General features: G+C 43.1%; 1 protein-coding gene and 1 long non-coding RNA gene across 2 annotated transcripts; both read left to right on the top strand.

The window, feature by feature from the left end:
- The first annotated feature begins 33,382 nt into the window (after positions 1-33,382).
- On the top strand, positions 33,383-38,741 carry LOC109777445 (ubiquitin-conjugating enzyme E2 2). The gene is made up of 6 exons (XM_020336081.2): positions 33,383-33,652; positions 33,993-34,129; positions 34,234-34,259; positions 35,841-35,930; positions 36,604-36,692; positions 38,375-38,741. The coding sequence occupies exons 2-6, from the start codon at positions 34,005-34,007 to the stop codon at positions 38,501-38,503; spliced, it is 459 nt and encodes a 152-aa protein (XP_020191670.1). The 5' UTR covers positions 33,383-33,652; positions 33,993-34,004; the 3' UTR covers positions 38,504-38,741.
- A 4,631-nt stretch (positions 38,742-43,372) lies between these two features.
- On the top strand, positions 43,373-44,444 carry LOC120975359 (uncharacterized). Its single transcript, XR_012180918.1, has 2 exons — positions 43,373-43,821; positions 43,895-44,444. It is a non-coding gene; the product is annotated as an uncharacterized lncRNA (long non-coding RNA).
- The last annotated feature ends 27,645 nt before the right edge of the window (positions 44,445-72,089 follow it).

Genomic DNA, 72,089 nt, shown 5'->3' with positions numbered 1-72,089 from the left:
GCAGCACAAGACAGACATCGTCAATCTCAAGTGGGATTCTAATAGCATCTCCAATAGATGATGTAAAATGGATGTAAAATTAACATCACCAAAAACCACCTGACTACAAGAGATGAGGTAAAAACTGTTGACTCTGAACTTAACTGTCGAAACTGAAATTTACTGTGGAATCTGAATGCTACTGTCGAAACTGAACGCAATGGTAGCAGAGAGGCACTTGACATGTAGTTTAGGGAGGGCCTGCAGTTCATCTTCAACCTGCACCCCCCTGAGCCGCCAGCCACCACCGGCCGAACCGCCGGCCCCAGCGCCGCCTCGCCGCCCCGAAACAACTCGCCACCGCCGCCCCGGCCAGCCCTCTAGGCCCCCTACCCCCCACCCTGAACCCTAAGATAGATAGTGGGGTACCTCTCCGGCGAGCCCCCGTCCCTGCTGCGGGTGGTTCTTCCTTAACTCCGGCGAGCCCCCCCCAACCCCTGAAAATTGACTGACCCAAAAGTTGATCCAGTCGACTGAAGTGTGGCTTAATCAGAGTAGAGCAGCAACACGAGAAAGGGGGAGAGCAGCAGCAGTAGCTGGGCGAGCGAGCGATCGAGCGAGAGCCGGAGCAGCAGCAGCAGCGCGAGCGAGCGAGAGCCGGAGCAGCAGCAGCAAATCCGGCTGGTATGGACGCCGCTGCCGAAGGGGCCTCGCACTGGGGGAGAGCCGCCGTGGAGATGTCACCCGCGGCGCCGGCTTCAAGGTAGCCGCTCCATGGGGGTGCGGGATGGAGCACCGTCGGCGCCGGGAGGTCGAGTTAAGGAGAAGGTGCGATGCGATGAGTGTACAACCTCTTTGGTGGCGCCGAGTAGGCCTCGGCTTCGTCCGAGGAGTCGGTGAGGATGCTTCAGTTCCGATGGAGCAGGTTAAGGCGGCGCTGTGGGGATGGAGCAGCCGCGATAGACGAGGCGATCGTCGGAGCAGCTCCTTGGAGGTGGAGGACGGGGCGGCTGAACCGGCGGGACGGCGAGATGGACGACGGATCCTCATCCGGGGAGGTGGACAAGGGACGTCGAGCTATTGTGGTGGACGACGTCGTCGGGGAAGAGGCTCCGGCTGGGCAGCGGTGACATGGCAGACGGAGGAGGGTGGGGTTTCGCGGCTGGAGCGGAGAGGTTATGGCGGCCTGGGATTTCGAACGGCGAAAAGGGGGCGATGGGAGGGGGTGAAGCATGACTTAGGGACGCGCTTGCCCAAAATGTAGGGTGTGTTACAAAAGTACCCCCCACCAATTTGAACTAGTGGCCCTTTCGGTTCAGGGTTAGAAGGGGGATTTCGCGTGTCGGGATTTGGCAGCTGGAGGGAGTTTTCGCGCGCGTTGTAATTTCGGGATAGCAAGGCGCGGGTTGTGAAGGCGCCAGTTTTGGGAGCACGATATCTGAATTTTCGGGATATAACAAGACGCGGGTTGAATTTTAGGGACAAGCCTAACGTGTAGTAATATTGTACTTGTACGTACCAAATCAATTCACACTTCCCTCAACCGAAAAGAAAACGAAAAAAATAAAACTATTCACACCACACAAAGAGAGAGTCTTGCCCCGTTTTACTATACAAATGCTATTCAAAGCTACTCCCTCCTTCCATCTATATAGGGCCTAATGCGTTTTTCGATGCTAACTTTGACCAAATATTAGAGCAATGATATATGACATGCAACTTACACAAAGCACACTGTTAAATTCGTCTGTGAAAGGTTCTTTCAATGATATAATTTTCACACTGTGCATGTCATGTACTATTAATCTTGTCAATAGTCAAAGGCGGTCTTAAAAATCTCATTACGCCCTATATAGATGGAAGGAGGGAGTATGAATCCATGTTATGTCCGATTAAATTTTTTCGCTTGCTATATAATGCATGTAACCTACTCATACCAACATTTTAGTGCATTCCAAATGTCTATACTACCGCTGCAATTCGAACTAAATTTGAATTCGTTTCTCTATTTCAATAAGAATCTACAATCATGATTGTTGCCAACTTCAACCATCATAGTTTCCTTGCTATCCACCAGATATAAATCGGACGGCCTATAATGCAGGATGGCAGGCACACCATCATCAACAACTCTGTTTTTTTATAAGAGTAGAGATAAAATATATTAAATGTAGTATAACATGTTCATAACCACACCATGTGTATCACCGTTATATATATTCACACATGCGTCGGTTTGAAACACTATGATAAATTCTTCAAATATTCGAATTCGCTTTTTATAATGAAGTATATATGATCTCTATTCGTCTTTTACACCCACACAACCCTCTTATCTTTGTAGCTAGCGCTAACTTTCTCTTGTGCATGCACACGCCCGCATCCCTCTCACCCTCCCTCAGCATTCTCTAGCTCCATCGAGCAAATTCGTCTTTTCACTTTAGGTCGTTCACCCACGGTGTGTGTAGGCCCCCCAGCTCCTTCTTTACGGCACACATCAATCGATATGCCTCTCTAGCCAGGTGTGCCTAGCACAAACACAAGCTTCCCCTCTTCTCTTGTCACCGTCCATGCCTCACTCCCACCACTCTTTTCATCGTTCTCGTACTCGCACACTCCTCCCCCCTCGATATAGTATGCCTCTCGTACCACCTCCTACATGCATCCCTCTCTCTCTATCCTTCTCCTCGTGCCTCATTTGCTTCTAACACACACATGCATGTATACCGATCGATCTCCCAACATATACCTAGATCGACTTTAACTACCCCCCCATCGATCGACGTACCTCACAAGTTATGTCTCTCCTTTCTCTAACAAAGGGCGATTGATCTTCCTATGTAGTTACGTCTGCTTACCACAGCCACATCGTCCCCCCTCATCATTCGTGCATGCCTCCTAACCCGTCTCTCACACGCACGTGCACAGACAACAAGCAGCCATCTCCTCTCTTATTGATATTGCGGGCGTGCCATCCGTTTGTCTAGCAAGCCTATCCCACCATTTGTTAGAAGCAACTCCACTACCACCCCCTCCAACACTCTAGCTCTGTCTCTCTCCCAACCTTATTCCTCTCCTACACATATGCATGGATGCCGATCAATCTCCCTTAATACATGAGGCAGATCGATCTCCTTAATACATGAGGTAGGCCTCTCTCCTCCTCCACACATATACCAGCCATTGTACCTCTATAGTTAATTGGGCCTCCCTCTTCCCCCACCACACACCGATAGTCGAGCGCTGCAGGTAGGTATCCATGCCACAGAGACAAACTGCACATGTCCCATCTCATGTTCCAGTAGGCCAGCCACTCTATATCTTTGACGTGGGCACACACAAATTCGGTGGCACTCTTTATCGATCGCGCACGCACACACACACACACATCATCCCTCTCTTCGATTCTATGGACACCTCAAGCCGATGATACCTCCACTCTCTTCTCGTGGATCACCCCCTCTATATATATGTTATATCCAGGACTCTATTTCACACACATTGCATATGTTACATTTTTTGATTGACCACCCCCCCAAAAAAACTCTCAAGAACCCACACACTATATCTCTCTAGGTTTGTATCTCTCTCACACAACCCCACGTAGGTGGTGTACGTATACAAGAAGAGAATAGGTGCACCATGCACGTACTCATGCTTTGTGCCCAGCCACACCCGCGCGGGTACACGGTGGAGCTCATTTCTTTATGAAATGGCAGCCCACGTGCTAATTTGAATGCCTGTAGCGGTTGTTTACCTAGGGAGGTCGTGTACCATGCGTGCACGAAACAAAGTTCGACTTGACGCGTTGCCGCGTTATTTTTAAATAAAGTTATAGCGCTCAATGGCACGTACACAGAATATAAAATGATTTTTATGGAGAAAAAGGTAGTCTGCTCACTATATACAATGGAGCCTGCCTGCCTGGTTTGTTGCTCTTCAGAGTATCTCACAAAAGGCTGCGGTGGCCTCTCTCTCTCTCACCGTTGGTCACTGATCCGGCCGCATCCCGTCCGCCGGGGGAAAGGGAGTGCGGTGGCCTCTCTCTCTCTCACCGTTGGTCACTGATCCGGCCGCATCCCGTCCGCCGGGGGAAAGGGAGGAAGTGCATCATTTCTCCGTTTGACGGCGCCGAGGCAGCACGTCCCGATCTGCGGTACACGCCGTTCTCTCTGACCAAGCTCCGACGCGGCAGGGCCTACGCCACCTGCTCGCAGATTCTGCCCGCCGCCGCTCACCTAGTTACATCCCGACGACCTCCAGGTATCCCCTCCGGCCTTGCTCCACTGCCTGTCTTCCCACGTCGCTGCATGTGGATCTTCCATAGTTCTTTGCCCAAAACGTAGCTCGTCCGACGTACTTTCCATATTGCATTCTCGTCCTCACACCGTTTTAGACAAACACAACCGTGTTGTTATCTTCCCTTAGGACAAGGAATATGCTTCTTTTTTGTCGTCGCATGTGTCATCAACTGTTATTGGCCAGTAATTGTTTCCTTTCTACTCGTTGCTATTGCGACCTTTTGGTGAACTGCACAAATCACTTTTTTCTTAAGAGTGTTTTGTGCGGTTGTACTAAAATGTCACACGGGCAACGTCTCTACATTTCAGTGCGACTACACACAGGGAGATTGGTTTTGCTCTATCCTCCTCATCCAACTCCGAGCCTAATCTTCTCCAACTAGTTAGTCTTAAGAGAGACTGCAAAGGTGACCGGCTTCTATTTGTGTGTTTATTGTTTCATCAGCAGTCCTCTATTATCGTAATCACACTTAATATCTTTGGAACAGGGACGCTCAGCTCTATTTTAGTGGAACTGCACAAAATGATCGGAATGTTGCATGCTCCAGACAACTACTTTTTTCCCAACATGCCTTGTTGATTTAGACAGAGCTGGGGGGACGTTGCTCCCAATGAAAGCATGGATCAATTTTAATTTAACACCTTCTCACAACTCTGTCTTCAGTTGTGATGTAATTATTAGCTCTGATCTGCTAATAATTGACATGCATTAGCAAGGAAGTTAGTTTTTTAATGTTTCCGAAAGAGCATCGATGGCAAGACACGCGAAACAAAAGCTGAAAGCTCACACCATTGTACAATTTCATGTCGCTGGAAAATTATTTGTATAGTACGTCAATTATGTAAACAAATGATGGAAGCTTGATAGCATTGCCAGAAGCCTCTTCATCATCCGGGTCCATGTGCCATGCACAAAATTATACTCCTTCGTTCCTAAATATTTGTCTTTTTACAAATTTCAAACGGGCATATTTTAGAGTGTAGATTCACTCATTTTGCTTCGTATGTGTACTCCCTCCGTTCCTAAATATTCTATTCATCTTTCTAGAGATTTCAACAAGTGACTACATACGGAGCAAAATGAGTGAATCTACACTCTAAACTATGTCTATATACATCCGTATGTGCCAGTCCATTTGAAATCTCTAAAAAGGCAAATATTTGAGTAGTCACTCGTTGAAATCTCTAGAAAGACAAATACTCCGGAGTATATTTAAGAACCGAGGGGGTAATGCACAACCGCATGGGAGACTCAGCCCGGTCGTTGCGCCGCATTAATAGTGAGTAATGAGCAGTCAAATCATAAGCCCCACCTTTCCCACTGTAAGTTGCTCTGAAGAAGCAACCATCAATACACTCTTCTTTGAATCCGCTCATACTACCCCATCCGTCACTGTTTATACAGCGCGCTTCAGAAAAAAGAAAAAAAATCTATGGGACCAAGGCGACTAGCGATCGACCTGAAAAATAGCATTGGTAGTTATAGCACGGCATCTATTACTACAGGGAATAATGCGTACACACATGCATGCAGTGCTTCCACCCCGGGTACACACATGCATGCACTTACTCCACTCCGTAGTAGTACAGTACATGGAGAGAAAATTGTGGACTTGATTGCGGTTACCACGCCCTAATTAATTGAGCATTAAACCAAACGCGTCTAAAGTCTCTCTGGTGGTGGAAATGCATTGAGATAAATGCATCATAATGAAGCGCGCCCTGTAAACTATGACGGAGGGAGGAGTAGTATGAAGGTGCAAAACCAAGTACGCGTATGGCCAGTCGGTCAACGCACCTCCTCTTGGCATATCACTGACATGTGGGACAGGAGTGTGAGCAAACCGATCTCAATTGACGGCAAAGAGCCAACCCGCCGTTCCTTGAGAGAGATGAGGAGCGAGAACACACAGACGGGCTCTCACGGAGGCCAAGATATATTCGAGCATGGTTGGTTGATCGATATCATTCATTACATGTTGGGCTACCGTTTTCCGCCCTTCTCCGGAATAAACGTGTACTTTATCAGAGAAAAAAATAAGAGTACAGACGCTCCACCATGCGGTTCTAGTAGTAGTACTACTCGTACTACTGCGCTTGGCTCTTCGCCTCTTCGTGAAGTCGAACAATGATGGTACTCCACGTGTTGGGTACTACAGTGTATGCCTCTGACAATCTGACACCGAATGGACTGATGCATGTCCACCGAGGGTAGGTTGCATTAGTCAAAAGGCGTAAGCAAGCTTCACCTTGTCCTGCAAGCTTCTCCTCGTTCTGCGAGTTGACGGGACACACCAAAAAGTAGTGCTAGTCCATACTCCCTCCTTTCCGGTTAATATGGCTTAATCTTTTTTGCGGGTAAATGAGAGAGCTTTATTCATATATAAGCATTCTTAGGACGATCAGCCAAGACACTGGTCACTAGGAAGCGAGGTACCCCGCAAAAAAAGAAGTAGGAAGCGAGGTGTTTCATCAAGCCAGCTCTCGGCCACATTCAAAGTGCAGCAAGCACGGTTCGCACGAAGATGCGCCGCACGGTTCGCACGAAGATGCGCCGCAAGGTTTGCTGACCTGTTTACTTTGCGCTTGGCTGTTCGCCTATTCGGGAAGTCGAACAATAATAGCACTAGTAGTATAGTGTATGCTTCTGGCAATCTGACACCGAATTAACTGTTGCACGTCCACCGCCTGAGCGAGGGAGAGCTTGCATTAGTCAAAAGTTTCTCCTTGTCCTGCGAGCCACCGCGCGCAAGCTTCTCCCGTCCTGCAACCTTCTCCTCGTTCGGCAAGTTGACGGGACACAGCAAAGTAATGCTAGTCCATACTGCCTCCTCTCCGGTTAATATTGTCTTAATTTCAAACAAGATAAATACAGTGTCTGTCACTGTATATTTGTAAAAATACGGTCAGTGGACTTCATAATACGCTCATTGCGCTCAATATATATATTTTCCGGTGTTTATACGGTCACTAGCTCACCCTGACTGAGTATGTGTGTGCATGCACGTGTAGGTTGAGCACTTGAGCGTGACCGTGTGTGTTCCGTCGTGTGATCGGACATGCATGCATTAGGGCGTCGCACGCGTTTTTGCGTCCATGTGTACGTGTGACTGTTGCATATACGTAGGGGGAGTACGTGTAGGGGCCACTAAGGAGCAGTCAAATCACACAGTAAGTTAGTCGGAAGAAGCAACCATCATTTCACTCTTGAATGACACGTACGCAATATAAAATGGTTGATATGGAGAGAAAAAGAAAACCACTATATATACACTAGTAGGAGCCTAAGCTACAAGCCTGCTTGCTTAGGTTTCTCTCTTCACAAGCATAGAACGACGGGCCTGATCCCGCAGCTGGGGGAAGGGAACAATGTTCTGCGTAGACGCGGTCGACATCGGCGAGGGAGAAAACCCACAGTCGGTGCGTCCCAATCGGGGGTCACCGCGGTATGGGCCGATGTCGCGTCCCAACCGCCCTTCTAGCTACAGCCCGACGTCCCAGGTAGTCCATCTTCCTTTTGGAGCCGGCTTGCTCCACTTCCGTAGCTCCATCTCCATGTCGATCTTTCTCTACTTCTACCGGCTTCTACTTGTGATGAGTTTATGTCTCATGAACTAGTGCCAGTACTATTATTCTAATCACACTTCTTCAATATCTTTGCCATCAGGGATGCTCAGGTCGATTTTAGTGGAACTGCACAAAAGCATCGTGTGATCCGAGGGTGCCAGCTGTCTTTCCTTCGACAGGTTCTACCTGGCCAGGAAATTAAATCATGTTTAGGGTTTAGGGTTTAAGTCGTAGTGACCCCATCAGTAGTTTTTCTTTCATACACGCTCTCACAACTTTTTTCTTTAGTTGTGAAGTAAATATTGGCTATGATATGTGAATCATTGAGATGCATCAGCATGCGTGTTAGTTTTCCTTTGTATTTGATGGAATGCTGTAACGGGGCAACCTTGGAATAGGAATGAAAATGGAGTGGAAAGTTTCCGTTTTTTCGGAGAAAAAATGGAAACGGAGAGAAACCAATGTTTCGTTTCGTTGGATCGCGCCATCGAGCAAAACCAACGTTTAAATCATGTCTGTCGTGTTCGTGTCTCACCCTCCTCCACGGCTCGACCCCACACGGTCGCTCGGCATGCCACTCATCGCAAACCGAGTATACGATAACTTTCCCGCCTGCTTGTCGATGGATCGCGCCATGGAGTACTAGCACTATTGGAAGAGATTGACGAGTTGGGGGAGGACAGCTAGCTGTAGCACGGACTCCCAAGAACTTTTTACATGCATGTTGTAGCCGGCTATTGCGACCTTTGAACGCGGAGCAGCCGCGTGCACCCGGAAGCGGCGCGGGCGACGCTCTCTCGGCCGGCGCGCCGCTTCAATGCCGGCGCCAGTGAGAGGTCGCGTCCGCTCTGGCCGGGCATGAATGCGGCACTGACCGTTTCGGGCGGGAAGCACGCGCGGGTGATGAAGAGGGTTCGGGTTGGTCAGGACCGGCCGTGGCAGCGGTCCGGACGTGCGCAAACAAGAGATGTTGTACGTTAATATTGCTGCGTATATAATTAACAACGTAAATAATATGCCAGTTGGACAAATATGATTGGAGATGGAGATGGAAATGGAATTTTATGTAAACACGGATATGCATGTCTATGTCTATGTGCGTGTGCGCGACGACTCTCGCGACCTGGAAGCGGGGGCGTGTTATTGATAGAGTTTTCTTTCCTGGTACGTTAGAAAAATTGTCCGCCAGTTTTCGTTTCTTTTTTCCGGGAACGCGCGTATTCTATTTAAAACCACTGCTATGGAGAGATTTTTTACTCCATTATAGCCTCTTGTTTGATAGAGTTTCTCGCGTCTCGCTCTCTCACCCTCTTCATATCAAAACAAGATGACAGTGTCCACTCTATCTCTCTCCTCATCGGTGGTCACAGATCCGGCCGAATCCCCTCCGCTGCGGGAGGTGAGGAGGTGCAGCATTGACGTTGTCGCCGTCGGCGACGGAGGAAGCCGATGTGCACCGTCCTCTCGGAGCCGGCGCTGGCGCGGACGAAGATCCTCCGCGCCCTTGTTCGCTGCCGTCGTGTGGGCAGATCCCGCCCGCCTAAACAACATCTCGCCCACCTGAGGTATAACTTCTTGTACTGGTCCAGCTCCCCAGGTCACTGCGTGCGGGTTTTCTTCTATGCGACTACTCCCCAGCTCCCCATGCATAGTAGCTAGGGTTCGTCGGCTGGTCCAACATCACCTACTAGTACTATTATAGAGGAAATGCCACTCGAAAAGTTGTCCTGATTTATGCCTCGGTGGAGGTATACATGTTGCTTCGACAAAAAGTACATGGTGGTTGTGCGGTCATTGTCCATATGGTGGTAGTACTATCACTGGTTAAATGAAGAAATGCTTTTTTTCTCGGGTATCCTGTTTAGTTCCCATCAAGATAATTATGATGCTTCTGTTTGTTGGTGTACTTTTCATTAATTCTTATTGACAATTGAGATGTCGTTGCTAACCCTTTTTTATATTTTTGGAAACAACGATGCGTGTCTCCATACCCGGGCATGTCTTCCTCAATTTTAGTGGAACTGCACAAAATTGGATGGCCATTGTTGTTCCGCCTCACTGTCCTCTGCCACGTGGTTCTTCCTTCCTCGAGCTTGATTACTGAGAAGAAACAGACCACAGTGAGGATTTGTCGAACTTCATAGGTGCCTCACCCAAACTTGATGCCAAATGGATGATGCATCACCACGATGACATATCGATGCTCATGGTTGCGCCTCATGGTTGCGTCGGCTGGTGAAGCTAATCGATTTTCAATGAAAAACAACATGTCTTCCATCAGTGCTCTTTGCTTGTTACGCACAAAGATGATATCCTTCGTCAGTTCACCTTGGTTGCGTTGGAGACGCAGTCGTCTTTCACGTTGGTGCAATTTTATCACACAATTGGCTATGAACCAAATGTTTCCTCGAAGAAGGATCGACGTTGGTACTAAGAGCATAAGTTTTGTATTGATTTCTAAGCCTTCTCACAACTTTGTCTCCAGCTCCCCTGTAATTTTATTTGTCCAGCTATTAACTTTGATTTAAAAAATGGTGTGGACTAAAAACCCGGATGGACGTAGTAGCCCTCCATTTTTATTTACTCCGCATATTAGATTTGACTGAAGTCAAACTTTGTAATACTCTCAAACCTTTCTGGTAATTGAAATTAAAATTCTTTATTTGTACACACTCTCACACATTTTCGATAATTTGGCGCATGTGTGGTTGTTTCACTTAAGGGAGGGTAGTGTACCACACGTGAAGGACAGGAAGTCCGACCAGGACGCGTGGGCGTGGATCGTTAGTTCATCGAAAGTAGTACTAGTTTTCTTCACTGTACATTAAATAAAGAGTTTCGTTTCGTACTTACACAATTTAAAATGATTGTTATGGAGAGAATAAGAAAACCACTCCACTATATATTAGTCGTATACACGAGAGTACTATATGGACGCAGCTTCATTGACTTAGTGCACCTGCCTTTGGATTTATGACAGGTGGGCCCAAAATGTGGCTGGCTCACCTGTCATACAGCCAAAAGCAGGTGCAGTGAAGGCACCGGAGCTCAGTCCATACTACAATAGTATATATATAAGCGGGAGCCTCGGCGCTTGTTCGCTAGGGTTTGCACTCTCCACACGCTCGCCGCACTACATATATGTTACACGCTGGAGGCTCAGCGTTCATTTGCTAGGGTTTGCTATATTCACAGTCTCTCACCCTCTCTTCACCAGATCTAAACAAGACTGTGTTGGCCTCTTGTCTCTCTCTCCCCCTCACAACTGGTGAAGGAGGCGTCCGTATCCCGTCGCACCGGGAAGGGGAGGAGGTGCAGCGTTCACTCTATCGCCTTCGGCGAGGGAGGCAATCCACTGCCGGCTGCGCTGTTCTCTTTCACCCAGCGCCTGTGCGGGAGGGCCACCAACCCCTTCTTCCTCGCTGCTGTACGTAGTGTGGGCTGATCCGGCCTCCCGCCGCACGCCTTGCCACATCCCGACGACCCTAAGGTATAAGTTTCTTTGAAACCGTCGTTGCTCTAGCTGCATGTGGATCTTTTTCGATCTGTAGTCGAATCTAGGTCTTGGTTCAAAGAGGAAAGAAGGGTGCGGTGGGCTGGAGCAAGAATCTAGGACGTGGTTCAATGAGGAAAGGAGGGGCGGAAAGTAGTATAGACTGGCTATCCAGCCGCTTTGTAGGTCGAAAAGGGAAAAAGGGGGTAACCCAGTACACACATCTGTAAGGAACCGATCTCTTTGTTGAAAAGGGAAAGAAACTGGGGGGTCGGGTAGTTTGTGCAGGACTAGATTTGCTGCCCTCACATAGGAAGAAGGTTCAAAGAGAACAAATATGGGACCAGCGCATATATGCAGCTTGGCTACATACTCTGCATCACCCATTTATACGTGTGGACGCAATGGTGCTGGCATGTCCCATACAGCTATTTTGCTGTTGTTAATCTAAGAATGCCGCCGGAAAATTGAAGCAATGCCACTGTTAAAAGTAAATTACATTTTTTAACGAATGTTGTTTCAAGAGAATGTCTCTGTTAATATGAATCAATGCAACCGTTTTAGAAATGCTATTGTCCTACTTTGTTTTCCATCCAAGATAAGTTAGATGCTTCTTTCTGTCACTGTTTGTTTCATCCTCCTTTATCGGCAAGTATTGTTTCCTTTTTGCCTCTGTTAAAACAGGGCTATCGATTCAACTTGTTGCTATTGCGACATTTTGCTTCGCTACTCGAAACACTTATGTTTTAAGAGTGTTTTGTGCAGTTCAACTTGAATGTCACACCGGTGACTTTGCTTAATTTTGGTGGAACTGCACAAAAGGAGATCGAGATTCATATTTTACCTTTGTCAGTCTCATGAAAGGTCAGTACAGGCCTTCATCCACATGATTGTGCAGTGTGCTTTGAGATGTTGTGCTACTTGTATTGGTACTGTTTTAAATAAATGTTGAATTGAAGCTATTGTATTGCTGTCTTTTCCCATTAAGTAGTGAACAAAAATGGGACCAACCCAGACATGATGCTTGTTGCTTTGTTACAACAAACTCTGCATCACCCCCTTTATAAGTAGATGGAAGCACATACTGTTGTTGCGCCCACTCTCCCCTGGAATTGTTTATGCTTTTCGTTAATCTAATGCCGCTGGTAAAATTAAGCAATGCCACTCTCAGAATTAATTAACTACGGAATCTTAGTTCAAAACTGCAACACTTGTTAGGAATGGTATTATCCTGCTTTGTAGTTCTTTCTACATGTTTAACCAAGGTATTGTTAAGATAATGTCTCTATTAAAATGAATCAGTTGCATTGTTTTAGGAATGGTACTTTTCTGCTTTGTCGTTCTTTATACATGTTGAAACAAGGCATTGTTAAGATAATGTCTCAGTCAATATGAATGAATCACACTGATGGAGAATTGCTACTCTCCTGCTTTGTTTCCCATTAAGATAAAGTAGATCAGTAGATGCTTTTCTTCTGGGAGTACAAGTCATCAACCGTTATTTCTCAGTAATTGTTTCCCTTATACCTATTGTTGCTTACAGGGATATCAAAATCAAAGCTCGGTTTTATTCCGACTTCGATTTTAGTTGAACTGCACAAAAGGAGCCAATGTGTCCAAGGCAAACTGCTGCATTACTGGGTCCAGTTGGTCGTTCCACTTTGCAGAAAGAAGCAGTCACTGTTTGCGCTACATTACAGAAGGAATGACCGAGAAGCTTTACAGAGTATTATTAGACACCGGTGACATGACTAGTCTGCAGAGACCATTGGCAATTTAACAACACGTGGAGTGCCTTGGGCAAAATGTGCCCAAACAAGTACAAGAAGCTACGACAGGACTCCACGATCATAGGCATTACATATTTTGAATGGGAAAAGCTTGTCAAAGTTTAATCATTGATGTTAGCAAGAAGACATTAGTTTAATATATTGGAATTGGAAAACCTTGTCAAAATTTGCTCATTGATGTTAGCCAGAAGACATGCATTTGATATTTTTGAGTGGGACGCCCTTGCTGTGAGCAGCGTCGAGTGTTTTTTCCTATTCCTGTGTTCAGTTTAGAAGTAAATAGTTACTCTGCTGAGATATTCTTGTGTTAAGAGTTTGTTCTGAATATTGTCTATGTAATGCCAGGCCTTGTGTTTAATTGCAAAGTTGAGCTTGGAATGTTGTGGCATGCAGCATCACGAGCTGTTCACCGTGCCTCCTGAGAATAATGCTTCGTATTGTTTTGCATGTCGATCTAATGCCAGTGATTTGCTTGTTAAGAAGATCATCCTCTTCTGTTGTTTCCGTGCTTAAGAAGTTCATCGTCTGATGTTTCATTCATAGCCTATACGACAAGTTGGGTAGGTTAGACATGAAACCATATGATCTTCCGACCAACTCATGATATTAGGCCGTGATTGGATCGTCGTTTTCCAACCAAAACCGCTTGTAAAACTAACGCTTGTAAATTAAAGCAGATGGTCTCGGGCGAAGGCACTTGGTTGGTCGATTTCGACTAGTAAAATATTGGAAGTACTTCACACACGATAAAAACGCTGAACGACACTCGGACGATTGCTAATCCAGCTGTTAGCTGCTGTTTCAGCCTTGCCCATGGATGGCATGATACGCACGTCGTGCATGTATCGTCTGGTAATGTCGTCCATATAGCAGTGCTCGTAAAATATACACTGGTCTCTCAAATTACACGCGTAACCCGCCGGTTTTACTTACAGACCTCGGGCCCTCGGTTTCATTACGCCTGTATTTTACGCGTTGTTTCCGATGACGAGTAAATTACACTTGTATGTTAATACAGGTTTGAAATAAACCAGAGCTCCCAAGCGCGGCCTTACCGTTTCATGCCGTCTCAGTTTCTTGAAGGTGCTCATAGGTGTCCGATGATACTGGCTTCCTGAATGAGCAGCGGGCGCTGTATCAGACCATCCGTAGGGCCCGCGAGGCCCTCTCCGTTGTCCTTCAAGTTGTTGCGCTCGCCGTGGCGCCGAGCATTGTTAACATCGTCAACGAACATGAGGATTCAGGAGATGACTTTATTTTGACTAGATGACACTAGGGACCCACTAGGGCCATAGCCGTACGTACGCAAGTGCCTCCTTATTATGTACAACTATATTTTTTTTGCTTTCTCCTGGTTTCCTGACATCACGGTCCCACACCATTGTCAACCTATGTAGTCAATATAAACGAGAGAATTGCACAAGGTGCGGCTGACAGCTGGGACCAAGCAGCTCGAGCAGTATTTGTGTTTTTGAGGCGTGAGCACTGCAGAGTTTTTCTTGGCGATGATTTCGTTGTTGTTCAGAGGAGAGCAGGGTACTAACTAGGCGGGCTGTGGCCCGTCTAGCCCAGGCCAGATATCCAGCCCAGATACTAATTTTTTCAAGATGAAAATGGCTAGCCCAGCTATACTTCTTTTTGAGGAATACCCAGGCAAGGTCAACTTGTTATTCTTCGCCCCGCTGGGCTGCAAATCTTTCCTAGGAGGGATGCATTAGGCTTAACAGGAAAATGGGCTTTAAAAAATAATAAATGGGATGTAATTATAAAAACTGGGCAGTAACTATAAAAAAATGCACCAAACACGAAATTAGTTTATAAAATATTATTTATGGATTTTGAAAATCTTAAATTTTCATTGTTGCGCGCGCAATGTTTCGTTGGATTTTTATGTAATACAAATTTATATTTAATCTGACTAGAAATTTCGGGATAAAAATATTTCCGATCCCATCAAAATGTGGGAAATTTTATTGAATTCTGTCTTCAACGGTTGGTTGAAATTATTAATCGTTGTCCTAGCTAGAAAATGGGTTGTACTTTTAACAAACTGTAAATGGGCTGTTGTAAATTCCATTAGAATTCAAAAATGTGCTGTACATTCTTACAAAACGCAAATGGGCTATAAGTTCTCTGCCACACACTTGTGGGCCTACTAAGTGACGCGTCCAAAAAAAATTAAGTTGACGCGTATGCAAGGCTTTGTCCACTTATTATAGTCAACACACGGTTCTAGCAGCAGTGGCCGTTGGATGTCTATCCAATGGATGTCGTGCTTCTTCTTCAATCTCGGATATTCTTAGCTTCGGCCGCCCAAAAAATGATTCCTCTCCCTGACATCTGGGGCGCACCGTTTCGGAGGCTGACCTGTGGGCCTACTAAGTTGGAGCGTACCAAGGGCTTTGTCAACTTAGTCAATATAAACGATTCTAGCTTCAGTGACCGTACGATGTCCATCCAACGGCCGTAGTGCTTCTTCAACCTCTGGTCTTCTTGGTCCAGCCTCCCAAAGCAGCGCCGGTCGTGCCGCCTGCTCCTGCCTCCCGTGGTCGGCTGTGCTGCCGCGGAGGCCTCACCGCCCCCATACTACTCCCACCGCTGGCCAGGCCATCCCTCCAATCACCCACACCCCCTGTTATTCTGCGGCGACGGCAACCTCACACCGCAGCCGAACCAGTGAACCCTCGTACTCCTCTCCGCGCGGGCTTCCACTGCTGCGTCTTCCCCGGCTCCGCGTCGTCCCCTTCCTAGGCCTCGCCGTCGTCCACCGCCCTGGTGCTCTCGGGGTGGCGTGGTCAACGTGGTCAACGACCGACTTCCATCGGAAGAGTACTGTACGTGGAGAGGCTGACAGCTGGGTCCACAACGGCCGCAAGGAAGTGCCTCCTTATTACGCGCAAAATAATTATTCCTCCACCTGACAGCGGGGACCCACCGGACGGGCCACCAGTATTTTGCGAAAAAATCGTTTCCCCCAGACTGCTGGGACCCACCGGACGGGCCACCGTATTTCGTGAAAAAAACGTTCCCCCCGCTGTCAGCTCGGACCCACCGAAGTGCCTCCTTATTACTCACTACTCCCCCCGCTAGCTGGGACCCACCTTGGTGGGAGGCTGACTTGTGGGCCTACTAAGTTGATGGGGACGAAGGGCTTTGTCAACTTAGTCAATATGAACGATTCTAGCTCCAGTGACCGTATGATGTCCATCCAACGGCCGTAGTGCTTCTTCAACCTCTGGTCTTCTTGCTCCAGCCGCCCAAAGCAGCGCCGGTCGTGCCGCATGCTCCTGCCTCCCGTGGCCGGCCGTGCTGCCGCAGAGGCCTCACCGCCCCCTACTATTCCCACCGCTGGCCAGGCCCTGCGGCGACGACAGCCTCACACCGCAGCCGAACTAGTGAACCCTCATACTCCTCTCCGCGCGGGCTTTCACTGCCGCGTCTTCCCCGGCTCCGTGTCGTCCCCTTCCTAGGCCTCGCCGTCGTCCACCGCCGTGGTGCTCTCCGCGCGGCGTGGTCAACGTGGTCAAGGAACGACTTCCATCGGAAGAGTACTGTACGTGGAGAGGCTGACAGCTGGGTCCACGGCCACAACCCAGTTTTTTTGTGATTTGCCAAGTAAGTCGCTTTGTCAAGCCTGTTGGGCTGCAAATCTTTCAAGACGAGGACAGCTTTCATTTGGCTGGCCGAGAAAATGGCCCATCAGTAATGAGAAATGGGTTGTACATTTTTAAAACACATCAAACCGGCAATTAGTTTCAAATATCTTTTTTTTCATTTCAAGATTTTAAATTACATTAATTTTTATGCGTGGAGAATTTGTAGGATTTTATATTGATATACATTTATTTTTTAAATCAGTTTGAATGTGAGTCGAAATTTTGGGATTAAAAACAGTTCAGACCGCACCGAAATATGCAAAATTTCGTATAATTTTTTAACCATGGCCACAATATGGGCTGTAATGCTAACAAAAATAATATGGGCTCCAAAAAAACCTTAAGAATTAGCAAATGGGCTGTAAATTATTAGAAATAATGGCAGATGGGCTGTATGCTGTTTTCCACAGATTTGAGGCTTTCCTAAAAAAAGGTTGACGCACAAGCACTGACTGTTGGATGTCCATCCAACGGCCGTCGTGCTTCTTCAATCTCTGCTCTTCCTGCTCCAGCCGCTCAAACAAGCGCCGGCGGGACTGCCTGCTCCCTCCTCCCCGCGGCCGGCTATGCTGCCGCGCAGGCCTCACCGCCCCACCGTACTCCCATCGCTGGCCTAGCCATCCCTCTACTCACCCACACCTGTTGTTATTCTCCGGCGACGGCAGACGAACCAGTAAACCCTCGTACAGTCGTACTCCCCTCCGCGTGGGAAACAACTGCCGAATCTTCCCTGCCTCCGTGCCGTCCCCTTCCTAGGCCTCACAGTCGTCCACCGCCGTGGTGCTCTCGGCGCGGCGTGGTCAATGTGGTCAACGACCGACTTCCATCGGAAGAGTACTGTGCGTGGAGACGCTGACAGCTGGGTCCACGGCCGCAGCAAGGAAGTGCCTCCTTATTACGCGCAAAATAATTATTCCTCCACCTGACAGCGGGGACCCACCGGACGGGCCACCGTATTTCGCAAAAAAAACGTTTCCCCCCTGACTGCTGGGACCCACCAGCTACACCATCGCACGCGAGGAAGTGCGTCCGGGCAAAAAAAACAAAACGATTCGCCCCCCTGACTGCTGGGACCCACCAGCTACATCTTCGCACGCAAGGAAGTGCCTGACAGTCGGGACCCACCTGGTCGAAGCGTACGTAGCGTTGTCATTCTGGTCGCGAACGTGTACGTACATATATACTGGTGGATGTAGAGGCGCGCACGTGTCGTAGTAGAGGCGCGCACGTAGCATGTACACGTACGTACAGCGGCCAGGGTGCAAGAAAGAAAATACGGCCACGTATGTGTACATACGGGCGGGGTCTCAAACGCTTACTCGCGCATACGTACGGCGAGGGCTCGTTGACATGGCTGGGTCGGAACGGAGAAACATCGTCGTCATCGTGTTCATGGGGAGGCAACGGAATGTGTCGTGTTCATGGGGAGGCAACGGAATGCGTCGTGTTCATCGGGAGGCAACGGAACGCGTGGGAGCCAACCGGCTGGGTCAGAACGGAATGCGTGGTCGTGTTCATCGGGAGGACTGGGACGGAACAGGCGATGGAAACGAGGCCTGGCGTACCGCACAACGGAGGAAACGGACCTCCTACGTTCGGAACGGGGTCCTGTTGATCGGGAGGGGTGTGGCGTACCGCAAAACGGAGGAAACGGACCTCCTACGGTCGAAACGGGGGTCCTGTTGATCGGGAGGGGTGTGGCGTACCGCTGGATAAAACGGACCTCCTACGGTCGAAACGGGGGTCCTGTTGATCGGGAGGGGTGTGGCGTACCGCAAAATGGACGAAACGGAGCTCCTACTGTCGAAACGGGGGTCCTGTTCATCGGGAGGGGTGTGGCGTACCGCAAAACGGGACTCCACGGGATACTGTTCATCTCCACCGTCGACCTCCTCCAGCCTCCACGGGCTCCTGTTCATCCAGCCTCCACCGCGCGCTACTCCACCGGCTACTGTTCAACTACCCCTCCACGGGCAACCCTCCACCGTCTACTGTTCATCCAGCCCTCCACACCACGGGGTCCTGTTCAACCACCCCTCCACGGGCACCCCTCCACCGTCTACTGTTCATCCAGCCCTCCACACCACGGGGTCCTGTTCAACCACCCCTCCACGGGCACCCCTCCACCGTCTACTGTTCATCCAGCCCTCCACACCACGGGGTCCTGTTCAACCACCCCTCCACGGGCACCCCTCCACCGTCTACTGTTCATCCAGCCCTCCACCACACCACGGGGTCCTATTCATCCAGAGGCAACGCCACCGCTCACTGTTCATCCTACCCCCCGCAACGCTCACTGTTCATCCCAGAGGCAGCATCGACCGGCTTCAGTTAGCAGCAGTAGCGAAGGAATCGCTCAATCGGGTTCAGTTAACAGCCATCGACCGATCGCTCGGGTTCAGAAACGCGTAGCCTGCAGTGCAATCGCTCGGGTTCAGTTAGAGCCCAACGCCTTGCTCGGGTTCAGTTAGAGCCAACGCCTCGCACACACGTGCGTACGTGTATGAGAGAAACACGCATCGCTCGGCCCCCGACCTCCCACCGTAACCAGGAACTCCCCGAAATTTTCCTCGCCCTCGCTTCTACCACGGTTTTTTCCGTCATGGACGGCCCAAAGAATGTCATGCAGCTACGTCTCCGGCCCGCCCAGGCCGAAAAGCCCATTTTCTGTCATGATTTTTTGTCATAGAAGTAGGAGCCCACCACATCTATGATGATACCGGGTTTTGTCACAATTATCGTCATAGAAGTGTCATATGTATGACAGATTTTTTTTTCGTTCGGCCCAAAATGTCACGGATGTGTCTTTTTTTTGTAGTGCGTCCGGGAAGCCGGTGCTGGGACCCGCTGATACGTCTCCGTCGTATCTATAATTTTTGATTGTTCCATGCCAATATTCTACAACTTTCATATACTTTTGGCAACTTTTTATACTATTTTTGAGACTAACATATTGATCCAGTGCCAGTTCCTGTTTGTTGCATGTTTTTTGTTTCACAGAAAATCCCTATCAAACGGAGTCCAAACGGGATAAAAACTGACGTACATTTTTTTTGGAATATTTGTGACTTTTGGGAAGAAGAATCAACGCGATACGATGCCCGAGGGGGCCACGAGGCAGGGGGCGCCCCAGGGGTCAAGCGCGCCCTGGACCCTCGTGGCCACCCCGTAAGGCGGTTGGAGCCCTTCTTTCGCCGCAAGAAAGCTAATTTCCGGATAGAGATCATGTCCAAAATTCAACCCAATCGGAGTTACGGATCTCCGGTTATAAAAGAAACGGTGAAAGGCCAGATCTGAGAACGCAGAAACAGAGAGAGACAGAGAAACATATCCAATCTCGGAGGGGCTCTCGCCCCTCCCACGCCATGGAGACCATGGACCAGAGGGGAAACCCTTCTCCCATCTAGGGAGAAGGTCAAGGAAGAAGAAGAAGGAGAGGGGCTCTCTCCCCCTCGCTTCTGGTGGCACCGGAACGCCGCCGAGGCCATCATCATCACCGCGATCTTCACCAACACCTACGCCATCTTCACCAACATCTCCATCACCTTCCCCCCTCTATCTACAGCGGTCCACTCTCCCGCAACCGCTATACCCTCTACTTGAACATGGTGCTTTATGCTTCATATTATTATCCAATGATGTGTTGCCATCCTATGATGTCTGAGTAGATTTTCGTTGTCCTATCGGTGATTAATGAATTGCTATGATTGGTTTAATTTGCCTGTGCTTATGTTGCTGTCCTTTGGTGCCCATCATATGAGCGCACGCGTGGATCACACCATAGGGTTAGTTGTATGTTGATAGGACTATGTATTGGAGGGCAAGAGTGACAAAAGCTTCAACCTAGCATAGAAATTGATGCATACGGGATTGAAGGGGGACCAATATATCTTAATGCTATGGTTGGGTTTTACCTTAATGAACGTTAGTAGTTGCGGACGCTTGCTAATAGTTCCAATCATAAGTGCATAGAATTCCAAGCCAGGGATGACATGCTAGCAGTGGCCTCTCCCACATAAAACTTGCTATCGGTCTAGTAAAGTAGTCAATTGCTTAAGGAAAATTTCGCAACTCCTACCACCACTTTTCCACACTCGCTATACTAACTTTATTGTTTCTTTATTTAAACAGCCCCTACTTTTTATTTACGTGCTCTTTATTATCTTGCAAAGCTATCTAAATACACCTACAAAGTACTTCTAGTTTCATACTTGTTGTAGGTAAAGTGAACGTTAAGCGTGCGTAGAGTTGTATCGGTGGTCGATAGAACTTGAGGGAATATTTGTTCTACCTTTAGCTCCTCGGTGGGTTCGACACTCTTACTTATCGGAAGAGGCTACAATTGATCCCCTATACTTGTGGGTTATCAAGACCTTTTTCTGGCGCCGTTGCCGGGGAGCAATAGCGTGGGGTGAATATTCTCGTGTGTGCTTGTTTGCTTTATCACTAAGTAGTTTTTATTTTGTGCTCTTGTTTTCTATCTTTAGTTATGGGTAGGAAACGCAAAATACCAAAAAAAATTAGTTGTACCTACTATACCAATGGTTGAAGAACCATTCAAAATCTATCACACTCCTAAAGCTTTTTACTTGGATCATCTTCGATCCCTTTGTGCTCGTGCTGAAACCGCAACTAGCTTAGTTGAGGGCAAATCTTTAGATGAGCATGCTTGTTATGTGCGACACCGCTTATCTCAAAAAGGGGAACTTTTACTGGATCAAATTCATCGTTTGCAGTGTTATGATTGGAATTTATGTGAAATATATGATGTTACTTGTTGTTCTGAAAACCCTAAGAAACACCTTCCCTACCAATGTGAGTTTAGCGATAATGGAATCGTATCTTCGTATGCTAAGGGTGTTTATAATTACTATGATGTTCAACAAAATGAAGAATTTGTTGCTTTTAAGGGTGCTTATGAAATTGCTTCTTTGATTGAAAAGTATGATGCTACTCTTTACAAATCTGAAAATTTTGCCATACTTAAATATTGTTATGATAATTATGCTTCTAATGCCTATGTTAAACCATATATTGAGGACTCCTCCACTGTCCAAGAAGAGACTAATATTTTGCAGGAGTCTATGGAAGAAGAAATTGATGAAACTATGAGCTCATTGGATGAAAAAGATGATGAGGAGAGGGAGAACAAAAGGAGGAAGAGCGGATTAGCTACCCGTTCCCACCTTCTAATGAGAGTAACTCTTCAACTCGTACATTGTTTAATTTTCCTTCGTGCTTACCGAAGGATGATTGCTATGATGATTGTTATGATCCGGTTGATTCCTTTGAAATATCCCTTTTTGATGATGCTTGCTATGCCTGTGGCCAAGATACCAATATGAATTATGCTTATGGAGATGAACTTGCTATAGCTCCTTATGTTAAACATGAAATTGTTGCTATTGCACCCACGCATGATAGTCCTATTATCTTTTTGAATTCTCCCGACTACACTATATCAAAGAAGTTTGCCCTTATTAAGGATTATATTGATGGGTTGCATTTTCCTACTACACATGATGATTTTGATAGATATAATATGCATGTGCTTGCTGCTCCTACTTGCAATTATTATGAGAGAGGAACTACATCTCCGCCTCTCCATGTTTCCAATATGATAAAATTGCAAAAAACTGTTTATACTATGCATTGGCCTTTACTATGTGTGCATGAATTGTTCTTTTATGACATGCCGATGCATAGGAAGAGAGTTAGACTTCGTCATTGCATGATATATGTTACTTTGTGCTCACTACATAATCACAAATCATTGTTAATTAAAATTGGCTTTGATATACATTGGGATCCGGGTGGATTCATTACTTGAGCACTATATGCCTAGCTTAATGGCTCTAAAGAAAGCGCTGCCAGGGAGACAACCCGGAAGTTTTAGAGAGTCATTTATTTCTGTTGTGTGCTTTTATAAAGTTTAAAAATAAAAATAATGTGCCAAGGTTTGCCTTTAGGATGTTTACAATGCTTGTTGGTTTGTGCGGTGCAGGACAGAAACTTTGGCTGTAGTGCGCGATTTTACATTTTGTACTGAACGTCAAAAGGTTCTGAAACTTTTTGCACTGTCTTTATATACAAATTATTTATTTTTCCTAATTTTTGCAGAATTTTTGGAATACCAGAAGTATGGTGAATGTTCAGATTACTATAGACTGTCCTGTTTAAGACAGATTCTGTTTTTGATGCTTAGGTTGCTTGTTTTGATGAAACTGTCGATTTCTATCAGTGGATTAAGCCATGGAAAAGTTATATTACAGTAGCTACAATGCAAAAACAAAATATGAATTGGTTTGCAACAGTACTTAGAGTAGTGATTTGCTTTATTATACTAACGGATCTTACCGAGCTTTTTGTTGAGTTTTGTGTGGATGAAGTGTTCGAAGATCGAGGATGTCTCGATGTGAGGAGAAGGAGGAGAGGCAAGAGCTCAAGCTTGGGGATTACCAAGGCACCCCAAGTAAATATTCAAGGAGACTCAAGCGTCTAAGCTTGGGGATGCCCCGAAAGGCATCCCATCTTTCTTCAACAAGTATCGGTATGTTTTCGGATTCGTTTCGTTCATGCGATATGTGCAAATCTTGGAGCGTCTTTTGCTTTTAGTTTTCACTTTTCTTTTATGCACCATGCTGGTATGAGATAGTACTTGGTTGATTTATAGAATGCTCTTTGCACTTCACTTATATCTTTTGAGTATGGCTTTATAGAATGCTTCATGTGCTTCACTTATATCATTTGAAGTTTGGATTGCCTATTTCTCTTCACATAGAAAACTGCCATTTGTAGAATGCTCTTTTGCTTCACTTATACTTGTTAGAGCGTGGGCATATCTTTTTTAGAAAGAATTAAACTCTCTTGCTTCACTTATATCTATTTAGAGAGATGACATGAATTGGTCATTCACATGGTTAGTCATAAAATCCTACATAAAACTTATAGATCACTGAATATGATATGTTTGATTCCTTGCAATAGTTTTGCGATATAAAGATGGTGATGTTAGAGTCATGCTAGTGGGTAGTTGTGGATTGTATAAATACTTGTGTTGAAGTTTGTGATTCCCGTAGCATGCACGTATGGTGAACCGATATGTAACGAAGTTGGAGCATGAGGTATTTATTGATTGTCTTCCTTATGAGTGGCGGTCGGGGACGAGCGATGGTCTTTTCCTACCAATCTATCCCCCTAGGGGCATGCGTAATAGTACTTTGCTTCGAGGGCTAACAAACTTTTGCAATAAGTATATGAGTTCTTTATGACTAATGTTGAGTCCATGGATTATACACACTCTCACCCTTCCATCATTGCTAGCCTCTTCGGTACCATGCATTGCCCTTTCTCACCTCGAGAGTTGGTGCAAACTTCGCCGGTGCATCCAAACCCCGTGGTACGATACACTCTGTCACACATAAGCCTCCTTATATCTTCCTCAAAACAGCCACCATACCTACCTATCATGGCATTTCCATAGCCATTCCGAGATATATTGCCATGCAACTTCCATCATCATCATATACATGACTTGAGCATTTATTTTCATATTGCTTTGCATGATCGTAAGATAGCTAGCATGATGTTTTCATGGCTTGTCCGTTTTTTGATGTCATTGCTACGCTAGATCATTGCACATCCCGGTACACCGCCGGAGGCATTCATATAGAGTCATATCTTTGTTCTAGTATCGAGTTGTAAGTAAATAAAAGTGTGATGATCATCATTATTAGAGCATTGCCCCAAGAAAAAAAGAGAGGCCAAAGAAGCCTAAATAAAAAAAGGGGGGCCAAAGAAGCCCGCAAAAAAAGAGAAAAGAAAAGAAAAGAAAAAGGGGCAATGTTACTATCCTTTTACCACACTTGTGCTTCAAAGTAGCACCATGTTCTTCATATAGAGAGTCTCTTGAGTTATCACTTTTATATACTAGTGGGAATTTTCATTATAGAACTTGGCTTGTATATTCAGATGATGGGCTTCCTCAAATGCCCGAGGTCTTCATGAGCAAGCAAGTTGGATGCACACCCACTTAGTTTCCACTTTAAGCTTTCATACACTTATAGCTCTTAGTGCATCCGTTGCATGGCAATCCCTACTCCTCACATTAACATCAATTGATGGGCATCTCCATAGCCCGTTGATTAGCTGCGTCGATGTGAGACTTTTTCCTTTTTTGTCTTCTCCACACAACCTCCATCATCATATTCTATTCCATCCATAGTGCTATGTCCATGGCTTGCGCTCATGTATTGCGTGAGGGTTGAAAAGGCTGAAGCGCGTTAAAAAGTATGAACCAATTGCTCGGCTTGTCATCGGGGATGTGCATGATGTGAATATTTTGTGTGGTGAAGATGGAGCATAGCCAGACCATATGATTTTGTAGGGATAACTTTCTTTGGCCATGTTATTTTGAAAAGACATGATTGCTTTATTAGTATGCTTGAAGTATTATTGTCTTAATGTCAAATGATAGACTATTGCTTTGAATCACTCGTGTCTTAATATTCATGCCATGATTAGATTATGTGATCAAGATTATACTAGGTAGCATTCCACATCAAAAATTATCTTTTTTATCATTTACCTACTCGAGGACGAGCAGGAATTAAGCTTGGGGATGCTGATACGTCTCCGTCGTATCTATAATTTTTTATTGTTCCATGCAAATATTCTACAACTTTCATATACTTTTGGCAACTTTTTATACTATTTTTGGGACTAACATATTGATCCAGTGCCCAGTGTCAGGTCCTGTTTGTTGCATGTTTTTTGTTTCGCAGAAAATCCATATCAAACGGAGTCCAAACGGGATAAAAACTGACGGAGATTTTTTTTGGAATATTTGTGATTTTTGGGAAGAAGAATCAACGCGATACGATGCCCGAGGGGGCCACGAGGCAGGGGGCGCCCCAGGGGGTCAGGCGCGCCCTGGACCCTCGCGGCCACCCCGTAAGGCGGTTGGAGCCCTTCTTTCGCCGCAAGAAAGCTAATTTCCGGATAGAGATCGTGTCCAAAATTCAGCCCAATCGGAGTTATGGATCTCCGGTTATAAAAGAAACGGTGAAAGGCCAGATCTGAGAACGCAGAAACAAAGAGAGACAGAGAGACAGATCCAATCTCGGAGGGGCTCTCGCCCCTCCCACGCCATGGAGTCCATGGACTATAGGGGAAACCCTTCTCCCATCTAGGGAGAAGGTCAAGGAAGAAGAAGAAGGAGGGGGGCTCTCTCTCCCCCTCGCTTCCAGTGGCGCCGGAACGCCGCTGGGGCCATCATCATCACCGCGATCTTCACCAACACCTACGCCATCTTCACCAACATCTCCATCACCTTCCCCCCTCTATCTACAGCGGTCCACTCTCCCGCAACCCGCTGTACCCTCTACTTGAACATGGTGCTTTATGCTTCATATTATTATCCAATGATGTGTTGCCATCCTATGATGTCTGAGTAGATTTTCGTTGTCCTATCGGTGATTGATGAATTGCTATGATTGGTTTAATTTGCTTGTGGTTATGTTGCTGTCCTTTGGTGCCCATCATATGAGCGCGCGCGTGTATCACACCATATGGTTAGTTGTATGTTGATAGAACTATGTATTGGAGGGCAAGAGTGACAAAAGCTTCAACCTAGCATAGAAATTGATGCATACGGGATTGAAGGGGGACCAATATATCTTAATGCTATGGTTGGGTTTTACCTTAATGAACGTTAGTAGTTGCGGACGCTTGCTAATAGTTCCAATCATAAGTGCATAGAATTCCAAGTCAGGGATGACATGCTAGCAGTGGCCTCTCCCACATAAAACTTGCTATCGGTCTAGTAAAGTAGTCAATTGCTTAGGGACAATTTCGCAACTCCTACCACCACCTTTCCACACTCGCTATACTAAATTTACTGTTTCTTTATTTAAACAGCCCCTACTTTTTATTTACGCTCTCTTTATTATCTTGCAAACCTATCTAAATACACCTACAAAGTACTTCTAGTTTCATACTTGTTCTAGGTAAAGCGAACGTTAAGCGTGCGTAGAGTTGTATCGGTGGTCGATAGAACTTGAGGGAATATTTGTTCTACCTTTAGCTCCTCGTTGGGTTCAACACTCTTACTTATCGAAAGAGGCTACAATTGATCCCCTATACTTGTGGGTTATCACCCGCCGGGTGTCAGGGCTCGCCGGGTTCTCCGGGCGTGGGACCCGTCGGGTGTAGGGGCACTGTTGGCCGTCTTGTCGATCGTCAAGGAGTGGCCGGGTTGAGTCCGCTACAGGGGCGCTCCGTCAGGTCGCCGCTTGCTGGCGTCAGCAGTGACGACAAGTGCACTGTGGCCACGCCAACCCTGGTCAGCGGGTAGGTGAGGCACTGTTGCCACGCCCCGGCTGACCAGAGGCGTGGGAGGGGCACTGTTGCCTTGCTCATCTCTGAATGAAGACTCGTCCCATCGTACGGCCTGGATGGGACGGGAGCTGACCCGCGACCGGTTGGGGAACACGCCAAAGGGGATCTGGCTTGTTGGAGAAGTCTTGGTGCACCGGGTTCGGCTGCCTTGCGCCGGCCGTCGGGGCCAGGTTGAGGAATTCGGCCGGGTCGAGGGGCTTTGGCCGGGTCGAGCGACCCAGCGAAGCGTGAGCCGGCTTGAGGGGCGTTGCTGGCCCCGTTGTTTTTGAAAAGGATCCGGGTTCCATTGCCTGCCTGGGGTTCATCCCCCCGACACTTCAGAATGTCTCAACCAAGTGCGATGACAGTAAAATGAGCTGGAGATGATGAACATGGTCCGCGGTGGAGGTGGCCATAAAGACGGACAAGTGTGGATGACTCCCAACCTGAGGAACAACCACAACCAGACACCTAGTAGATAAACATGGATCCGGATGACTACTGGTCACCGGGTGCCAACCCAAATAAGAAGAGGGGACATAATTTCTCCATCGAGGATAATGAATTGTTGTGTGAGGCGTGGTTGGCCACTGGTATTGATCTGTTTCATGGCATGGAGCAAAAAGACGGGGCATTTTGGCAAAGTGTGCATGATTGGTTTCACGAGCAAAAGTACTACAATGTGTACCGCACCGGAAGTGATCCATGATCGCAATCTGAAGTCGCTCGGCCATCGATGGTACAACATTCAAGAGGTTGTCAATAAGTAGTGTGGCTTTTTACAAACAAGTGCATGACCAGTGGCCAAATGGTGCGGCACTCCAAGAGCAAGTAAGTTGTGTGGCTTGTTACTCCACGTGTTAGTCATTTGGCCGGATTTGCTCAATGTTGCAACTTGTTGACAATGTCATTGTCTTCCTTTGCTAGCCCGCACACGTGTGCACATTGTATCCCAGGACAGGGGAGAAGCACTTTCTCTTTTTACATCGGTTGATGAAGTTGAAGGAGCAAAGCAAGTTCCTCGCCTTCGCTGCCAATTCCCTCAAGACTGCCACAACCAATGAAGAGGAAGGTGGTGATCCAACCATTCCAACAAAATGAAGGGATTGCTCTAGCCACGAAGGTGACTATGGGCTGGGGAAGTGGAGTTGGAGAAGGAGAAGCAAGAAGGGGCGGAGTCTAAGATGATGGAGAAGTTTGAGGACATTATGGAGAATAAGGAGAAAGCAACTGCCAAGTGTAAGGAGGTGGAGCATCAAAACAAGGTGAAGCGGTTTGACATGTTCATGGACGTGCAAAACAAGAAAGTCAAGCTCGAAGAGAAGAAGCTTGAGATCAAAGCCACTGCTTCACATGACACCAATATATTGTTCGTGAAAACGTAGAAGCTATATCCCGGTGCGGCGAAGATTGTGCAAGAGTGTCGTGTGCTTCCTCGCTTCCTGTCAACTAAGAAAGTGTTGGGGCCCAAGTGCAAGGGTTTATAACAAGCAATAATTTCCCTTAAGTTACCTCAAGGTATATCAAAGCACATAAGTTTAGCAACACGCCTGATGATCGGTACCTGCACACACAAATACAAAACTGCCTTGGGCCCCAACATGACTAGTGAGGTTGTCAGTCTCACTAGATTGCTAGTTAAAATGATTAAACGCACATGTGCATGGAAAATTTGATTGCAATGAAAAGTAAAAGCAAGGAATTGAAAAGAGTGTTTGATCGAGGTTGAAAGAACATAAGAGGAAGATGGACCGGGATCCATAGGTTCACTAGTGGTTTCTCTAAAAAAAGCATGGTGTGCAACTATAGTTGTGCATCGATTAAGTTGCAGTTTTTGTTACTATGAGTATCCATGGCATAATCAACATATGAGCATCACATCTATCCAACTGCATCTATAGCTAATACTTCACTCAAGACCGCTATCCATCATTCATCTTAAAATATTAAGTAAAACAGAGTATTGCAATAAGTATGATGACATGAAGTAGATGATATATTATCTTCACCATGTGTTCAAAGGACAACTACGCAACCATCTTTTTATCCCTAGTAGCAACAACACAATACAAGTCTTTTCCACTTTCTGTCACTACAGTAGATTAATTGCAAGATTGAACCCAACTATCATACACAACTCCCACTTGAATATCACCCCTCAAACTTTGTGTTGTTGATACTAGGGACAAAAAAATGAAGAGATGTATTTTCTTTACCGTGTCAGATCATAACAAGACCAAAAATTCTAGACTTACAATCAATTATGGGAGTTTTACGGACCTTTTCATGTATACTAAACCTCTCCCTCCTAAATTTCAGGGAGGGCCCAACTTCCTCAACCGAAATCAACCACAACCTGCCACGTCTAATCAGCGCGTAAAAACCCTGTATGCATCCTATATGTGGAGCATTACTCTGACAGGAGCAAAACATCAAGCATGGTTGTTACATCAATAACTTTTTTATTAATAATAATATATAATGTTACAATAGGGATTTTCCATGAACTATGACCAAGTTGTTACTGGACATAATGATTTAAATATTAACATCATTAGTACCAACAATAAAATGCTTATCGTTCGCACCGAAGGATATGCCGTTTTGTGCTAGAAAATGATAGGTCTCAATCGTTCACGCAGGGTAACGATAACCACATGTTTATCACCATCATGTATTTTAGGGCATAGTTTCCCTGCATGAACGATTGAGACCTATCAAAACTGAGGCAACATAGAAAAAATGTCTATAGTATAAGATTTGTTTTGCCACATTAAAATGATCGCATGTTTAGTTGTGGTGATCTATACTTGCATCGTATGTAGAAAACCGAATAAATGTATTTTTTTAGGCCACAACTAGCCAACGCATGGTTGCTGACTAGCGGCTTGTACACCTAAAAAGGGAAAAATAATGTCCCACATTAAAATAACCTCAGTTTAAGATAACATTAGGCAACTTGGTGTTCATAGTAGCCAACATAGAATGGCATTGGGCTAATTAAAAAGTCATGGTAAGGAACTTGATATGAAGTTGCTATATGCAAGACTAAAAGGTGCCTCCTATAGCAGCAAAGTTGCTTCTTTTTATAATGTGTTTAAGCATATACAAATGAGATCTGGTTTTGAAGAGCTTGCCGAGAGATACCTAAAGGTGAAAATGGATCTCGATTAGGAATTTTTTATCAAAAGTTATAGTTTTAAAAAATTCTGCAAAGCAAAATTAAATGCACAAGGAGACATAGATCTACCCCATGCAAATACTATTGACATATGCCACCTCTTGTGAACTCATTAATTATGCCTATTGACGAGATCACAATTTTGTCTTAATTGCGCGGCTGGGAGGTTGTGCGCTTGTCTACGCCAAATCGTGCAGCTACACGGAGAAGCAATTATTTTTCTTTATCATGTCAAATCACAAGAGGATAGGAAATGGTAAGTCCGATCTTTTACATCAATGATGTGTTCAAAGCATAGGCTCTCTCCACCTTGGTTCTAAGTGGCACACATGCATTTTGAGGTTTTAGTTTGACTATAAGTTTTACCAATATACCATGGTTTATGTGTCACATAAATTATACCTTTGAGTTTGCTTTACAGATAATTTACAAAGATATAATTTGTGTTACATGGTACTCGTGCATTATTAATGACATTAGCGGCCAACGTTGAATTCCGAAATATGAAGGGGTCATGTGCATAGAGACCGAGTGAGTAACCAACAAGCTATGTTGTACAAACCAACAAAGTATGTTCTATTTTCATAGTAAAAGTTGTTTGAATCTAACCTCTTGGTAAAATATGTGATGGAAAACAAAATGTGGCAGCATCTAAGTAACAAAGTTACTAGTGGTTGATGGTGGTAGATATATTAGGATTTGACAATATTGCCAATCCCACATGTGGTTAGAGGTGTATTTGTATATTTGTGAAGTTTGTCGGTGTCACATATGAACTCAACATCAACTTCAACCTTTACAAGTAGGAACGTGAATTCACCAGCAACTCCAACATTTATAAATAGGAAAGAAAAGATGTGTAATCAATTCCAAAAATATGAGTTGTCTATCCATTTTCGTGAAGTAATAAAAATATCCTAAGTCAGTCTAGGTTTCCATCATACCATAGGGTTCTTTACGAAGGTGTGTAGACAACACCTTTGATACCGTGTCATTGCACAAGCAAACAACATAAACCCATAACTAGAGATGGTGAAACAAAGGAGAAGAAGAGGATGCATTGAGAGATAAAAATAGAAGGAACTAATTAGTTGTTCTTCTGGTCTTCTCCTTAGCTATGGAAGTAAGAGAAGATCTCATAGAGCATGGCACCGGGAACATGGTGCGGTTTATAAAGAGAGCTCTAGAGCGGAGGCACAATGCGAACAAGGCTGCCCTTGAAGGTTCAAAGTCAACCTTGACTACATGTCAAGCAGTTATTTAGTGAACACTTAAAACGAGGCACACAATTGCAAAGCAAATTTCTTTTAGAGAAAAATGCCAAAGAAAATGGGTGGTTAAGGGGTTAATTGCGCAGGATTCTTCCACAAAACTAAGAGGAAGTTCCATGTATCTATCTCATGAAGAAACAATGAATGGAAAACCCCAAAGTTTGATCGAGTTTACGTACCACTCATATGTATAAATCTTTTAAAAATTTGTCCTTTGTATTCAAGGTGTACACCCTCACAACCTCCACCTGTATGAAGTGCAAATTCACCAACAACATGTGAGACAACGTTTGCTTCTTCTCTCTGCCACGGGGTGAAGTGCATTAGAGAGAGATATATGGGGGGGGGGGGAGAGGGAATGTCGAGAAAGGGATAAATGAAGCGACAACAAGCTGGGCGCACACATTGTCTACGAGGAGTATGGATGGTGATGTCGGTGACTACATGCCAAGGATGAGATATAAGCTAGCTAGGAATTGGAAAGGAGAATTTGGGTGCATATGTGAATAAAATGTGGAATGGGCTAAAATGGAATAATTAGAAATGCTTTGCACATTATCCATAGAAAATATCTATGTGCCCATGTTAGTGCTTACGTATCCTCTTTTCATCGTGTAGACTAATTTGGACTAAACTAGTAGCTACTTCGAAGCTATGGTCTTCCGATGTTGCTATCGCAAGCTGATGTATCAAAGTCTACATCGGTGCCAAAATCATGCACTGTGGTATGCTTTACTTTAATTTATTTAACCCTCTTCATAGCTAGGCGCCAACAATATTGTCTGTCAAAGATAGTGATGAAAACAAAACATGACAACTTATTTGTATAATCCCTTCTTGGGAGTGATATCGGAGAAGCGTTTGTTTATTTTTTCTTTAACATCAGTGCTTATTTGATAACACATAAGCTTACTTAGGTACTTCTACCGTTGCTTGAGAGAAAAGGTTTATTTTTACAAGCCCCTCTCTAGACATCTTGCATTGTATATGGTCTTAGTATTTTGTTGTTGTTGATAGCAATATTTATCAATAATGCTAATGCTATTATTCTCCCGTTGCTCAACCAACATATTTCATGTCCGCCAAACTTCTTTTACCTCTATATGCACGCGAGCAATTGCAAGCTAAAGCATCATATAAGTTTCTACATGTTGTGTTTGGTTGAGATGCAGCAAATTACCTGAAAACATGTGTTTATATGATTTGTTCTGAAAAAATGTGGCCATAAGGTTATAATCATCTCCGTTAGTATCTCACTAATATTTGGTTGCATATTTGAATTGAAAATAAGAATACGAATAGCATAACAGAATGATAACGATTTCCACTGTATTTCCACTTATTATGGTTGCACTTTAAGGTGAATATTTTTCACGTATTTTCATGCATGATTACATGTTGATGTACATGTTTTCATGTTAAGATAAGTAGATTAGGAGGTTGAACTTAGAATGCACTTCCTCCGTATTTGTATAAAGGGCATCTTATATTTTTATGTTTAACTGTAACCATTAATTTTATCAATGAAATGTGAGTTGTATGTCACTGAATGCACATTTCAAGAACTTCTTGATAATACTATATATTTTTTGACATATAACCTACTCCCTTCATTCTGAATCACTTTCTTAGATTTTCAGATTGTATTAAGACATATATTTTATTGATCAAAATTATAAGTTAAAGTTTCACACGAAAAATGAAATGACCTTTGTATAACAAAATGGAGGAGTACTATGATTTTGTGCGATATTTTCCCTTCGCATCCTTCTCAGCATTGTTCACCAAAACAATTGAGTAGGTGCCTTTCGGCAGGATATTTGGATCACTTGCGTGCGTGAATCGACCAGTGGCGGTGTTGTCATCGCTGACTTTCCTCGACTCTCCTGTCCAATCTTTTTGCCCCCCTCTTCTCTACATAGCCTCCCTCCCATCGCCCAGGCCGACCTAAAGCCGTCCATTCCGTCGTCTCCATGCTCTAGGACAACGAGCACGCGGGAGCCCACGTCTCCACCCCCACCGCCGGCCGCATCTCAGGTGACCGCCGATCCCCTGCCCCCCTCCCAGATCGCCCGATCCCTAGCTTCGCTCCCCCGATTCGGTTGTTTTTTGGGGAATTTCTTAGGCCAGAGCTCTCGATTCGACCTAGATAGACGCTTGTTCTCTTGTCAAATTCGCCTGCTGGTGGCGGGGGCACGAGCAGTTGGTGCGGAGGAGGGAGGATTTGAGCCGAGCACGCGAGAGCGAGGACGCCGCGAGCGAATTCCGTGTCCGTAGATTCGATGTCCGATGTTCGCGAAAATCTGGGTCTGCGCCGTTATGTGTCGGTTGGTAGCTTTTGTGGCGGTGCGCTCACATGGTGTTGTGGTTTTCGCAGAGAATTTCGAGGATGTCGACTCCTTCAAGGAAGAGGCTGATGAGGGACTTCAAGCGGCTGATGCAGGACCCTCCTGCGGGCATAAGCGGGGCGCCGCAGGACAACAACATAATGCTGTGGAATGCTGTGATTTTTGGGTATGAATGATGCTAGGGTTACATGGTCGCGCCGTCCCTTTCTTTTCCTCTTCAATGTTTTTGGGTCATGGTGTGCTCATGCATTTACTCGTGTTGACTTGCAGCCCTGACGATAGCCCCTGGGACGGAGGTTAGTTGATCTACGTGTAGTTGCTAGCTCTTTCAATGATATCCTGGGATTTCCTTGCTGGGCTCCCTTGGTTTTGGTTGTTCTTGAACTGTTGAAACCTATCGTTTCTACCTGCACTTGAGGTCTCATGTCTAAGCATTTAATATCATTTACATATGCTGCTGCCGTTGGTGACGAAAGATTAATACCAAACATACTAATGTTAATCGGAATACCATAATCTACTAGTATAAGTGTCTGGCAGAACAAAATATGGCCATGTGAACTTGTCACCTCACTGTCAAATACATATTATCTGGCAAGCAAACACAGTGGTAAATCACAAATTGGAATTAACACGGACAGGGGAAATATCCCTAATTCCATATTCAAGTATGTAAAGTACCTGCTGATACCAATGATATAAACCAAGATAAATAAATAAAAAATATCACCCATTTCGAAATTGGTGCAATTATTAATGTTGGTGTCACTGTTGAGAGCAAAGGTTGGGTGGGGGATGGCGGTGGCGCGTGTGATTAAGGTGTGTCGTGGCGTTGGCCCCAAACATAGCTGCATGATCGTATCTGGTTCTGGTGAATTTAATATGGGCTGGCCAACGGGCGATGCAGACAAATGGGGTTGTATATGGCACAATTTGGCTTTGCCTGGGTTCCTACATGCTAGGTGCCATGGCCACCAAAGATTAGCAATGTGTTTGTGATTCCAATCTGCATATCTCCTGTCGTAATATTGGTAGTTCGACATATGGAATGATGTGGCGAATCAGGGGTGTGGTCCGACATTGAAATGGGGATGGGCCGTTATGTGCCAACCAACCTCATGATGGATACCCTGATGATGTATTTTGTCGTTGCCACTGCTGTCCATGCACTCCTGTCCTGAGGCCGCTGGAATAGTGTCTGCCTACTGTAATAAGAAAATAATAAATATACAAGATTATTCATGTAAGGCAGTGGAATATAAAACGACACAAATGACCAGAACCTGTTTTCTTCAGAATAAATACCATGTACTTAACTACTTAGACATGTAGTTATCAGAGTGCTGAGCAGAGAAAAAAGAGGTACTTTGATAGGTTTTCTCATAAGTTATTAAGCTTATAATATATGTAGGCTTTGTTACGAAGTTGAAGTTGAGTTCCAAATTTAGCATGTTGTGTTGGTAAAAGGTACTCCCTCCGTCCCAAAATGTAAGACAATTTTTGACACTAAAAATGGTCTTACATTTTGGGACGGAGGGAGTACCTATATAGGATAGAAGAGTTATGGCTAGATAAGGCAAATACTGAGCTATTTGAAGCTATAGCGGTTATCGCTACTATAGTGGAACATTGGCATATCGCTTAACGACTAGGGTCCAAAAAAATCTGTAGCCCAGATAGCTATTTAGAACCTTCCTCAACAGATCGAAAATACAAAATTTGAGAGCCGAGTCTAGGTCAACTCAGTGCAGTAACTAGCATCGCATGCACTATTTGTATGGCAAATAGGTTGCTTATAGTATCCCTGTTATTTTAGTTCTGATTGCATATTTTGATTTCTTTCTTCCATTTTGTGCTGAGCTGTATCCCATTTTCAGGTACGTTTAAGCTGACTCTCCAGTTTAATGAAGAATATCCTAATAAGCCACCAACAGTTCGGTTTATTTCTCGGATGTTTCACCCTAACAGTAAGTTGTTTCACCTCATCTTTAAATACTTGTGTGCACAGGAAATAGTTAGATACTCCCTCTGTAAAGAAATATAAGAGCGTTTAGATCAGTGGACTAAACGCTCTTTAGTGATCTAAACGCCTTATATTTCTTTACGGAGGGAATACATAGATAAAATTGAGCAATCATGCATTTCTAATCGAAAGATTGATCTGTCACGTATTTCTAACTGAAAGATTGATCTGTCATGCATTTCTAACTGAAAGATGAAAGATTGATCTGTCACATACTACCAAGTGTATCTAATTTTTAAATCTGTGCGTACTTTTTATAAATGGAGTCTATTTATTTTGTTTGCCCTTAGTTCTCTTGTTCCTTCTGTTTCAGAGACTTCCAACAATTAACTACCGTCCTTTGTATTTTGTTACCTGCTTTATAGATGTACACTTGTCAGTTGTGCTGTGAAGGCTTGATATTGATTTTATGCCGTGAATACATATTTGCTGATTACCTTGAGCAAGCATGCTGCAGCCTTTACAGCATACTTTGAGTGCATGCATCGCTTATGATTTTGAACTGATGAAACTCTCGCTTTCTTTTTACTCCGCTTATAGAAAGCCAAAAACAAGGATACAAGTCTTGTACCCTCCACTTCTATTTGTCATCGTGACCTTTTTCTTATGGCCTGCAGTTTATGCTGATGGAAGCATATGCTTAGATATCCTACAGAATCAGTGGAGCCCAATATATGATGTAGCTGCTATACTTACATCTATCCAGGTACAAGAAATAAGCAGCTCAGATTTTTTATAGTTTTATGCACCAACGTTTTGCAATGCCAGCTCGTTACTTAATTACTAGAGCATATATTTTAAAATTTAAATTTGGAATCTATTCAAGTCTTGAGTCATGCATGACATATTTGGGTAGCTCTTCAGTGCTACGATATTTTCAACACACTTGCTCCAATTGTTTGAGCATGTGGGGGATCAATTAAATTAGTGCGTCTTCATTTTTTGGCAACTTTAATTAGCCAATCCACGCCCTGCTGCCTGTATCTTGTAGTAAATGCGTGGGATTCGGCCACCCACAGGCTAATTGCACCTCGGACGTTAGATGCAAAGCTTGTTACAATTATGGACACGTGACCCTATCCTTTCTAATTGCACCTCGGATTACCTTGAGCAAGCATGCTGCCGCCGCTCGCCCATTAGCTTGCCCTGCCGCTCACACTCTTGCTGCAGACAGAGAAGAAAGGAGCGGGCAGGGTGAGAGGTGAGAGGAAATCCCTGGGAGAGAAAGAGGAGATAAGGCACTGACCTAGCGTCGTCGCTCGCTAAGTGATACGCTCTGCTGTAGCTCTGTGTGCGGCCGCCAAAGTCACAGCCAGGGATTAGCGAGAGAGACGGGATCGGTGTGGCTGGGTTATTACATGAGATAAAGGCGGTGATAGGAGAAAAACATTTCACGAGGAAGAGGGAATTGCGACTCCGCGAGCTGGTTTCTCTCATCTGGCATTTTATCGCGGCTACCAACATATAGAGTATTCCCCAAATGGGGTTGCCCTTATCCCTACAGACCTGCTATCCTTCCTTGTAAACTAGTGGTATCGCACCAAAAAGTGGCTATACCTGTCCCTTGCATGGATAGCCACCAAACCAAAAAACACCACCTAAAATCTCGCCTAATCACCTTGAAAGTCATTCTTGAGTCTTGACCTTGGCCACAGGAATCAATACAGATTCATCAAAGGCCATACAATTCAGGACTATAATGCTTGGATTCCAAATTTTTCTGTCAGCGCCATCAGTCTAAAAGGGAGATTGAGGCGCTCAAACTAGACTTGAAAAAGCCTTTGACACCTTGGTGCACTGCACAATTATTGCTAGTAGCTATTGCCCATGCATTGCAACGGAGCATACATATTATAGTGATCCTCCTGTCCAAAGCTCGGTGATAATTTCCATAATTAGCGTGATACTCCGTCCAAAGAATGATATCTTCACTAGTAACGTAATCCTTCCGTCCAAAGAATGGTACTCTTCATAATTAACGCGATCCTCCCGTCAAACGCTCGATGATACTTTCCATAATTAATGTGATCCTCACGTCCAAAGAACGTTACTCTATAATTAACGTGAAATAACCAAACGTACGAAAGCAAACCAAACCACGACGTACCATCACGACGGCAGACTCCTCTTTAATAGTAGAGATACTTAAGCCTATGGGTTTGATAGCCGTTGGATTATATGGATCAAGTCCCTCGGTTCTAGTACTTCTGCTATCCTGCTCGTTCAACATATTAATGGCCTATGGGTTGATTTCTCTCTATAGCCTATGCAAGTTTTTAAAATGTGAATGATATTACACGGAAGCTGTGTTGTGTTTCCAATCACTCTGAGGCAACGGTGTTGGTTGTGCTTGGGATGAACTGACCTGAGCTTTTGTGCCATTTGCAGTCGCTGCTGTGTGATCCTAACCCGAATTCGCCTGCTAACTCAGAAGCTGCCCGCATGTTCAGTGAGAACAAGCGAGAGTACAACCGCAAAGTGCGGGAGATTGTTGAGCAGAGCTGGACGGCAGACTAATAAGTTGAGCTCACCATGTGTTATCATGCGGTTTCTGTACCAAAATGTTTGTAACTAAAATGACTGAACTCCGTCGTTACCACCTGAAACAGCAACTTGCTTTGTTGCATCATTTGGCTGGACGGTTGGAGATTGCTCTGTCATGGCCTGTGCCTATACTGTCTGTATCTGGAACACAAACATTTTGTAACATCTTGTGTGGGTTTGTAATGTTGTATCATATCGTATTGATTCTGAACTCCGGCGCATATCTTCACTCACTATAGTTGAATGGTGTAGAAGTTCTAAAAAATCATGAAAACAATGAAGTGGCTAAATATCATGTGCAATATATTATATATGAACATAGAAAAATTCTGTTCGTGTAGTTATTCTGTAATAAGTTGAACACTAATTTTGATGCGGCTATAGTTGGTTAAGTTGAAACAAGGATGGACAAGAAATTTGTTTACTATAATGATTCTTGTACAATGCCATTAACAAAGAGTTGCATATGCATTGACCATAACACCACTGGCGATGAGTTTGGAAGAGTTGCTGCCGCGAAAGTCGGCAGAAGTCCTAAAAAATAATCATGTTAGATGATCATCCTAGTTCTCTTTGGTATGTCCTTTTTGACAGTCCCTTATTGCACTAACATTTCACCCTTATCTAACTTGCGACCTGAAAATATGTGTCATGCATGAGAGTATAAGAATAGAAGTGGCTATAGTGCTAATAGCAGGTAACTTGTTGGAAAATACCCTTTGGAACATGGCGGTAATTATACCTGATAACCGATTTTATTTTAAAAAATTCAGAAAAAGTCGAAACGTTCCAAAACTTTTTCCCAACAGACTTGAGCTGTTGTTTCTGTCGTACAAAAATATTCTATAACGAAATATTATCCGACAAAAATGACAAATTGTCAGAGAATATAGCATGAACAGTACCTTGTATATAGTGACAAATTTGTTTTTTTATGTCCACAAGAACATGAAAGTCATTTCTTCATGAATTTTCTATACGAGTGCAACAATAAATCTACTTTGCTCGCAAGGGGTTACAGATTTTTTTGACTTTCTTGCAAATTACTATTTTAAAAAAAAATTGGGTGTAATTACACCAGAGAACGATAAGTTCCCGTCCGTAACTTGTCCTCCTTATCCTTAACACATAGACACAAAAAAGAATTGCACTAAAATAATGGTACTATATCACTCGACACTGTAAATGTGAATTGACAGACAACAAAGACTCATGAGTTGGGGAGTAGACACGGTACGACATTATCAGGACATATGATGTCACGAGGAATTACAAGGAGTGAAAGATGTGTTTAAGTGTGCTGACAATTCATGTGTAATAATAACTCCATAGTTTTTGTGTGATGTGGCATGCCAAGACGACGGAAATTTTGTAGTAGTGGGTGCCAGTTGTTTACACTAGAAGATACCCGACGCGTTGCTGTGAAAATTTTAAAATAAATAATATTATCATGAAATAGTAAGAAAAACCTAACTACATTATACATGTGAAGCAAAGCAGCGCTAAAGAGGAAACAATTATATGCATTCACAAAATGTAATGCTTATAAAATGACTTTTTTAAATCTTGTTTAATGGAAAAATCTCCACTTTGTGAAAGAACCTGATTGTACTCCTACATGCGTGGCCTAATATCCGCTGTCATGGTTACTTATAAACATTTTTTTGATAAAGGTTACTTGTAAACATAAAGTTTCACTTTAAGAAGCATTGAAATGCAGCTAGTTACGTATCCGGCGAACAAAATTAAGAAGTAACCCAAAAAGGTTAGCCTCATGCAAAGTTCATATGTGAAAAAATATTTTTGATGTGATCAACACTTGCCCAGGTGGTGAATTATATACATTTGGCACATTATAGTGAGTGGAAGGTTATCTAAAAGGTTTTTTTTGAGCAAAAAAAGCTTAATCAACTGAAACAGCAAGGCAAACATACCTACATAGACCTGGAGTGACTACATATTGTTTCCAAATAAAGAACTCATCTCTTGAAGCTTCAGATTGAACTATTACAATGTTTCCCCCTTAATCCGATTCTAAATGGAGGTTATATAAAGAAAAATCAAGGGTACGAACCTGAAAGTTCCCCAGGGGATAATCCACCTGAAGGTTGCCTGCATAATCTGAAGTACGTACAATGATAAGTTTCAAAATTGAATGGTACAAATACACAACAGCCCACACTCTCTCATGCCAAAAGTAGCTTCTGAGGTAACTAATTCTATTTTGCCTATCTCCAATTTGTTCCAACGCTGCAACGAATATTAAAGCATGTAATGAAATTTTAGACATGAAAGTAATAAAGATAGTTGCAAAAAGAAAAGAGAAAGTAATAAAGATGAATATTATCAGTCACCTGAAATCTTCCTCTGGCTCCTCATATCTAATCTAGTGACAAACTATTTAACCCGAACACTTGTTTCAACAATCTAAACGATGGCTTAGAGTTAGAATATTGTAATCAAGCTTCAGTAGATTAACATCACATTACAGCCATGTCAAGCAACTGGTAGGTACTCTGAGTCTCTGACTTGACTACAATCTAACGGAAGCATGCAAGCCATGGGCAATGATTTTCCACATCGATCGTGGCATCGCCAGCAGGAAGTAGCAGGCCGGCAGCATGTTCGATTCCATGCCGAGCGACCACAACCAGAGCGGGTGAGAGGGCGGCCCGTTCTACACCTACAATGCTTTCATGGAGGCGGTGAACGCGACTACGCTAGCAAGTTCCACAGCTTTGGTGCCGCTGGCGATGACACGACACCCGGCGGGAGCTCGCCGCTTTCTTCGGGGAGGCATCCCATGAAATAATGGAGGAGCAAGAAACTAAACACGAGGCCACGAATCAAAGAAAAATATAAGAAAATTGAGAGGAATTCATCAAGGAGTGATCATGGTGGAACAACGCTGACCTATGGAGGTAGCGGAGACAGGAATAGGCTATCTGGATGGAATAACGCTGACCCATGGCGGCCCCGGGGCAAGAGTAGGCGACTTGGAGAAAGGTGTGGTTCTACCCGTTGAACTATCGACAACGGGATGGAGAGGATGTAATGGTGGAGGCACTGGTGGGCAGACGAAACGACAATGGTTTCTAGTGGGATTCTGTGACCTACTGCGATAATTAGGTGGGCTAAATACACAAACAAAGCTAGGCTACCGAGAAAACGCGCACATCAGCGCAAGAAATTAGTGATGACATGGCTTCACCAGAAGCCACGAAAATTAGATAGTGAGGGGCTCCTATTTATATATAGTAGATACCAAGGACATTGCATCGTGGATGTTGACCTAGATAAAATGGTATGACAAAAGAAATACTCCCTTCGATCTGTATTATTTGTCGCTTAAATAAATGTATCTAACACTAAAATACGTTTAAATATATCTGTTTGAGCGACAAGCCGACAAGTAATATGGATCGGAGGGAGTAAAGAAGATGGCATAGTACTTTTATCTATCTTACTATTGGCATTGCCTTCCTGCACACACATTTCTCTCACCACTTTCTTCGTGTGAATATTCCATCACCACAACATCATAAAATGGGAGTGCATCATCCCATGTGTCATCGTAACAATTAATTATTGAGAAGTCGGGTATACGGCTCACATTTTTTGCACCCCTTCATCAATCGATAAGAGTAGATATAGATGTTGTCAAGATGGCGGCTTCAGATATATTGATGTATTACTTTGTAAGGTCTTTGTAAATAATTAATAAAGTGGCTGCATGCATCTCCTAGATGCAAAGGCCGGGGGTCATCCTCCTTTTCTAATAATAATAATAATTAATTATTCATTCACCTGCTTGTTACTCTTAGTATCCACCCTTTTCAACCCTCTCTAATTTTTTCGACCGCTACAACAAATTGTAACATGGAGGAGGCACTTCAAGCCATGGTGATGTACGTGAGATAATAGCATGCTTGGGACACAGATGAAGTGACAAATGCATTATGTAGCTATCTGGGAACATAATACTGACATAGCTTGAGGTTTCCATGAACTCCCAATATATTCCAGTTATTACAACGACCTTCTCGTAATAAGGCGGTATAGTTGTATATCTAAAATAGATATTTAGAAAAAGAAATAAATGAAGAAAGAAAATCTTTCTTGCTTTACTCTCTCTCTCTCTCTCTCTCTCTCTCTCTCCCCCACCCCTCCAGGATCCATTATTCTCCTTTTAATTGTTACTATTCATACAATATCTTGGAGATATGGCTGACAAATTTGTCTAATAATTAATGATATGATATCCTCTAGGATATATCTTATTGGTAAACTAATACTTGCCATCTTTGGCATAAAATTTGGCAATAATTCATCTGCTCCTGTTTGAAGAAAAAAAAGCAAAAAAGGAAGAAGCAAATAGTAGCTTGGACCCAGGGTGCAAGCCTAAGGAAGTTGAATAAAAACATTATTTTGAAAGTTGAGACAATAAACTGACACAATCATCACTTGTTTAAGAAGAACATGCAATTTCGTATCAACATTGGTGATATTTTTTCTTCTTCCAAGATCGAGTGACTTATGTTTCTATAATAATACCATAAATCATTCAACACTTGTTTGCAGATGAATTACTGCCAAATTTTATGCCAGAGATGGCAAGTATTAGTTTACCAATAAGATATCTAGAGGATATCATTAATTATTAGACAAATTTATCACCCATATCTCCTAGATATTGTATGAATAGTAGCGATTAAAATGCAAATCTTCTAGTTAATGACACAATTGAATAATGCATGAGGCCCTCCTCGTTTCACATATATGCAAGATCCTTATAAATATACCTAATACCACTTCCCATAACATCCCTCATCAGAATAAACACTATCGCTACAGATGCATCCCTAATTTCCACACCTTTCTGCTGAAAGTTCTTGATATTCCTAGGAGCTATGGATCCTAATGGCTCCTATCCTAACAAAGTCACATCCACTGAAAGTGAAGCCAATGTAGCCCTATCAACATTACCACCAAACTTGCCTGATGCACAATTTACTCCTTTATCCATGGCCAACACCCATAATTCTAATCCCAACCATAGGGAAATCATTGAGAACCAGCCAGAAATGTTATCGTACCAAGCTTTCTTGTCAAATCCTATTAAGAACTACTTTGGTTCATCAGATCTAAGGAGGATATTGTCCATGGAGTCTCCATCAGTCACATCCTTACTCCAAGGAGATCCCGTTGCCGTTGTTCATGCCCACCTTAATACTATTGGAGCAACAGATGATGGTCCAATCTTTAAGATCCCCACCACCCATGTCATCGAGGTAAACTCACTACCATCACAATTTATTTTTTTTTCCTAAATTTTGTCACCCCTTCACACCATTTACTATTCAGGAGCAACAAAATATACCACATGGAGCGCTAACCCATGATGCTACTGATGGTGTACCTACCCCTCTTGCTCCATTCATGACATCCCCACATGGCCTGAGAGAAGACAAGACTCCTATAGGTGGCCCAAATGTCGTTACCGAAAGTGTTATTGTGCATGATTCTACGAGCTTATGTAAGTACAAATGCAAGATTTGTGATCGCACGTTCAACTCATCTCAAGCCTATGGTGGTCACATGAAGTTCCATAGTATAGAAAGGAAGAAAAGGTTCCAAAGCTGATCTTCCCAGCTAGCCAGACATCCCATGATTATGAATCTTGGGACAAATATTTCTACTAGCGCTAAAATGGATGAAAGCACAGAGGTTCTATCGCAAGTGGAGAAAGTCATTATGGTTTATTTACTTTTAGAAAAGAGATCAATAAAATAGCATAGGATTGGAAAAATTGTTCTGTGGATGTGAAAGAATATAACTTTCTTTGTTTGCATCATTTTTTTGTTATTTCCTTGTGTAATTAGTGGACTCATATATGGTTATGTGCTATATGTTATCCCCCCCCCCAATTTTCTATTTGAAGTAACCATGCTTTTGAATGACGGTTCATTAGATCTAGGTAAGTTGTATGTTTGCTAACATTTTTTTCTTTTAAGTTTAATAACCATTTCAAAATAGTTCGCTATGTAAAATCTTAGCATATTTTCCTAAACGAGTAGTTTGCTCTTACATGGATGCTTAACTGTAACATGTGGACTGGCACATACTCCTCATTTTTTCTTCGAACTATATATATATATATATATATATATATATATATATATATATATATATATATATATATATATATATATATATATATATATATATATATATATATTCTACATAGCGACATACAATCAATCTGAAATAAATAAGATACACAAATAAAAAGTAATACATGATTCTTCTATAGATGTTACGTACATGTAGAGGAAATAAAGTAGTATGACGCTCGACCACCATTCTCTCTATCATCGAAAACCCTATGGAACCAACATGAAAAATAGATACATGGCTACCTATTGTGAACCCATATGTGAATAAAGCTATATTGGCTATAGTTCTTTAGTGGTAGCATAGGTGGTTTGCCATGGGTCACCGACTATGGGAACAGGCACCACATGGCTTAATCATCAAACAAATTCTAGTGTTGTAGTATTGCATGATGGTCCAAATTCTATGTAATATCACTCAAACAACAACACATATAACATCATTTAAAGAAGCTCATGAGCAAATAATTTTTTAACACACTTAACACAAAAACAATGCACTATGAAGCCTGGGAGCACTATTTGTCTGAAAGGTAAGGCGATGTGCCAACATAACTCCAAAATCAAAAAGGTGGCCACGAGGAATGCACAACAATGCATACAAATATCTTATCTATTGAAAATTTAGCTTCAAATAAAATTTGTTATTTATACCACTTGAACTAGTTGATGATGGGTTAAACCTTGTAAACAAAGTAAATTTCCAAATCAAAACCGCAGGAATGGTTGTACAAAAATACATGTTTCTTCTATAGATGTTACACGTAGAGGAAATAAAGTAGTATGACGCTCAACCACCATTCTCTATCACTAAAAACCCTATGGAACCAACCGTGAAAGAAAAATAGATATATGACTGCCTATTGTGAACCCATATGCGAATAAAGCTATAAGCTAGAGTTCTTTGGTGGTTGCAGGGGTTGTTAGCCGTGGATCACCGACTATGGAAATAACCACCACATGGCTTAACCATCGAACAAAAGAGCAATCTTTTCTTTGCCAGGTTTCTTTTCTAAGTACCATGCAAAAACTACTTCACCCTAGGATGTTTGTGTACACTTCTATTTAGAGAAAATAAATAAGGTAACTGATCTCGATGCAAATCCAAATATCTTTGATTTTTTTGTAGTATTGGACGACGACCCAAATTTTGTGCAATATCACTCAAACAATAATATCTAAAGAACATCATGAGGCAAATATTCATATTAACACACTAACACAAAAAATCCAAGATATTTAAATTGTTTAACCAAACTTATTCAACCACTATGAATCCTAGGAACACAATTTATCCAAAAGGTAAGGCGGATAACTCCAAAATCCAAATTCCATGGTTTTGTAAAACGGTGGACAAGAGGAACGCACAATATGTATACAAATATCTTATATATTGAAAATTTAGCTTCAACATCAAATTTCTTATCACTACCACTTGTACTACTTGATGATGGGATACACCTTGTGAACGGAAATAAATTTCCAAATCACAACCACATGAATGGTTGAACAAAATTTAGAGCTTCGTCTTCACCTAGTTTATAACAACCTCCTAAATAGTGAGATGTTCTTGACATCATCCATAATACTAGTGTTGATAATGTTTGTACTTGATGGGGAGACAATAAGGTTGACATGCAATATTTATATTACATATATTTATACCAACTTTAGACATTATAATCCATATATGTAGTTGAAAACTAAATAATTCTTGACACTAAGTCACTTAGTAAAAAAGATTTAGCAACAAGAATCTAATTGATTTTGAACATGATTTCCATGAAGATGGAATAAGAATAAATTCGCAATCTTGACAATATATGATGCATTATATTTTTTCGTGGACTTTAGATTTATAAATCCATTTATCAAATGCGAAAATACAAATATTGTTGTAGTTTATACCAACTGAAAAAACCTTTCATGGCACTCAAAAGTGTTATTAAGTGCTGTTATGAAATTCATATTCTATGAGACATGGAAGTTGCAACCTCCATCTTCTCATGGAAGAAAATTTCTTATTCTTACACTAGCATGAAAAATAGTACTGAATACACAATTTGATTCTTCATCCACCCAAAAATACAAGACATGCACCTTTAATACTGACTCTGATTTCCCATTGGATTGTTTTTATCAATAGTACCACACAGATAATTCTATTCAATTCACAACATTTGCAATGGTAACTTAACCTCCTTAGAATCACACATTGTTTTCTCTCTCTAAATAATAAAATGTCCCGGAAAAATGTTGGAGTTATTTATATAGTTGCAACAAAATAAGACCCATGATTGGTTAGAAAGAGCAAACTTTATGCCATGTTTGACATGACCGCATGACTAAAATAAAGGATCTTGGATTTTTCCTAAGGGGCGAGTAAGTATTTCAAAAATAATTATGTGTAACTCCAATTTTAATTATGAAAAATAATTAGATGTTTTTCACAAGTTCAAACCTAAATCAACTTGGCTAAACTAAGTACACCAAAGATATAATTATGCAAAGATAGGAAATGCTATGAAGATATGCAACAAGGCAATTCACACACAGAAGATAAATGCATTAGATTTACTCAAATATGAATCCCACATAAAAATAGATCCTCCATTTATTTAACTTTGTAAAATTTTAAAAATCCATAAAAAGGGATATCCAGGGCCACTAGAACATCATTTGAGGATTATGTACATATTTACAAATGATTTACACTCAAAACACTCTCTAGATGAACCTTTGGCCGGAGAGGTAGGGGTGGAAAGCATGGAGGAAGATATTAGAGCTCAAAGGAGTGGCTTGAAAGTTGATGTAGTTCTCTCTCAGAAAATAAGATATGGATGGACTTTGCTTCGAGTGGCTAATGGGATATGTGGGGGGTATATATAGGCTGGCTATTTTTTTGACCTTTATACACTTTTTTAACAAAGCTCAAAACTCCTGAATGATCATCTCAGAATCATCATACAGGTGGAAACTTTCAAACAACTTGAAGGGTCTTACCAGAAGTCATTCGAAGGCTCGGCTGACGAATGGCCTGATGGGGAACGTAGTATTTCAAAAAATTCCTACGATCACGCAAGATCTATCTAGGAGAACCATAGCAACGAGCGGGGAGAGTGTGTCCACGTACCCTCCTAGACCGAAAGCGGAAGCGTTTAGTAACGCGGTTGATGTAGTCGAACATCTTCGCGATCTAACCGATCAAGTACCGAACGCACGGCACCTCCGCGGTCTGCACACGTTCAGCTCAGTGACGTCCCTCGAACTCTAGATCCAGCTGAGGCCGTGGGAGAGTTTCGTCAGCATGACGGCGTAATGACGCTAATGATGAAGTTACCGACGCAGGGCTTCGCCTAAGCACTACGACAATATGACCGAGGTGGAAAACTGTGGAGGGGGGCACTGCACAGGGCTAAAGATCAACTTGTGTTGTTGTGCCTTTGGGGTGCCCCCTGCCCCCGTATATAAAGGAGGGGAGGAGGAGTCCGGCCAACAAGGGGCGTGCCAGGGAGAGGGGTGTCCTACTAGGACTCCAGTCCTAGTAGGATTCGGCCCCACCCTTTTTTCCTTCTACCGGAGGGGGAAAAGGGGGAGGAGAGAGAGTAGGAGAAGGAAAGGGGGGTGGTGCCCCCTTCCCAAGTCCAATTCGGCCTCCTCCCTTGTGAGGAGTGCACCAGCCCCTTGTGGGCTGGTTAGCCTCCCTCCTATGGCCCATAAGGCCCATATCTTTCCCCGGGGGGTTCCGGCAACTTCCCGATACTCCGGAAAAATGCCCGAATCACTCGGAACCATTCCGATGTCCGAATGCAACCTTCCAATATATGAATCTTTACCTCTTGACCATTTTGAGACTCCTTGTCATGTCCGTGATCTCATTCGGGACTCCGAACAAACTTCGGTACATCAAATCACATAACTCATAATACAAATCGTCATCGAACATTAAGCGTGCGGACCCTACAGGTTCGAGAACTATGTAGACATGACCGAGACATATCTCCGGTCAATAACCAATAGCGGAACCTGGATGCTCATATTGGCTCCTACATATTCTACAAAGATCTTTATCGGTCAAACCGCATAATAACATACGTTGTTCCCTTTTTCATCGGTATGTTACTTGCCCGAGATTCAATCGTCGGTATCATCATACCTAGTTCAATATCGTTACCGGCAAGTCTCTTTACTTGTTCCGTAATGCATCATCCCGCAACTAACTCATTAGTCACATTGCTTGCAAGGCTTATAGTGATGATCATTACCGAGAGGGCCCAGAGATACCTCTCCGATACTCGGAGTGACAAATCCTAATCTCGATCTATGCCAACTCAACAAACACCATCGGAGACACCTGTAGAGCATCTTTATAATCACCCAGTTACGTTGTGATGTTTGATAGCACACAAGGTGTTCCTCCAGTATTCGGGAGTTGCATAATCTCATAGTCAGAGGAACATGTATAAGTCATGAAGAAAGCAATAGCAATAAAACTAAACGATCATTATGCTAAGCTAACGGATGGGTCTTGTCCATCACATCATTCTCTAATGATGTGATCCCGTTCATCAAATGACAACACATGTCTATGGCTAGAAAACTTAACCATCTTTGATTAACAAACTAGTCAAGTAGAGGCATACTAGGGACACTCTGTCTTGTCTATGTATTACACATGTATCAAGTTTCCCGTTAATACAATTCTAGCATGAATGATAAACATTTATCATGATATAAGGAAATATAAATAACAACTTTATTATTGCCTCTAGGGCATATTTCCTTCAGTCTCCCACTTGCACTAGAGTCAATAATCTAGTTCACATTGCCATGTGATTTAATACCAATAGTTCACATCGTCATGTGATTTAACACTCTATAGTTCACATCGCCATGTGACCAATACCCAAAGGGTTTACTAGAGTCAATAATCTAGTTCACATCGCCATGTGATTAACACCTGAAGAGTACTAAGGTGTGATCATGTTTTGCTTTTGAGAGAAGTTTAGTCAACGGGTCTGCCACATTCAGATCCATATGTATTTTGCAAATTTCTATGTCTACAATGCTCTGCACGGAGCTACTTTAGCTAATTGCTCCCACTTTCAATATGTATCCGGATTGTCACTTAGAGTCATCCAGATCGGTGCCAAAGCTTGCATCGACGTAATTCTTTACGACGAACTCTTTATCACCTCCATAACCGAGAAATATTTCCTTAGTCCTCTAAGGATAATTTTGACCGCTGTCCAGTGATCTACTCCTAGATCAAAATTGTACTCCCTTGCCAAACTCAGGGTAGGGTATACAATAGGTCTGGTACACAGCATGGCATACTTTATAGAACCTATGGCTGAGGCATAGGGAATGACTTTCATTCTCTGTCTATCTTCTGCCGTGGTCGGGCTTTGAGTCTTACTCAACTTCACACTTTGCAACACATGCAAGAACTCTTTCTTTGACTGTTCCATTTTGAACTACTTCAAAAACTTGTCAAGGTATGTACTCATTGAAAAAACTTATCAAGTGTCTTGATCTATCTCTATAGATCTTGATGCTCAATATGTAAGCAGCTTCACCGAGGTCTTTCTTTGAAAAACTTCTTTCAAACACTCCTTTATGCTTTCCAGAAAATTCTACATCATTTCCGATTGACAATATGTCATTCACATATGCTTATCAGAAAGGCTGTAGTGCTCCCACTCACTTGCTTGTAAATACAGGCTTCACCCAAGTCTGTATAAAACTATATGCTTTGACCAACTCATCAAAGTGTATATTCCAATTCCGAGATGCTTGCACCAGTCCATAGATGGATAGCTAGATCTTTGCACACTTTGTTAGCACCTTTAGGATCGACAAAACCTTCTGGTTGCATCATATACAACTCTTCTTGAAATCCATTAAGGAATGCAGGTTTGACATCCATTTGCCAAATTTCATAAAATGAGGCAATTGCTAACATAATTCAGACAGACTTTTAAGCATCGATACAAGTGAGAAAATCTCATCGTAGTCAACACCTTGAACTTGTCGAAAACCTTTTTCGACAATTCGAGCTTTGTATACTCTTGAAGATCCATTTATTCTTAATGGCTTGCCGATCATCGGGCAAGTCCACCAAAGTCCACACTTTGTTCTCATATATGGATCCTATCTCAGATTTTATGGCCTAAAGCCATTTCGCGGAATCTGGGCTCATCATTGCTTCCTCATAGTTCGTAGGTTCGTCATGGTCAAGTAACATGACTTCCAGAACAGGATTACCATACCACTCTGGTGCGGATCTTACTCTGGTTGACCTACGAGGTTCGGTAGTAACTTGATATGAAGTTTCATGATCATTATCATTAGCTTCCTCACTAATTGGTGTAGGAATCACAGGAACTGATTTTTGTGATGAACTACTTTCCAATAAGGGAGCAGGTACAATTACCTCATCAAGTTCTACTTTCCTCCCACTCACTTCTTTTGAGAGAAACTCCTTCTCTAGAAAGGATCTATTCTTAGCAACGAATATCTTGCCTTCGGATCTGTGATAGAAGGTGTACCCAACAGTCTCTTTGGGTTATCCTATGAAGACACATTTCTCCGATTTGGGTTTGAGCTTACCAGGTTGAAGCTTTTTCACATAAGCATCGCAGCCCCAAACTTTAAGAAACAACAACTTGGGTTTCTTGCCAAACCACAGTTCATATGGTGTCATCTCAACGGATTTAGATGGTGCCCTATTTAACGTGAATGCAGCCGTCTCTAAAGCATAACCCCAAAACGATAGCGGTAAATCAGTAAGAGACATCATAGATCGCACCATATCTAGTAAAGTACGATTACGACGTTCGGACACACCATTACGTTGTGGTGTTCCGGGTGGCGTGAGTTGCGAAACTATTCCGCATTGTTTCAAATGAAGACCAAACTCGTAACTCAAATATTCTCTGCCACGATCAGATCGTAGAAACTTTATTTTCTTGTTACGATGATTTTCCACTTCACTCTGAAATTCTTTGAACTTTTCAAATGTTTCAGACTTATGTTTCATCAAGTAGATATACCCATATCTGCTCAAATCATCTGTGAAGGTGAGAAAATAACGATACCTGCCGCGAGCCTCAATATTCATCGGACCACATACATCAGTATGTATGATTTCCAACAAATCTGTTGCTCGCTCCATTGTTCCTGAGAACGGAGTTTTAGTCATCTTGCCATGAGGCATGGTTCTTAAGTACCAAGTGATTCATAATCAAGTGATTCCAAAAGTCCATCAGAATGGAGTTTCTTCATGCGCTTTACACCAATATGACCCAAATGGCAGTGCCACAAATAAGATGCACTATCATTATCAACTCTGCATCTTTTGGCTTCAATATTATGAATATGTGTGTCCCTACTATCGAGATTCAACAAAAATAGACCTTCAAGGGTGCATGACCATAAAAGATATTACTCATATAAATAGAACAACCATTATTCTCTGATTTAAATGAATAACCGTCTCGCATCAAACAAGATCCAGATATAATGTTCATGCTTAACGTTGGCACCAAATAACAATTATTCACGTCTAAAACTAATCCCGAAGGTAGATGTAGAGGTAGCGTGCCGATGGCGATCACATCGACTTTGGAACCATTTCCCACGCGCATCGTCACCTCGTCCTTAGCCAATCTTCGCTTAATCCATAGTCCCTGTTTCGAGTTGCAAATATTAGCAACAGAACCAGTATCAAATACCCAGGCACTACTGCGAGCATTAGTAAGGTACACATCAATAACATGTATATCACATATACCTTTATTCACCTTGCCATCCTTCATATCCGCCAAATACTTGGGGCAGTTCCGCTTCCATTGACCAGTCCCTTTGCAGTAGAAGCACTCAGTCTCAGGCTTAGGTCCAGACTTGGGCTTCTTCACTTGAGCAGCAACTTGCTTGCCGTTCTTCTTGAAGTTCCCCTTCTTCCCTTTACCCTTTTTCTTGAAACTGGTGGTCTTGTTGACCATCAACACTTGATGCTCCTTCTTGATTTCTACCTCCGCAGCCTTTAGCATCACGAAGAGCTCGGGAATTGTCTTATCCATCCCTTGCATATTATAGTTCATCACGAAGCTCTTGTAGCTTGGTGGCAGTGATTGAAGAACTCTGTCAATGACACTATCATCAGGAAGATTAACTCCCAGCTGAGTCAAGTGATTGTGGTACCCAGACATTCTGAGTATATGTTCACTGACAGAACTATTCTCCTCCATTTTGCAGGTGTAGAACTTATTGAAAACTTCATATCTCTCAATCCGGGCATTTGCTTGAAATATTAACTTCAACTCCTGGAACATCTCATATGCCCCATGACGTTCAAAACGTCGTTGAAGTCCCGGTTCTAAGCCGTAAAGCATGGCACACTGAACTATCGAGTAGTCATCAGCTTTGTTTTGCCAGACGTTCTTAACGTCATCAGCAACATCTGCAGCAGGCCTGGCACCTAGCGATGCTTCCAGGACGTAATTCTTCTGTGTAGCAATGAGGATAATCCTCAAGTTACGGACCCAGTCCGTGTAGTTGCTACCATCATCTTTCAACTTATCTTTCTCTAGGAACGCATTAAAATTCAAAGGAACAGTAGCACATGCCATTGATCTACAACAACATAGACATGCAAAATACTATCAGGTACTAAGTTCATGATAAATTAAAGTTCAATTAATCAAATTACTTAAGAACTCCCACTTAGATAGACATCCCTCTAATCATCTAAGTGATCACGTGATCCAAATCAACTAAACCATGTCCGATCATCACGTGAGATGGAGTAGTTTTCAATGGTGAACATCACTATGTTGATCATATCTACTATATGATTCACGCTCGACCTTTCGGTCTCAGTGTTCCGAGGCCATATCTGCATATGCTAGGCTCGTCAAGTTTAACCCGAGTATTCTGCGTGTGCAAAACTGGCTTGCACCCGTTGTATGTGAACGTAGAGCTTATCACACCCGATCATCACGTGGTGTCTCGGCACGATGAACTTTCGCAACGGTGCATACTCAGGGAGAACACTTGTACCTTGAAATTTAGTGAGAGATCATCTTATAATGCTACCGCCGAACTAAGCAAAATAAGATGCAGAAAGGATAAACGTCACATGCAATCAATATAAGTGATATGATATGGCCATCATCATCTTGTGCCTTTGATCTCCATCTCCAAAGCACCGTCATGATCACCATCGTCACCGGCTTGACACTTTGATCTCCATCGAAGCATCGTTGTTGTCTCGCCAACTATTGCTTCTACGACTATCGTTACCGCTTAGTGATAAAGTAAAGCAATTACATGGCGATTGCATTTCATACAATAAAGCGACAATCATATGGCTCCTGCCAGTTGCCGATAACTTTGTTACAAAACATGATCATCTCATACAATAAAATTTAGCATCATGTCTTGACCATATCACATCACAACATGCCCTACAAAAACAAGTTAGACGTCCTCTACTTTGTTGTTGCAAGTTTTACGTGGCTGCTACGGGCTGAGCAAGAACTGTTCTTACCTACGCATCAAAACCACAACGATTTTTCGTCAAGTGTGCTGTTTTAACCTTCAACAAGGACCGGGCGTAGTCACACTCGATTCAACTAAAGTTGGAGAAACTGACACCTGCCATCCACCTGTGTGCGAAGCACGTCGGTAGAACCAGTCTCGCGTAAGCGTACGCGTAATGTCGGTCCGGGCCGCTTCATCCAACAATACTACCGAATCAAAGTATGACATGCTGGTAAGCAGTATGACTATTATCGCCCACAACTCTTTGTGTTCTACTCGTGCATATAATATCTACGCATAGACCTGGCTCGGATGCCACGATTGGGGAACGTAGTATTTCATGAAGAAAGCAATAGCAATAAAACTAAACGATCATTATGCTAAGCTAACGGATGGGTCTTGTCCATCACATCATTCTCTAATGATGTGATCCCGTTCGTCAAATGACAACACATGTCTATGGCTAGGAAACTTAACCATCTTTGATTAACGAACTAGTCAAGTAGAGGCATACTAGGGACACTCTGTTTTGTCTATGTATTCACACATGTATCAAGTTTTCGGTTAATACAATTCTAGCATGAATAATAAACATTTATCATCATATAAGGGAATATAAATAACAACTTTATTATTGCCTCTAGGGCATATTTCCTTCATGGCCCACCTGAACATGCTTCCCGAAGTCGTTCAAAAATTTCAGTCGAAGATGGTTCAAAATGTTCGAGCAGTACATGAAGAATGAGCAGTTCTCTCGAGGTTCCAAGTGGAAATGTATGGGAGCCGTGGTGGTGGTGGTGGGGGGGGGGGTGGTGTCTTTTTCACCCCCATTTCCGGTGGCACTGGGGGAACTGTCATCACCACCACCCTCTCCAACGAGTTCACCACCATCTCCATCGCCATCTTCTTCCTCTATACATCGGTCCATGCATCCACGAACCTCTATAATACCCTAATTAAACATGGTGTTTTATGTGATGAATTATTATACAACGATTTATTTCACTACCATTATGTCTCAGTAGTTTTGTTTTGTCATGTGGCATTGGTTGTCTTTATGATTGATATGAATTGTATGTAATGATATGGTTCTTTCCTCTTGTACAAATATATGAGTGCAGACATATGTTGGATCACACTTGAGTGTTATTAGTGTGCAATGATGAATCTATGTAAGGAGGACGGAGTGCCAATCAATCCAGAGTAAAGGAGTTATGATGCATGGGTCAGGAGGACCCCTAGAACTTAATGCTATGGTTGGGTTTAACTTAACAATTTATTAGTATTTGTGGATGTTTGCTAAGGGTTCAAATCTTAAGTACATGTGAGTCAATGAATTTTGCAGCATGTAAGCATATGCCTCTCCCATATATAAACTACAAATATGTAGATCGATTATTTTATCGTATCCAATTGCCTAGGGACAAATTCAGCAAGCGACTCCACCAATTTATTTGGAACCACCAAAAAAGGCACACAATCGCTCTCCTTCTAGTTATCAAACTAACTAGCAAAGTGGCCCGTGCACATGCACATGCACATGCAAGTTCTTAAGCATATCATTTGTAATACTCAGTCCATTTCTATATACAAGGACACAAACTCAAACTACAAGCACCGAGGTTAAATTAATGCCTGCTTTGCAAGCCATCTTGTCTTCTCGTGTACCGGGTTAATTAATCGTGCAAATGTTGATTAAAGGAAAATGAGCGGATGTGAGGAAGGAAGTAGCTGAGTAGACCATTATCATCCACTGCAGGCATGCGAGTAGTTAAATCATGAGTTGCTAGTACGAGGCAATGTCATCAAATTTTGCCTCTATTACTGTTGGTGACCTTGTATAGCTACAAAATGTATTTTTCATAGTGGCCTTTATACAGAAATAGAGGGAATACACATTCTTATATATATATATATATTAACATATATTGTAAATCTGTAGGGACTTCTTATTTTTGGTTGTAGTTTGTTTGTTATTAAGCACACAGTTCAAGTTGTTAGGTAAGCTTTATCGAAAAAAGTCTTTAGGAACCGGTGAAAATGCAAATGCATGTGAGTGTAGTTAAGCGGTTGCTAGATGTAATATACATATTACAGCGACACATCGTGAAAAATGCACAGGAGTTTCCTCAACACACAAAACATCAGATATAAGATTCACGAAACACTTTCAGACTCAAGATCCTATTATACCAGCTTAGGATGTACTGTATATTTGCATAATAAATTCCTAGAGAACTAAGAATTGTGCTATGGCATTGCAACTTAGAGAACTGTCACCATTGGTTCTGATGATACATAATGCAAGCATGGCTTCTCAAGCCACCTTATCGTCTAATGGTTTTGCTGGATGTATAAATCTCTCCCTAATAATAAAGCACGGATTGACTTTGTCGGGTTCACCGTCACAATACGCTTTCTTCTCATGTCATAATATGCTTTTACAATTTGTATGGACAAAATCGTAATATAACCGAGGTGGTACTAATTCGGGGTCGCAAGACGGAAAAAAATTCAGCACCCTCTTAGGAATCGAACCGGCCAGGCCGAACAAATCAGGCCCACCTATCTGGGTGGCCCAAACAAATCGTCTCAAAATTACTTGCCAATTGCCGATGGGAGGAATTGAACTCAAAATCTCCAGCCCAGTAAACAATGTCGCAGCCAACTGGGCTAGATAATGTTATGTGCAGATAGTCAGGTTGACTCATATAATAAATAGTCCCACCTCGCTCCGCTAAATAAAATCTACCCAATTTATATAGGTGTTTAAATTTTCTGGGTATCACGAAGCAAATCTCAGGGATCGTTATATTAAAAAAATATGGAAGGGAAGTGAGGCTAAAGAAGAAGGAAAGAGTGGCTATCATTGGCCTCTTAAGAGGAAAAGAATCAAAGAAATATAAGGGGAAAAAAGGGAGAAGGCTTAATGAGCTTTCTATATATGCGAAATAAGAGAGCGAGAAATATAAGGAAGAAATCTCAGTCGTGATATAATGAAATATGGAAGGAAAGAGTGGCTACTTGGCTCTTAAAGAGGATTTCAAGGAATCGAGGAAATAAGGAAAAAAAGGGGAAGAATAAATTAACCTTCTATATATGCGAAATAAAAGAGCGACCTTTAATGAACAGAGAGCCCAATTTGTTGCTGGTCGATTTTAACCAAAGTTCGATTGGATTTGGTACTGTTTTTGTGTCCTTCACGGACAAACATTAGAGCCAATTTTGGACTAATATATATACACCGGTTAGCACACACACGGCATTATGCGACTGCATAATAAATCACGAACACCAAAACACATACATTTAGAAGTCATGGTCATAGAGTCTGATCTCGATGTAGCGTGCAACATCCCTGAAGGGGGACACGCTCGAGGTGGTATGGAGGAACAATTGCACTAGGTAAATTTACTTCAACTAAAGTGTTGCGTGCAGGATATTTTTATTGTCTGATGTCCATAACTCATTAGGATGGTTAATTTGCCGGTGTGATATGCTTCATCACTATGCATCTATGATCCGATCTTAACTGTCGTACTGAAGTCGGACGAAAAAAATTATGTGTATACCAGTGCCCTTACTTCAATATCATTTTTTATTTCCTAAATTGCATCCAGGAAAAACATGACACTATCAATACATCAGCTCACATTGGTTGACTCATTCATGCTTATTTCAAACTTTGTTTAAGGATACCACACTACAAAAATTATTATTTAAACAAAAGAATATAGTAAACAAAAGTACATTGCTTTATTAAAATAGCTAAGGTAATTACAACAATTGCAATATCTTACCACCATGATTATAATATAGGCACTATCTTGGTTTAAGGCAGTAATGTAAAGCAATATAATGCAAAAAGGAAAAAAGAGAGAATGTCTAAGTTGGCCAATATAATCTTTAAATCTACATATATTCTAATGCTTATGTCCAATGTATTAAAGCAACTTATAAGTAGCTACATATATTCTATTTATGATGCAAAATCTAATCAGTTTCTTCTTTTAGTAAACATAAAAGATTCATACAATATTGAAAACACTCATGCAGCCAAGCAATTTGGGTCACTATCTCCAGTCCTGGATGCCAAGGAACGTAGAAATAAAAGAGATAGCGAGCGATATGCACGGATGACCAATGAAGAAAAACAAGAAAAGCTGAAAAAGTGACGCCAGGCCTATCGGTGAAACAAAACAATTAAAGATTCAACTTATGTGCAAGAAAAATGCATACAAGGGAGGAAGAAATATGCAAATATGGAGCTAGCACAAAAAACAAAAAATGCGCAAGAGAAAGGCAAAACTATGCAAATATGAAGCCTGAGCAAAAGAAAGCAAGAATAGCGCAAATTGCAGCTAATCGTGAACTGAAGCATAACACACCATGCAAAGAATCAATTGCGATGGAGAACCTGGCATATGTCGCGATAGAAGAGGAAGTTAGTAAATCGATACGACGAAGACTTCACAAAGTATATATGCATGGAGGGTCCACAAAGTATACGACTTTCTTATGTAATCACTCTCATGTGTTTGTTCTCACTCTTTTCCTTCTTTAGACCCTTCATGTCTAGAAGAAAACTGATCAGTTGCTTCATTTGATTCTGCGTATTATTGAGGTAGGTGTGTAAGCATGGCCCTAAAATTGATTATATCTTCAACGGCAGCCCTAAAAGCATAGCTGGGCTAAGAAACTGCATTCTTTCCTCACTTGAGGCTAAAATACACCTCCAACAGATCATAAGTGATGAAAAAAAGTGTCTCGATGGAAAATTTGCTAAGAGATGCTAATTGCGGCACCACCAGCAGTTCTAAAACAAACACTGCATCAATGCTCGGACGGCAGAACCGCCAAAGTTGACCGCACCCTGGGCTTAGGGTTCTACTGTGCTACGCATTGGGATTCTAGGATTCCACTATTTTATAATAGTACGTTGTTTTGAATTCTCGATAAACCATTTTGATATTATTGTACTGCGCTGGTGTACATTTTCAAGCATTTCACTTACGCAACACGCATGCATTTGTTTCTCTCAAAAAATAACATGCACGCTCTGGTGAGAGTCGACGCACATGCACACATCTATCCTCCCATTCCCTATTCTAAAAAATACTTTCTTTCGAATGCCTCTCCCTCCCGAGTAAACGCCGCCGTGGGCCACCATTCTCGATTGATGTCGTTCGTCTGCTACGCCGCCCTGTAGCAACGTAAATCGGTCATTTTCTCTTCGGGCGAATCTCCGTGTTGTCTCCTTGGATGCCGGCATGGCTTCCTCAGGTGGACTTCCTTGACGCCGTCCACGTGGTTTAGGCCATGCTTATTAGGCTACGAAGTATGAATTTTTTCCTCCCGTGGCAACGCACGGGCATTTGTGCTAGTTAGCATAAAGGGTTAAAAAATAGTTATGTCTAATATAATTTAATTGCTTGATGATAATATGCACGGTTTGCTCTTTCTGCATATCATGTACTCTCTAGGTTTCAGCAAAAAACATGGTGTACTTCCTTCAACCACACAAATAAAGAACGAACCAATAAAATTGCTTATACATTTCATGTAATCTTTCAAGAATATATAGCAACTCCAACATCTCAGAGAATGTATTGCGAGCACATTTTTCTTATTCATGCTTCCAGTCCCTGTACACAAGGTGTTCATCTATAATTTTCTTGAAATTTATTCGCTCTACAAATGAAGAAAGATAAATTTTCGATACTGCTTAGAGTTAACAATAAAACAAAATAGAAAAGTAAACATACCTAGCAGATTATCTAGTATTGCCCAGGCTTGTCACTGAGAAAAACCTTAGCAAGTTGATCGCTCTACTGGACTAAATATTACATGTTGGATGAAACCCGAGACCTAACATAATTTTGTCCGCTCATTATTGAAAAAGACTTTCGCCCCGCTTTATATATAAAGCAATGACCATCAAATAAACCAATACAAACACACACCACCACCACACACAACACACACACCCAAGGCAAGATACAGAGGTGTCGGGCACCGCCACACCACCCCAATGACCACCAAGTAAACTACGGATGCACCAAGAAGAATCGCTTGGAGCCGATAGAGACCTCCACCATGAGCTAGCCACCGAGGAGAGGTGAGACAGACAACAACGGAGCATAGACTCCAAGACCGTGCCTCCAAGAAGGGCATGCCAATGAGTGCCGCCACCGTCCAATCCCGAAGATCAAATTTTCATCCGAAACATCATGAAGTGAGTCAGAACAACCACGACGGGGCCTTCAAGAAGGAAACAACGTCCGCGGCCACCGTCGCCGGCCAGGTCAAAAACCAGGCAAGTAATGCACCCCTACACTCACACCCTCCATCGCACCAATGCTAAGTCGAACACCAGCAAGCATGCCACCCGCGTGGCCATGGCTGCGTGCCCTCACCTGTGACACACGCTCCTCCCATGAATGTCACGAATCATGCCGCCATGATCACCGCCATACATCCAGACACACCCGAGACCAACCAAAGTCATTGACTTTGGTCCAAACGGTGACCCCCGACCGACAGAACAGCAGCAGATGCCCCGCCTCGAACATCGCCGGAATTGCATCAACACACACCGGCCAAGGAAAGGGGAGGAAGGGGACTGGACACCCCTGTGCCGGCGATGGGTGGCCTGACCACGTCGACGCCTCCCATCCCTCTTGCCAACCTACCCACCGGATACCCCTTGTGCTGCCCCACATGGCGGCCGACACAGATCCACACGAGGCCACCAATGACCGCCCGTTGACCGACAAGGGAGACAACATCGAGCATCACCATCAGCCAAGAATGCTCATCAGGGATGTCAACGCGCGCCGTCCGCCGCCGTCCAGCCCTTGGAACCAACTGGAGCCCGACCAACACGCTCGCCAGCTCTGTAGCTGCCGTGCCTCCAATACCACCAATCGAGGCCATGGCAGGGGTGGATGCCGGCAGCCCGCGCCGCCTACACACCTAGATCTGGCCGCGCTGCCGCAGCAGCTTCCACCGCCGTCAATGGCGCCCTAGGCGTGCCTTTCCAACTTGCTGCCCATCGCATAACCGCAGAGGCGCAAGGTCATCGTGCCCGCATGCCGCTCCACGGTGGTGCCCAGCACCCATGCCAAGCTCTGGCCCGGAGCGCTGGCCCCATGCGAGTGAGAGGACACAGAGGTTCTGCCACCATCGACGACGGCTGGGCTTCGCCCAGCCGCGCACTCTGGCGGCAGTGAGGGAGGAGGAGGAAGGGGGCGGGGAGGACCGGCCATGATCTAGGGTTTCCTCCCAGTTACCTCGCGGGGGCGACGTGGGAAGGGAGCGGGAGAGGGAAGCTGAGAAAGCCTTAATATCTGCAATAATGCAAGATCTTGTCCTCACATTGTGTAACATATCTATCACTCTATGTCTGTGACTTGTGAACCAACCACTGCACGTGCTAGCAAAGTGGCCTGTGCAGGCTATATCTCAATCATATACAAATGTTGCGATGATTTAAACTGTTATGTTATGGAGAGTGGCGTTTTGGCACATGAGAGTGCGTGTCCCTGGTTTTTAAAATGTGTTTTAAACATATTTTGAAATGTTAAATTTTTAAAAAAAAACTCGGGACGTACATCTTGATATTGTACATGCTCAGAAAGTCGTTTTGTGAAAAGCTAATAAATTATGTGTCGCATGTGAAAAAGATAAAATCCGGTGTTTAAAATGCTTTTCACAAGACATCCTTTTGTCTTTTTTACACAAGCTGCAAAAAATGTCGGTTTTCTCCAAAACTTGACGTGCACACATATAATATCGAGATGTATGCACCAAATTTTTGTTTGGATTTTTTTTTCACAGTTTGAATTTTTCTTTTGCGTGCAGGGGTGCGTGCTCCCGGGAGCACCAACGGATTTCCGGTTATGTGTACATATAATTGTAAGGCTAGTCATTCTTGCTTCAGTTTTATTATTATTTTAACAATAAAACTTATGATTATGATTACACACACACAAATAATATACCTGCTTCTGAGGTTGCTTGTATTATATCCGGTCTTTATTACCCGTAAAAAAACAATATATTCTGTCTTTATTTGTAACAAAGCTATCCACATTGGTATGTACCGATCATCTAGTTTTTGTTTTCTTACTTCTACTTTGACCCATAAATTAGATTATTTTTCAAGATGAATGTTATATACCCATACCTTCTCTAATGCACCCGCAGTCAATAGTGCAAGCTTAACATGCGAAAGTACCTTTATGCTCCCGAGCTTAAATGAGCTCGGTGAACAGTAAAATTGAAAAAAAATAAAAAATTCGTAAAATAATCCAATTTTTTGGAAGAAACATTGACGAAAGTTTTAAGTGTTTGCAAACATCCGTCATGGAATCACATTTCTGTAAGGCGTGGCAAAAAAAAAATTCAGTGCTCCAAAATGCTTTTGAAAGTAGCATTTTCAGAGTACCTTTTTTTGCCACGCCTTCTAGGAATGTGATTTCAAGACGAATTTTTGCAAGTACTTAAAACTTTTGTCAATGTTTCTCCCAATTTTTTTTGGAATTTTTTCGATTTTGTTTTGATTTTACTGTTCACCCGAGCTCATTTGACCTCGGGTGCAGAAACTCTGCATCCCTTAACATGATGCATCACTAGTTCATAACATTACTGATTACTCACTTCATTTTCTTTTACTTTCTTTAGCCACATTCATGTTGATTGAAAACTACAATCAGTTAACCACTTTCAAAGTATTTGGGAGTAGAAATATATATATAGCAGTAACAACACTGTTAATTTTCTCAACTGACAATTTTTTTGAAACGGATTCTCCCGAGGACAAAGATGCTACTAGTGCAATGGGGAATAACATGAAATTTGTAGTTTGACAACTCTCATGGAATTAAGCCAGACATCAAGAAAATGAATACTTACTCTTCTTCTCTCGGATCCCACTGCCACTTCCATCTAATATAATATCACGTATAATTCCAGTCAACCTTATGTATAAACTAACGACCAGCTTAACAATCCACGTGGTTGCTGTCTCGGCTAAGAGACTGCTTAAAGAATTCATCAGGATGAATGATATTATTTTAACATCTCTATAATTGTCCTCAAGCACCAAGCATGCACTCATAAAGTCTTTCAGACTTATTGTTTACTTGGTCTGTGTGGATGTTGCAGGTCGGCTCACGCCGTTCTGAAGTGCCAGCGACTAGTTTTGCACGGCGGCATGGCCGGCCTCCCGACGGCCATGGTGATGGTCTTTGGTGGGCATACATCAGACCCGTCTGCTAGTCGCACTCTGACATAGCGTGGAGAACTGGGAGACGTGACTAGCACAAAGATCCGTTGCTAAGAGTACCTCCAACAGAGAAGCTATATACGCGACGCGCGGTATAAAAACTGCTTTTAGCGCGCGCGGACCCTATTTAAAGTCTCCAGCAGCCGCATAAAAAGCGCGCGTGCGCTATAACTAATGCAGCGCGCATCAAAAAGACATCGCGTGCAGCATATTTAGTGCGCCCGGTCGCGCGCGCTGCAAACTCTGAGCTGCTGTAGATGGGACCGCTTGATTGGGACCGCTGAACTCGCGCACGCTGCATATTTTACGGTGCTTGTTGGAGCAAACGTCTTCTAGCGCCCTAAAAAAAACTACTTACTCGCTGTAAACCCATTTTTTGAGCGCCACATATTGAGCGGTTGTTGGAGATGCTCTAAAATGGCATTTGAAAGACACTTCATATTCGGGATGAAAACTCCTGTTCCGTCCTTTGTTGGTCGGGCTCAGCAACAGCGAGCTTGCATCAACTTTAATGAAAATGTCAGTGTGCATCAATTGATGCAAAGGCCGGGGCTCCAGCCTCCTTTTCCAAAAAAAAATAAAATCTGCGTACAAGATTCTGTGTATTGTTTGCAACCTACACTATAATCCCACGATTCGAAGATGATGTAGTGATTTGATCTTGGTTGAGCAGTGTCGAACAAATATTGGATTCATCAGGCGTGTACACTGTCTTAATTTTTAGACGCCTTTTCTTTCCTTTATAGAGAGCCAATGCCACCTGACATTTTTTGTCAGCTTAGAGCCTCGTTGTGCTGCCGTGTGAGTCTGCAGGCTGAGTCGTGGGTTCATGAGAGGATGCTTACTCACATTGACAATCTCCTGAAAATAAGGATACAAAATATGCCGACCATCTAAATCTTTGGAGGGCACGGCTATAGCCAGGCGTAGCGAAGCGCGCCTTTCCGTCTAGCGATAATTTACGATCTGTATTTACTATAATTTAGATACATTTTTACAGCATGTTACTGTTAGGTAGTGTCTAACTTAATTTGTTTTATAATATAAAGCGGGGAAACCCTTTTTCTTAACTTAATTTGTTTCTTTTCTCAGCTTGAAATAATCATATTTCCTCGTATGTATATATGCATGTCTAAATATGTTCTACATTTATGTCAGTTTTCATATTTTGTTAAGAAAATGAAATATCATTTCCTTCAAATTACTTCATCATGATGCCCATCCATGCATTCTAATGTTAATGGAGGCCGATCCATGCTACTTTTCTGGTTATCATTGGACTTTAGGTTATGCATGTATGTACCTGCACGGGAAGCATGCATGCATTCTAATGTTATTTTTTTGCATTCTTTTTAGAATAGTTTCTTGCATGTTGGCTTGTAAAAAATGCTGCAGTGTTGGTAAAGGTAGAAGTCATACGATAATTCATCCTGGAGCCCGGGCTCAGCTGCTCCCGGTCAGTAAAAAATTCAAAACAAATACTAGAAAAATTCAAAAAATTCCAAATTTTTTTTGTGTGCTAGATAATTTGGTGCGTGAGGTCCGCAGCAAATTTCAACTCATTTGGATTTTTGAGTAGGTCTCGGCAAAAAAGACAAATCGGGTCAAAACAGTTCATGAACAGTAAACTTTTTTACAGACCCCGATTTTGTCTTTTTTTGCACAAACTTGCTCAAATGTCCAAACGAGTTGACTTTTTCAGCGAACCTCACGCATCTAATTATCTACCACAGAAAAAAATTGGAATTTTTTAATTTTTTTTGTATTTGTTTTGATTTTTCCGTGAGCGTGGGTGCAGCTGAGCCCGGGTGCAGATTCGCCGCACTCGAAGTCATATGCCTATTGTCACAGTTGCTTACAGAGACCAAAGCAGATTTTTTGTGCGGAGATTGTGCCACATCTTGATCTTTCCAGGAGCAGATCAATCAGTGACTCAGGGGCTGTTTGGTACTGCTCCGCTTCCCAACTCCGGGAGCGGAGTTGGCGGAGATGCAGTTCAAAACAGCGGAGTTGCAATTTCCTTTTTTTGGAAATGGAGGCGTACCCCCGGCCTCTGCATCATAATGATGCATGCAGCCATCTTATTAAAAGGTCTCGAAGTAGCACAAAGTCATAAAGGTATTACAGCTCGCAAGCGGAGCAAAACAAAGAAAATAAAAGTACATGCTCAAAATCACAGCCGGTAAGGCAAAATAAAGGATAAGCTCCGTAGACTCCTATCCTGTTATGCGACCGCTATCCGAACCGGTTGAATATAGCCCATGCTACCATCTCCCACTGGTTGCACCCAATAACCAAAGGCTCCAAGGAGTCCATAGGAGTGAGTAAGGACCACGTACGGATCCATGCGGTAGCTCTGAAGATAACCTACAAGAAAGTTAAAGTGTGTTGTCTATTAAAAATTAAATCATTCCTACAGTTCCATATAACCCACAGAAGCGCACATATTCCAATCACAATACGAGCTGCAACAGTATGTTTGTAGCGACCCGACCTCAAACGGTCAAGTCTCTGTGCTTCAGTGTCATCCCTGGATCGGTAATGCTGACACACACAGTACTCGAAGGATTTATAACAGAGTAGCAGTCACACACTTATTACATCGAATGTCTCAAAAGAGAACTTATTACAATAAATATGGCTTAAGGCCATCTAATACGATAACAGCGGAAGGCTTGGAAGATAAAGTGAGTCCATCAACTCCAACGGCATAGCTGAGCTGCACGGCAACGACCTAACGAACCTTACTCTTTGTCTAAAAAGTCTGCAACATAATACGCTGCAGCCCGAAAACAGGTCAGCACATGGAATATGCTGGCAATATAACACAGTAGAGCAAGAACAGAATAATGCTATCACTACATGCATATTTGGCTGGTGGAAAGCTCTATGGTTATAGTTTTTGCGAAAAGCCAATTTTTCCCTATAACAAAGGAATAGATTTCATTTAACTATCATGGTAGTTGAAACATTATTGAGAAGGTTCCTCCAACTCAATCCCAATTAAAGTAATTATCAACCCAACAATATTAATTTAGAGTGATGAGATACTTAGAATACTCCAAGTACTAGATACTCAAGATTGTCCATAACCGGGGACACGGCTAACCATGATTAGATTGTACACTCTGCAGAGGTTTGCGCACTTTTCCCCACAAGACTCGATCTCCTCCGTTGGATTTCTCGCACTACAAGGTGTTTGAGAAACGGATGACCGAGACACAGTCTTTCAGAAACATTAACTCTTTGCTCCGGGCAGACCATACCAAACCTACATCCCTCTACCTGCTGATCCACCTCTTCAAGAGCTCACGCAACTTACTCAACTATTGTAGAGCCCATAATAGCTTGTGGCTGCACACGGAAGTTTCTAGCATGAACATATCTCAGTTCCCTTTGAGCCTGGGTGGCGGACCTTAGGATGATCACACGGGTACTCCGGGATATCCTAGGACAACACTGGATTCTCCAGGTGCCCGACAAGCAATCCACCCAGATGTGTATTAAAGTTGCCACCTTAAGTTGAACCATTAATTAACAATCTCACATCTGTCATGGATACACTCAAACCCAATCCACGTCTACGAGCATAGCATAGCAATATAAGCAATACGTAGAAGTAACTCCCAAGGTTTGAATATAACAGGGCAATAGGTTCTACCTCATCAACTACTTCCCAACCCACATGTTAATCACATCCTAATCATGCAGTGTTTGAGGATTGGAACTAATGCATAAAAACCGGGTATGAAAGAAGTATGATCAATGTGTTACTTGCCTTGCTGACGATCCGCAAAACCTAGGGACTCGTAGTAGCACGCTTCGCACTCTGGGAATTCTATCGCAAACAAACAATATCATACATAAGCAATCAAGCAAATACGCACGGGCAAAACTCAAGTAAGAAGAATTGACCAGAAAGTTCAACTTAAGAACTCCGGTTTGTAAAAAGAATCAAATCAAACGGAGCAACAAAACTCAAACTGCGAAAGAAACAAGATCCGTTTACTAATCTGAACTAAAGTCAAATTTGACAGTACCAAAATCTTGTTCAAGTTGGTTAAACAGAAAGAGGGTTTCGAGACGAAGATCTAGGCGCTTGAATCCCCTGATTCTGATAAACGAGCGAAAAGATAAACTAAAACGAAAATCGGATCAGAAAATGGCGATCGAAAATAATCGCGGAAAATCTGAGAAAAAGAAAAACTGACGAAGAGGCTAACGAACGAACGTTCGCTGTCTGTGGTTAAACGGTGAAAACCATTCGTTAAAACGAACGTAAAACGGACGTTCGCTAAATAACTAAACCGAACCGGATCTATATATATATATATATATATATATATATATATATATATATATATATATATATATATATAAACGGATCTAGGGTTTCGAAAAAAAACCAAAACGGTTTTCTCACGAAAACTAAGGCGGCTACCTCGGGTCCGGCGATGTCCGGCGGGGTCCGGCGAGTCCGGCGCGGGGCGGCGGCGGCGGCAGCGGCACGGGGCGACGGCAGGATTAGGGTTAGGGCGCGGGTGGCGGCTGGGCTGGCTCGGGGCTCGGGGTCTCGGGTTTTAAAGGCCGGCCCGAGGAGTCCTGGCCGGTTACGGCCCGGAGTCGGTTCACTTTTTTTTAAATAATTCCGACATGCAGAAAAAGAAAGAAAAGAAATACTAAACGGACTCCAAAAATCCCGAAATAAAATTTCCCCGTCCTCTAAAAATAGGCCGGACAAGGTGAACATTTATTTGGGCCTAAAATGCAATTTTGAAAAACGCATATTTTTCCTAATTCAAATAAAATAGCGAAAAACTCCGAATAAAATCCAATATTTTATTTTAATATTTTTCCTCCAATATTTCATTTATTTTGGAGAAGTCATATTATTTTCTCTCATATATTTGAATACGAAATAATTTCGGAGAGAAAAATAATTAAAACAAATAATCCTCGTTTCAATATTTGATAAAATTCAAATATGAAAACAGGGAAATCCCCAACTCTCTCCAAGGGTCCTTGAGTTGCTTAGGATTTCGAGGATCGTGAAACGAAATGCAGCAAAAATATGATATGCATGAATGATCTATATATAACATTCCAAATTGGAAATTTGGGATGTTACAAACCTACCCCCCTTAAGATGAATCTCGCCCTCGAGATTCGGGTTGGCTAGAAAATAGGTGTGGGTGGTCTTTGCGAAGATCATCCTCTCGTTCCCAGGTGACTTCATCCTCGGTATGGTGGCCCCACTGAACTTTGCAAAACTTGATAACCTTGCCGCGGGTGACTCGGCTGGCAAATTCAAGAATCCTGACTGGCTTCTCCTCATAGGTCAAATCACTGTCCAACTGAATCGCCTCCAAGGGTAGTGTATCTCTTAACGGTATATCGGCCATCTCAGCATGACACTTCTTCAGCTGTGAAACATGAAATACATCATGAACTCCTGATAGTCCTTCAGGTAACTCCAACTTGTAGGCAACTTCTCCCATACGTTCCAAAACATGATACAGTCCTACAAATCTTGGGGCTAACTTTCCCTTAACTCCAAAACGTTTCACTCCTCGCAAGGGTGATACTTGCAGATAGGCTCTGTCTCCACTTTCATAGGTTACCTCCTTGCATTTCGAATCTGCATAACTCTTCTGCCTGGACTGAGCTACCTTCAGTCTATCTCGGATCAACTTAACTTTCTCTTCGGACTCCTTGATCAAGTCTGGTCCAAACAACTGCCGGTCTCCAACTTCATCCCACATCAATGGTGTTCTGCACCTTCGTCCATACAGGGCCTCGAACGGTGCCATCTACAAACTGGCTTGGTAGCTATTGTTGTATGAGAACTCCGCGTAGGGCAAATTGTCATCCCAACTAGATCCATAATCTAGCGCACAGGCCCTCAACATGTCCTCCAGAATCTGGTTGACTCTCTCGGTCTGTCCATCCGTTTGCGGGTGAAACGCTGTACTGAACTCCAATCTTGTTCCCAAAGTCTGGTGCAGTTGATGCCAAAACTTTGAGGTAAACTGTGTTCCTCTATCTGATACGATGGTCCTCGGAAATCCATGCAGACATACGATCCTGTCATATATATCTTGGCCAACTTCGAACTGGTATAGGTTGTTTTCACGGGGATAAAGTGAGCCACTTTGGTCAAGCGATCAACTACTACCCATATAGAATCATATCCTGATTTGGTCCTGGGCAATCCGGTGATAAAATCCATGCCAAGTTTATCCCACTTCCATTCGGGTATTGGCATAGGCTGTAACAATCCTGCTGGCTTTTGATGTTCTACCTTCACTCTCTGACATACATCACATACGGCTACATACTCGGCAATATCCTTCTTCATACCTGTCCACCAGAAACGTTCCTTCAAATCCAAATACATCTTGGTGTTTCTGGGGTGTATCGAGTATGGTGAGTCATGAGCCTCCTAAAGTATTAACTTCCTGATCTCTATGTTATTGGGCACATAAACACGGTCCTCTAACCATAAGGTGTCGTGCTCACCCTCACGAAAACCTTTGGCCTTTCCTTTGCTCATTCTCTCTTTTATCTCGGCAATCTCTTTGTCATCCTTCTGAGCTTCTCGAATCTTTCCTAACAATGTAGACTGAACCTCCATTGTTGCAAAAAAACCTCTAGGAACAATCTCCAATCGAAGTTCCCTGAGATCCTCTGCTAACTCCTTTGGCAATCCCGTGCTCCCTAGGGTGTTAGCATAACTCTTCCGACTCAAAGCGTCTGCTACGACATTGGCCTTGCCTGGATGATAGTGCAGCTTCATGTCATAATCCTTTATAAGCTCCAACCATCTCCTCTGCCTAAGGTTCAGCTCCTTCTGTGTGAAGATGTACTTCAAACTCTTATGATCCGTGTACACATCACAACGGTTTCCAATAAGGTAATGTCTCCAAGTCTTGAGCGCATGCACTACTGCTGCTAACTCCAAATCATGCGTGGCATAATTCAGTTCGTGCGGTTTTAGTTGTCGTGAGGCATACGAAACAACTCTTCCGTCCTGCATAAGCACACTTCCAAGTCCTAGGCGAGAAGCGTCGCAATACACTTGGAAATCCTTGCGTATATCCGGCAGAATCAGTACTGGGGCTGTAGTCAAATGTTTCTTTAACTCCTGAAAGCTTGCCTCACATTCGTCCGTCCATTTAAATTTGGTATCCTTCTTCAATAACTCCGTCATTGGCTTTGCAACCTTGAAAAAATTCTCAATGAACCTTCGGTAGTATCCCGCGAGTCCAAGAAAACTGCGGATCTCGCTAACTGAAGTGGGTGCCAACCATTCAGTGACTGATTGAACCTTGGTGGGGTCTACCGCTATACCTTCTCCTGATATAACATGTCCAAGGAATCCGACTTCCTTCAACCAAAACTCGCATTTGCTGAACTTGGCATACAACTGGTGTTCCCTGAGTTTCTCGAGAACTAAACGCAAATGCTCCTTGTGCTCCTCCTCATTCTTCGAGTATACCATTATATCATCAATGAACACCACAAAAAACTTATCCAAATATTCCATGAACAATTTTTTCATCATGCTCATGAAGTAGGCAGGGGCGTTAGTTAGTCCAAATGACATGACCGTATATTCATACAACTCGTACCGTGTGGTGAATGCTGTCTTTGGTATATCCTTCTCTCGAATCTTCAGCTGGTGATATCCTGATCGCAGATCAATCTTTGAAAACACCTTAGCTCCTTGCAGTTGGTCAAACAAATCATTGATCATCAGCAGTGGGTATTTGTTCTTGATCGTCACCTCGTTTAACGTACGATAATCAACAACCATTCTTAGAGACTTATCCTTCTTCTCAACCAAAAGCACTGGGGCTCCCCATGGTGATGAACTCCGTCGAATGTAACCTTTCTCCAATAACTCCTTGATCTGCTTCTTAATCTCCTCCAGATCATTTGCAGGCATCCGATAGGGTCTCTTTGATATTGGCCCTGTACCTGGCAATAGCTCTATCAAAAACTCGATGTCTCGATCCGGTGGCATGCCTGGTAATTCCTCTGGAAAAACATCCGGGTAATCCTTCACTACAGGCACTTCCTCCTGAACAACTCCCGTGAGGGTATTTACTTGGCTCCTCCTAGGTGCATGCCTAGATACATACTTAATCCTTTTCCCCTCCGGGGTGGCGAGATAAATCGACTTACTAGCACAATCAATGCTTCCTCCATACTTTGACATCCAGTCCATGCCTAATATCACATCCAATCCTTGTGACTCCAAGATTATTAGGTCGGATGAAAAAACATGGCTATCAATGGTTAAGGGTATCTGGTCGCACCATCGACTAGCCATATACTCTGCTCCAGGTGAACTCACTAACAGAGGGGTCCTAAGGGTTTGGGTTGGTAGTTTAAACTTATCCACGAATCCCTTTGATATGTATGAATGCGATGCACCAGTATCAAAAAGAACAAGGGCGGTAAAGGACTTAGCCAAAAACTTACCTATAACCGCGTCTGGCTGCTCTTCAACCTCCTCCACGTTAACGTGGTTCACTTGTCCTTTGTT

This window comes from Aegilops tauschii, chromosome 3, assembly GCF_002575655.3.
Source record: "Aegilops tauschii subsp. strangulata cultivar AL8/78 chromosome 3, Aet v6.0, whole genome shotgun sequence".
NCBI classification, from domain to species: Eukaryota; Viridiplantae; Streptophyta; class Magnoliopsida; order Poales; family Poaceae; genus Aegilops; species Aegilops tauschii.
The sequence above is the reverse complement of the archived record's forward strand: the minus strand, read 5'-3'. Positions and strand labels throughout refer to the sequence as shown.

What these genes read in the sequence shown, in the direction of transcription:
- LOC109777445 (XM_020336081.2), top strand. Translation starts at nt 34,005, where the DNA reads ATGTCGACTCCTTCAAGGAAGAGGCTGATGAGGGACTTCAAGCGGCTG. An exon ending in TGGAATGCTGTGATTTTTGG is followed by an intron (nt 34,130 to 34,233) that starts GTATGAATGATG and finishes GTTGACTTGCAG; the next exon opens with CCCTGACGATAGCCCCTGGG. An exon ending in CTATACTTACATCTATCCAG is followed by an intron (nt 36,693 to 38,374) that starts GTACAAGAAATA and finishes TGCCATTTGCAG; the next exon opens with TCGCTGCTGTGTGATCCTAA.